At 38.5% G+C, this 72,089-nt stretch overlaps 3 protein-coding genes across 3 annotated transcripts; all 3 read left to right on the forward strand.

The window, feature by feature from the left end:
- Positions 1-31,419: 31,419 nt before the first annotated feature.
- On the forward strand, positions 31,420-32,193 carry LOC123749763 (general transcription factor IIF subunit 2-like). Its single transcript, XM_045731883.2, has one exon. It carries the CDS (start codon positions 31,420-31,422, stop codon positions 32,191-32,193), a length of 774 nt encoding a protein of 257 aa, XP_045587839.2.
- Positions 32,194-47,298: 15,105 nt separating this feature from the next.
- LOC138361789 (general transcription factor IIF subunit 2-like) lies at positions 47,299-48,051 on the forward strand. Its single transcript, XM_069320919.1, has one exon. It carries the CDS (start codon positions 47,299-47,301, stop codon positions 48,049-48,051), a length of 753 nt encoding a protein of 250 aa, XP_069177020.1.
- Positions 48,052-51,476: 3,425 nt separating this feature from the next.
- LOC123749762 (general transcription factor IIF subunit 2-like) lies at positions 51,477-52,232 on the forward strand. The gene has a single exon (XM_045731882.2). The coding sequence runs from the start codon at positions 51,477-51,479 to the stop codon at positions 52,230-52,232; it is 756 nt and encodes a 251-aa protein (XP_045587838.2).
- The last annotated feature ends 19,857 nt before the right edge of the window (positions 52,233-72,089 follow it).

The raw sequence follows: 72,089 nt of genomic DNA on the forward strand, positions 1-72,089 counted from the left end.
TATGATTAGTAAGAATTTAAAACAAAAGGATCAATGCATAAATGTTCGTAATAAGGCAAATCGGACACTTGGATTTATTAATCGCAGCGTTAGTAACAAGACACCTGGTGTGGTTCTCAAGCTATATCTTGCTCTAGTTAGGCCCCATTTAGATTATGCAGTTCAGTTTTGGTCGCCATATTATAGAATGGATATAAATTCACTTGAACGTGTCCAGCGTAGGATGACTAAGTTAATTCCCCAAATTAGAAATCTTTCATATGAAGAAAGATTAACAAAGCTTAAGTTGCATTCACTGGAAAGGCGAAGAGTTAGGGGTGACATGATAGAGGTTTACAAGTGGATGAATGGACATAACCGGGGGGATATTAATAGGGTATTAAAAGTATCAACACAGGACAGAACACGAAACAATGGGTATAAATTGGATAAGTTTAGATTTAGGAAAGACTTGGGTAAATACTGGTTCAGTAACAGGGTTGTTGATTTGTGGAACCAATTGCCGCGTAACATTGTGGAGGTGGGGTCCCTCGATTGTTTCAAGCACGGGTTGGACAAATATATGAGTGGGATTGGGTGGTTATAGAATAGGAGCTGCCTCGTATGGGCCAATAGGCCTTCTGCAGTTACCTTTGTTCTTATGTTCTTTTGTTCTTATGAATCCTGACACCCAAATTATTAACCCCTGTCACCACAACATAAATTGGTTGTGACCAGAAAGTAATTTTACTAACCATTAATTTCAAGTAGGTGAATGTCAGAAGTTTTCTAGAAATCCATAACCGCGCAATTGCGTCAGTTACCACGTGCGATGACTGCTTTTTTTTAACAAATTATTTAACAGTTGTGATTATGAGTTTCAAACGGCGAGGGAAGGGGAATAAAAAGCAAAAATGGTTTCAAACCTCAATACAGGTAAGGAAATAAATAAAAATTATCAATAAATATAATGCATAGTGTAGCTATGCACCTCTAAATTAATTAAGTGCGTCATTTTGTGCTTAAATCCATGGAAAATAGTGGGTTTAAATCCGCGGAGTTGACGCGCACATTAATATCCAACCATAAGACTAAGCACTCACGTAAATTTATCCATTAATTGTGTGGATTATTTTCGTGTTAGGGTCAATAACATATTAATAAATACTCATCAAATACCAGAGTTGAAGAGATTACCCCATACTAATTATATATACATCACTCAAAATAAGAGTCTTTTATATAAAACCAAACAAAATACATAGCACTATTCCATTACTCCTCATTATTATGGTATATAAATTTATTGCCAAACCTTAACTGTAGTTAGGCAGTAGCCCAACTAAGTGTTGCTCAATCTAGCCTAATCTATTGATTTGTGCTAAGCCACTAAGGATAGGAACATAAGAACATAAGCACATAGGCAACTGCAGAAGGCCTGTTGGCCCATACGAGGCAGCTCCTATTTATAACCACCCAATCCCACTCATATACATGTCCAACCCACGCTTGAAACAATCGAGGGACCCCACCTCCACAATGTTACGCGGCAATTGGTTTCACAAATCAACAACCCTGTTACTGAACCAGTATTTACCCAAGTCTTTCCTAAATCTAAACTTATCCAATTTATAACCATTGTTTCCTGTTCTGTTTTGTGTTGATAACATAAGAACATAAGAACAAAGGTAACTGCAGAAGGCCTATTGGCCCATACGAGGCAGCTCCTATTCTATAACCACCCAATCCCACTCATATACTTGTCCAACCCGTGCTTGAAACAATCGAGGGACCCCACCTCCACAATGTTACGCGGCAATTGGTTTCACAAATCAACAACCCTGTTACTGAACCAGTATTTACCCAAGTCTTTCCTAAATCTAAACTTATCCAATTTATAACCATTGTTTCGTGTTCTGTTTTGTGTTGATACTTTTAATACCCTATTAATATCCCCTTTGTTTTGTCCATTCACCCACTTGTAAACCTCTATCATGTCACACCTAACTCTTCGCCTTTCCAGTGATGCAAGTTAAGCTTTGTTAATCTTTCTTCATATGAAAGATTTCTAATTTGGGGAATTAACTTAGTCATTCTATGCTGGACACATTCAAGTGAATTTATATCCATTCTATAGTATGGCGACCAAAACTCAACTGTATAATCTAAATGGGGCCTAACCAGAGCAAGATATAGCTGAGGAACCACACCAGGTGTCTTGTTAATTACGCTTCGATTAATAAACCCTAGTGTCCTATTTGCCTTATTACGAACATTCAATCATTGATCTTTTTGTTTTAAATTCTTACTAATCATAACTCCCAGATCCCTTTCGCAATCCGACTTCGCAATCTCAACACTTACCTTTATTCTTATGTTCTTAGACATATATGAATGAGATTAGGTGGTTATAAATAGCAGCATTCTTGTGTGGGGCCAGTAGGACATCTGCAGTTACGTTTATTCTTATTTTCCTACGTTTAGATTTAGGAAATACCTGGGAAAATAGTGGTTCGGTAACATGGTTGTTGATTTGTGGAACCAATTATCGCATATCTTGATAGAAGTAGGATCCCTTGATTGTTTCAAGTATGCGTTGGACTTATATATTAATGGGATTGGGAAGATATAAATAGGTGCTGCCTCGTATGGGCCAATAGGCTTTCTGCAGTTACCTTCATTCTTGTTCCTAATTCCCTATTATTATCCCGTTTGATGTGTCCATCCATCCACTTGCACACCTCTACTAAGTCACTCCGAATTCTTGGCCGTTCTAGAGAATGCAAATTAGTACTACTTAGTCAATCTTTCTTCATATGACAAGTTTCTAATATGCAGGATTAACTTTGTTATTCTCGTATGGGCCAATAGGCCTTCTGCAGTTACCTTCATTCTTATGTTCCTAATACCCTATTAATATCCCGTTTGATGTGTCCATCCATCCACTTGCACACCTCTACTAAGTCACTCCGAATTCTTGGCCGTTCTAGAGAATGCAAATTTGTACTACTTAGTTAATCTTTCTTCATATGACAAGTTTCTAATTTGCAGGATTAACTTTGTTATCCTACGCTGGGCGTTTTCTAGTGAATTTATATCAGAAAACGTATATTTTAACTTGTTAAAAATATTTTGATTCATATTCATAAACAGTCTACTCATGCACATGTATAAACATACATGCCTCGTATTGTCAGTTTAACTTTATTCTAATGTTCTTAGCAATTTGAATATTTATCGGCATCGAGAAATGACCAAATAAACAAGTTCCATCATCCAGCAACATCAGTCACCTGAGATAGCTGCTACATAACCCCCCGGTGGCCACAACGGGTTAGCTCATTACTCATTTAGCTCACAGACTACAAGGTTGGTCACAAGCAGTACCACCACTGCAGTCACTCTCTCCATCACCTGTGTTACCTTTCCAACACCACTCCCAACCACCAATCACCAGGTGTATTCAACAACAACCACCACATCGACAAACTTCACCAGCCCTATTAGAGATATTTTCTGAAACACTAGCACGTGTCGGAAAGACGTTTTATAAAGAGGTCAAGTAACTATATATTCTCGTGTTTTCCATCATGAGCTAACAGTCTAAGATGGACTTGGATATTACGAATTGCAGCCGTGGGCTGTGGCTGGTCAAGGTACCTAAATATTTGGGGGACAAATGGGCAGACTGTGCTGGCCATGACGTTGGAAAGCTTAAGATTACCAAGGTGCCTGGTAAACCTCCGACAATAACCTTTAAATCTAGTGAACACACCTTGAAGGACGGGAAAATTCCTCGGGAGCACAAGGTAATTTCTCATAGTTTAAAAGAAATGACACTCGGAGTTCTTTCTGAACCAGATCTCGGCAGCAGCAGCTCGGATGCTGCAGTTTCCGAGACACAGCAATTGTCCTTTGAGGGACAAGTCATCCACAAACTAGAATGTCAGCCTGTAGTGGACGACTACTATATCAATCAGAAAAGGGAAGCTGTGAAGAAAGCTGCCCAGTCTCTTCATACGGTAAAGCTTATTGACAGACCCCTCAACGGCTATAAGCCTATTTCACACCATAAACATAATGTTTATTTAGAGCAGAAGAAGAAGGCAGAAGGCAAGACGATTCGTGATGATAAAGATAAGGTCATGGAGTTGTTGTTTGCTGCATTTGAAAAGCATCAGTATTACAATATTAAGGATCTCCACAAGATTACCCGACAACCAATCACATATCTAAAGGAGATCCTGAAAGACCTATGTAACTATAATGTTAAGAATCCTCACAAGAATATGTGGGAACTCAAGCCCGAGTACCGTCATTACAAGCTTGCTGAAAAGGCTGTGGAAAATTCAATGTATGATTAGGTTCATACTAAACTTTGTTTCACAGTACAAAGGTAAAGAAAACGTGAAAGATCCAGGCAAATATTAGCCTCATACTCCAAGCCTGAGGTTATGATCTACCTTGCGGTGCTTGTGCAAGGTAGATCATAATCCGCTACCCTTTACTGCAAGCCACGGCCGCTGCTCTGTCCCGTCTTCCAGACTGTGCAGTATCAGGACGAGTGGCAGAATGTCACAGAGATCGTGGTGTTTCCCATCAACCAGATCCTCCTCAACACCGTGTTCCAAGTCAGTGATGTTCGTGACCTCCGTCACAGTCCAGACGGTGACGGCACCAGCCTTGCAGCTGGTAATGATTGAGGTGAAGGTGGTGGAGGTGACTAAGCCCCTGATGGTGATGAACGTCGACACTGTCACCACCATAGAAGCAGCATCGCCTTTAACTTACTTTTATGACACCTTGAATATATCACAGATTCAATGTATCAATATCACGTGTTCATTGTATAGATATCATAAAAATAAATACTTATACAGAACTTCTTCTTGCTTAACCTATTTTAGATCAATGTTTTGACTAAGAATATAAGAAAAATGGAAAATCGCTGCTTACAGTGATCTGTTGACGAAATAAGGCAAATAGGACACTGGGATTTATTTATCAAAGCATTAGTAATAAAACACCTTGTGTTATTCTTCAGTTATATCCTGCTCTGGTTAGGCCCCATTTACATCATGCAGTTTAGTTTCGATTGCCGTGTTATATGTTGGGAATCCTGACACCCAAATTATTAACCCCTGTCAACACAACATAAATTGGTTGTGACCAGAAACTAATTTTACTAACCATTAATTTCAAGTAGGTGAATGTCAGAAGTTTTCTAGAAATCCATAACCGCGCAATTGCGTCAGTTACCACGTGCGATGACTGCTTTTTTTTAACAAATTATTTAACAGTTGTGATTATGAGTTTCAAACGGCGAGGGAAGGGGAATAAAAAGCAAAAATGGTTTCAAACCTCAATACAGGTAAGGAAATAAATAAGAACATAAGAACATAAGAACATAAGAACAAAGGTAACTGCAGAAGGCCTATTGGCCCATACGAGGCAGCTCCTATTCTATAACCACCCAATCCCACTCATATACTTGTCCAACCCGTGCTTGAAACAATCGAGGGACCCCACCTCCACAATGTTACGCGGCAATTGGTTCCACAAATCAACAACCCTGTTACTGAACCAGTATTTACCCAAGTCTTTCCTAAATCTAAACTTATCCAATTTATATCCATTGTTTCGTGTTCTGTCCTGTGTTGATACTTTTAATACCCTATTAATATCCCCCCGGTTATGTCCATTCATCCACTTGTAAACCTCTATCATGTCACCCCTAACTCTTCGCCTTTCCAGTGAATGCAACTTAAGCTTTGTTAATCTTTCTTCATATGAAAGATTTCTAATTTGGGGAATTAACTTAGTCATCCTACGCTGGACACGTTCAAGTGAATTTATATCCATTCTATAATATGGCGACCAAAACTGAACTGCATAATCTAAATGGGGCCTAACTAGAGCAAGATATAGCTTGAGAACCACACCAGGTGTCTTGTTACTAACGCTGCGATTAATAAATCCAAGTGTCCGATTTGCCTTATTACGAACATTTATGCATTGATCCTTTTGTTTTAAATTCTTACTAATCATAACTCCCAGATCCCTTTCGCAATCCGACTTCGCAATCACAACACCATCTAGCTCGTATCTTGTAACTCTATCATCATTACCTAACCTCAGAACTTTACATTTATCAGCATTAAACTGCATCTGCCAATCCTTTGACCATTTCAAAACCCTATCTAGATCAACTTGAAGTGATAGTGAGTCCTCCTCCGAATTAATTTCCCTACCGATTTTCGTATCATCGGCAAATTTGCAAATGTTGCTACTCAAACCTGAATCTAAATCATTTATATATATTATAAACAACAGAGGTCCCAGGACAGAGCCTTGAGGCACTCCACTTACAACATTTTCCCACTCTGACTTGATTCCATTTATACTAACTCTCTGTTTCCTTTGGTATAGCCATGCCCTAATCCAGCTTAATATAGCACCCCCAATACCATGAGACTCTATTTTTTTAATCAGTCTTTCATGTGGCACTGTATCAAAAGCTTTGCTAAAGTCAAGGTATACAACATCGCAATCCTTACCACTATCAACTGCCTCAACAATGCTAGAATAAAAAGATAACAAATTTGTTAAACATGAACGGCCATTTATAAAACCATGTTGCGACTCAATTATTAATTTATGTTTTTCAAGATGAAGACGAATTTTATTTGCTATTATAGATTCGAGTAACTTTCCCACAATAGACGTTAGGCTAATTGGTCGATAGTTAGACGCAAGTGATCTATCTCCTTTCTTAAAAACTGGTATCACATTAGCAACTTTCCAAAACTCTGGCACTCTGCCTGACTCTATTGATTTATTAAATATGGTTGACAGTGGGTCACAAAGCTCCTCTTTGCATTCTTTAAGCACCCTAGCAAACACTTCATCCGGCCCTGGGGATTTGTTTGGTTTGAGTTTTACTATTTGTTTAAGAACATCCTCCCTGGTAACTGCTAAACTCGTCAACCTGTCCTCGTCCCCACCCACATAGACTTGTTCGGCTGAAGGCATATTGTTAAGTTCCTCTTTAGTAAATACAGATACAAAATATTTATTAAAAATACTACTCATCTCTTCATCACTATCTGTTATTTGACCTGTCTCAGTTTTTAATGGACCTATCCTTTCCCTAGTCTTAGTACGATATAACTGAAAAAACCCTTTAGGATTTGTCTTTGCTTGCCCTGCTATGCGAACTTCATAGTTTCTTTTTGCTTTCCTTATCTCTTTTTTAACATTTCTAACCAGTTGTACGAATTCCTGTTCTAAAGTGACCTCCCCATTTTTAATCCTTTTGTACCAAGCTCTCTTTTTACCTATAAGGTTCTTCAAATTCTTTGTTATCCACTTTGGGTCATTAGTATACGATCTATTCAATTTGTATGGTATACTACGTTCCTGTGCTTTGTTTAGAATATTCTTAAATAAGTTATATATTGAATCCACATCGAAATCCCCATTTAAGTCACCTATCGCTGGGTTCATGTCTCGCTCCAAGACCGGCCCACACCCCATACCCAAGCCTTTCCAATCAATTTGACCCAAAAAATTTCTTAGGCTATTAAAATCAGCTTTTCGAAAATCTGGCACTTTAACAGAATTTTCTCCTACTGGTCTATTCCATTCTATGCTAAATCTGATTTCTTTGTGATCACTGCTCCCTAGCTCACTCCCTATTTCGATGTCATTAATTTGCGTTTCCCTGTTAGTTAACACTAAATCTAAAATATTATTTTCCCGTGTTGGTTCCTTAATGTGTTGCGTAAGAAAGCAATCGTCAATTAATTCTAGAAAATCTTCTGCTTCACTATTCCCTGTTTTGTTCAACCAGTTTATTCCGCTAAAATTAAAGTCACCCATGACATAAATACTGTTAGATCTAGATGCTCTAGATATTTCATCCCATAGATGCTTTGCTTCCATTCTGTCTAAATTTGGTGGCCTATATATTACTCCTATTATAATATTATTAGCTTTTTCGTTTAATTCAATCCAAATAGTTTCTGTGTGTGGCTCTGTTTTGATTCCCTCTTTGAGACTACATTTCAAATTGTCCCTAACATATATGGCTACTCCACCTCCTCGTCTAATATATCTATCTGTGTGAAATAGTTTAAATCCATATATTTGATATTCAGCTAATAGTTCTCTATTTTCTACATTCATCCACGTTTCGGTAAGTGCAATAATATCTATTTTTTCTGTGCAGACAAGAGCATTTAATTCGTTAATTTTATTTCTTAGACTTCTACTGTTAGTGTAATATACCCTAAGTGAATTGTTATTTTGCGGACCTTCTCTTTCCCTGATCGTTTTGCCAATTCCTTTCTCCCACAAACACATACTTTTATTACCTCCTTCCTCCAAATCAATTCCCATACCTCTATCTACTAACAGTTTAAACCCAAACAAACACCTCTAACCACTTCTTCTAACGAGTTCGCAACAGCAACAACCCCAGCTCTCGATAGATGCACCCCATCACGAGCATACATTTCACTTCTTCCATAGAAGTGTTCCCAGTTGTCTATAAAAGATATTGCATTTGATTTGCAATATCTTTCCAGCCGGCAATTGACACCAAGTGCCCTCGATATCCATTCATTTCCCACTCCCTTTCTTGGAAGATAAAAAAATTATCAATAAATATAATGCATAGTGTAGCTATGCACCTCTAAATTAATTAAGTGCGTCATTTTGTGTTTAAATCCATGGAAAATAGTGGTTTTAAATCCGCGGAGTTGACGCGCACATTAATATCCAACCATAAGACTAAGCACTCACATAAATTTATCCATTAATTGTGTGGATTATTTTCGTGTTAGGGTCAATAACATATTAATAAATACTCATCAAATACCAGAGTTGAAGAGATTACCCCATACTAATTATATAAACATCACTCAAAATAAGAGTCTTTTATATAAAACCAAACAAAATACAAAGCACTATTCCATTACTCCTCATTATTATGATATATAAATTTATTGCCAAACCTTAACTGTAGTTAGGCAGGAGCCCAACTAAATGTTGCTCAATATAGCCTAATCTATTGATTTGTGCTAAGCCACTAATGATAGGAACTTAAGAACAAAGGCAACTGCAGAAGGCCTGTTGGCCCATACGAGGCAGCTCCTATTTATAACCACCCAATCCCACTCATATACATGTCCAACCCACGCTTGAAACAATCGAGGGACCCCACCTCCACAATGTTACGCGGCAATTGGTTTCACAAATCAACAACCCAGTTACTGAACCAGTATTTACCCAAGTCTTTCCTAAATCTAAACTTATCCAATTTATAACCATTGTTTCGTGTTCTGTCTTGTGTTGATACTTTTAATACCCTATTAATATCCCCTTTGTTTTGTCCATTCACCCACTTGTAAACCTCTATCATGTCACACCTAACTCTTCACCTAACTGATGCAAGTTAAGCTTTGTTAATCTTTCTTCATATGAAAGATTTCTAATTTATGGAATTAACTTAGTCATTCTATGCTGGACACGTTCAAGTGAATTTATATCCATTCCATAGTATGGCGACCAAAATTCAACTGTATAATCTAAATGGGGCCTAACCAGAGCAAGATATAGCTGAGGAACCACACCAGGTGTCTTGTTAATTACGCTTCGATTAATAAACCCTAGTGTCCTATTTGCCTTATTACGAACATTCAGGCATTGATCTTTTTGTTTTAAATTCTTACTAATCATAACTCCCAGATCCCTTTCGCAATCCGACTTCGCAAATTCAACACTTACCTTTATTCTTATGTTCTTAGACATATATGAATGAGATTAGGTGGTTATAAATAGCAGCTTTCTTGTATGGGGCCAGTAGGACATCTGCAGTTACGTTTATTCTTATTTTCCTACGTTTAGATTTAGGAAATACCTGGGAAAATAGTGGTTCGGTAACATGGTTGTTGATTTGTGGAACCAATTATCACATATCTTGATAAAAGTAGGATCCCTTGATTGTTTCAAGTATGCGTCGGACTTATATATTAATGGGATTGGGAAGATATAAATAGGTGCTGCCTCGTATGGGCCAATAGGCTTTCTGCAGTTACCTTCATTCTTGTTCCTAATTCCCTATTAATATCCCGTTTGATGTGTCCATCCATCCACTTGCACACCTCTACTAAGTCACTCCGAATTCTTGGCCGTTCTAGAGAATGCAAATTAGTACTACTTAGTCAATCTTAATTCATATGACAAGTATCTAATATGCAGGATTAACTTTGTTATTCTCGTATGGGCCAATAGGCCTTCTGCAGTTACCTTCATTCTTATGTTCCTAATACCCTATTAATATCCCGTTTGATGTGTCCATCCATCCACTTGCACACCTTTACTAAGTCACTCCGAATTCTTGGCCGTTCTAGAGAATGCAAATTTGTACTACTTAGTTAATCTTTCTTCATATGACAAGTTTCTAATTTGCAGGATTAACTTTGTTATCCTACGCTGGGCGTGTTCTAGTGAATTTATATCAAAAAACGTATATTTTAACTTGTTAAAAATATTGCGATTCATATTCATAAACAGTCTACTCATGCACATGTATAAACATAAGAACATAAGAACATAAGAACAAAGGTAACTGCAGAAGGCCTATTGGCCCATACGAGGCAGCTCCTATTCTATAACCACCCAATCCCACTCATATACTTGTCCAACCCGTGCTTGAAACAATCGAGGGACCCCACCTCCACAATGTTACGCGGCAATTGGTTCCACAAATCAACAACCCTGTTACTGAACCAGTATTTACCCAAGTCTTTCCTAAATCTAAACTTATCCAATTTATACCCATTGTTTCGTGTTCTGTCCTGTGTTGATACTTTTAATACCCTATTAATATCCCCCCGGTTATGTCCATTCATCCACTTGTAAACCTCTATCATGTCACCCCTAACTCTTCGCCTTTCCAGTGAATGCAACTTAAGCTTTGTTAATCTTTCTTCATATGAAAGATTTCTAATTTGGGGAATTAACTTAGTCATCCTACGCTGGACACGTTCAAGTGAATTTATATCCATTCTATAATATGGCGACCAAAACTGAACTGCATAATCTAAATGGGGCCTAACTAGAGCAAGATATAGCTTGAGAACCACACCAGGTGTCTTGTTACTAACACTGCGATTAATAAATCCAAGTGTCCGATTTGCCTTATTACGAACATTTATGCATTGATCCTTTTGTTTTAAATTCTTACTAATCATAACTCCCAGATCCCTTTCGCAATCCGACTTCGCAATCACAACACCATCTAGCTCGTATCTTGTAACTCTATCATCATTACCTAACCTCAGAACTTTACATTTATCAGCATTAAACTGCATCTGCCAATCCTTTGACCATTTCAAAACCCTATCTAGATCAACTTGAAGTGATAGTGAGTCCTCCTCCGAATTAATTTCCCTACCGATTTTCGTATCATCGGCAAATTTGCAAATGTTGCTACTCAAACCTGAATCTAAATCATTTATATATATTATAAACAACAGAGGTCCCAGGACAGAGCCTTGAGGCACTCCACTTACAACATTTTCCCACTCTGACTTGATTCCATTTATACTAACTCTCTGTTTCCTTTGGTATAGCCATGCCCTAATCCAGCTTAATATAGCACCCCCAATACCATGAGACTCTATCTTTTTAATCAGTCTTTCATGTGGCACTGTATCAAAAGCTTTGCTAAAGTCAAGGTATACAACATCGCAATCCTTACCACTATCAACTGCCTCAACAATGCTAGAATAAAAAGATAACAAATTTGTTAAACATGAACGGCCATTTATAAAACCATGTTGCGACTCAATTATTAATTTATGTTTTTCAAGATGAAGACGAATTTTATTTGCTATTATAGATTCGAGTAACTTTCCCACAATAGACGTTAGGCTAATTGGTCGATAGTTAGACGCAAGTGATCTATCTCCTTTCTTAAAAACTGGTATCACATTAGCAACTTTCCAAAACTCTGGCACTCTGCCTGACTCTATTGATTTATTAAATATGGTTGACAGTGGGTCACAAAGCTCCTCTTTGCATTCTTTAAGCACCCTGGCAAACACTTCATCCGGCCCTGGGGATTTGTTTGGTTTGAGTTTTACTATTTGTTTAAGAACATCCTCCCTGGTAACTGTTAAACTCGTCAACCTGTCCTCGTCCCCACCCACATAGACTTGTTCGGCTGAAGGCATATTGTTAAGTTCCTCTTTAGTAAATACAGATACAAAATATTTATTAAAAATACTACTCATCTCTTCATCACTATCTGTTATTTGACCTGTCTCAGTTTTTAATGGACCTATCCTTTCCCTAGTCTTAGTACGATATAACTGAAAAAACCCTTTAGGATTTGTCTTTGCTTGCCCTGCTATGCGAACTTCATAGTTTCTTTTTGCTTTCCTTATCTCTTTTTTAACATTTCTAACCAGTTGTACGAATTCCTGTTCTAAAGTGACCTCCCCATTTTTAATCCTTTTGTACCAAGCTCTCTTTTTACCTATAAGGTTCTTCAAATTCTTTGTTATCCACTTTGGGTCATTAGTATTCGATCTATTCAATTTGTATGGTATACTACGTTCCTGTGCTTTGTTTAGAATATTCTTAAATAAGTTATATATTGAATCCACATCGAAATCCCCATTTAAGTCACCTATCGCTGGGTTCATGTCTCGCTCCAAGACCGGCTCACACCCCATACCCAAGACTTTCCAATCAATTTGACCCAAAAAATTTCTTAGGCTATTAAAATCAGCTTTACGAAAATCTGGCACTTTAACAGAATTTTCTCCTACTGGTCTATTCCATTCTATGCTAAATCTGATTTCTTTGTGATCACTGCTCCCTAGCTCACTCCCTATTTCGATGTCATTAATTTGCGTTTCCCTGTTAGTTAACACTAAATCTAAAATATTATTTTCCCGTGTTGGTTCCTTAATGTGTTGCGTAAGAAAGCAATCGTCAATTAATTCTAGAAAATCTTCTGCTTCACTATTCCCTGTTTTGTTCAACCAGTTTATTCCACTAAAATTAAAGTCACCCATGACATAAATACTGTTAGATCTAGATGCTCTAGATATTTCATCCCATAGATGCTTTGCTTCCATTCTGTCTAAATTTGGTGGCCTATATATTACTCCTATTATAATATTATTAGCTTTTTCGTTTAATTCAATCCAAATAGTTTCTGTGTGTGGCTCTGTTTTGATTCCCTCTTTGAGACTACATTTCAAATTGTCCCTAACATATATGGCTACTCCACCTCCTCGTCTAATATATCTATCTGTGTGAAATAGTTTAAATCCATATATTTGATATTCAGCTAATAGTTCTCTATTTTCTACATTCATCCACGTTTCGGTAAGTGCAATAATATCTATTTTTTCTGTGCAGACAAGAGCATTTAATTCATTAATTTTATTTCTTAGACTTCTACTGTTAGTGTAATATACCCTAAGTGAATTGTTATTTTGCGGACCTTCTCTTTCCCTGGTCGTTTTGCCAATTCCTTTCTCCCACAAACACATACTTTTATTACCTCCTTCCTCCAAATCAATTCCCATACCTCTATCTACTAACAGTTTAAACCCAAACAAACACCTCTAACCACTTCTTCTAACGAGTTCGCAACAGCAACAACCCCAGCTCTCGATAGATGCACCCCATCACGAGCATACATTTCATTTCTTCCATAGAAGTGTTCCCAGTTGTCTATGAAAGATATTGCATTTGATTTGCAATATCTTTCCAGCCGGCAATTGACACCAAGTGCCCTCGATATCCATTCATTTCCCACTCCCTTTCTTGGAAGAATGCCACATATGATCGGGATTCCTCCCTTGCTCCTAACTAACTCTATGGCTGTTTTATACCTCTGAATCAGTTCCTCACTCCTAACTCGACCAACATCATTTCCTCCCACGCTAATGCAAATAATGGGTTTGTTCCCATTACCAGCCATAATATCATTCATGTTGTTTATAATATCACCAATGCCAGCTCCGGGATAGCAAACCCTTAACCTGTTCCCCCTATCTCTAGCACAAAACGTTCTATCCAAATACCTTATCTGGGAATCTCCCACAACTAATGTTTGCTTAGGTACTTCCTTTACCCTCTGAGGGGCCTGCGCTTCCTTTCTCTTCGTTGCTTTCCCTTTTGCGCGATCCACAGTCTCTCCACAGCACTCGTCCTCCAAAACGTCAAATGAATTAGAGGTTGCTATGGCGTTTGAAGGCGGCTTTATCAAAGTCTTCTTAAGGCCCCTGTCTTTCACAACTCTCCAAGACGAGGTCCCTTTACTGCTGGTCTCCTCCTTCGTTACTTCTCGTTGTTCTTTAAGCTGACGCACCTCAAATACATGCCTCGTATTGTCAGTTTAACTTTATTCTAATGTTCTTAGCAATTTGAATATTTATCGGCATCGAGAAATGACCAAATAAACAAGTTCCATCATCCAGCAACATCAGTCACCTGAGATAGCTGCTACATAACCCCCCGGTGGCCACAACGTGTTAGCTCATTACTCATTTAGCTCACAGACTACAAGGTTGGTCACAAGCAGTACCACCACTGCAGTCACCCTCTCCATCACCTGTGTTCCCTTACCAACACCACTCCCAACCACCAATCACCAGGTGTATTCAACAACAACCACCACATCGACAAACTTCACCAGCCCTATTAGAGATATTTTCTGAAACACTAGCACGTGTCGGAAAGACGTTTTATAAAGAGGTCAAGTAACTATATATTCTCGTGTTTTCCATCATGAGCCAAGAGTCTAAGATGGACTTGGATATTACGAATTGCAGCCGAGGGCTGTGGCTGGTCAAGGTACCTAAATATTTGGGGGACAAATGGGCAGACTGTGCTGGCCATGACGTTGGAAAGCTTAAGATTACCAAGGTGCCTGGTAAACCTCCGACAATAACCTTTAAATCTAGTGAACACACCTTGAAGGACGGGAAAATTCCTCGGGAGCACAAGGTAATTTCTCATAGTTTAAAAGAAATGACACTCGGAGTTCTTTCTGAACCAGATCTCGGCAGCAGCAGCTCGGATGCTGCAGTTTCCGAGACACAGCAATTGTCCTTTGAGGGACAAGTCATCCACAAACTAGAATGTCAGCCTGTAGTGGACGACTACTATATCAATCAGAAAAGGGAAGCTGTGAAGAAAGCTGCCCAGTCTCTTCATACGGTAAAGCTTATTGACAGACCCCTCAACGGCTATAAGCCTATTTCACACCATAAACATAATGTTTATTTAGAGCAGAAGAAGAAGGCAGAAGGCAAGACGATTCGTGATGATAAAGATAAGGTCATGGAGTTGTTGTTTGCTGCATTTGAAAAGCATCAGTATTACAATATTAAGGATCTCCACAAGATTACCCGACAACCAATCACATATCTAAAGGAGATCCTGAAAGACCTATGTAACTATAATGTTAAGAATCCTCACAAGAATATGTGGGAACTCAAGCCCGAGTACCGTCATTACAAGCTTGCCGAAAAGGCTGTGGAAAATTCAATGTATGATTAGGTTCATACTAAACTTTGTTTCACAGTACAAAGGTAAAGAAAACGTGAAAGATCCAGGCAAATATTAGCCTCATACTCCAAGCCTGAGGTTATGATCTACCTTGCGGTGCTTGTGCAAGGTAGATCATAATCCGCTACCCTTTACTGCAAGCCACGGCCGCTGCTCTGTCCCGTCTTCCAGACTGTGCAGTATCAGGACGAGTGGCAGAATGTCACAGAGATCGTGGTGTTTCCCATCAACCAGATCCTCCTCAACACCGTGTTCCAAGTCAGTGATGTTCGTGACCTCCGTCACAGTCCAGACGGTGACGGCACCAGCCTTGCAGCTGGTAATGATTGAGGTGAAGGTGGTGGAGGTGACTAAGCCCCTGATGGTGATGAACGTCGACACTGTCACCACCATAGAAGCAGCATCGCCTTTAACTTACTTTTATGACACCTTGAATATATCACAGATTCAATGTATCAATATCACGTGTTCATTGTATAGATATCATAAAAATAAATACTTATACAGAACTTCTTCTTGCTTAACCTATTTTAGATCAATGTTTTGACTAAGAATATAAGAAAAATGGAAAATCGCTGCTTACAGTGATCTGTTGACGAAATAAGGCAAATAGGACACTGGGATTTATTTATCAAAGCATTAGTAATAAAACACCTTGTGTTATTCTTCAGTTATATCCTGCTCTGGTTAGGCCCCATTTACATCATGCAGTTTAGTTTCGATTGCCGTGTTATATGTTGGGAATCCTGACACCCAAATTATTAACCCCTGTCAACACAACATAAATTGGTTGTGACCAGAAACTAATTTTACTAACCATTAATTTCAAGTAGGTGAATGTCAGAAGTTTTCTAGAAATCCATAACCGCGCAATTGCGTCAGTTACCACGTGCGATGACTGCTTTTTTTTAACAAATTATTTAACAGTTGTGATTATGAGTTTCAAACGGCGAGGGAAGGGGAATAAAAAGCAAAAATGGTTTCAAACCTCAATACAGGTAAGGAAATAAATAAAAATTATCAATAAATATAATGCATAGTGTAGCTATGCACCTCTAAATTAATTAAGTGCGTCATTTTGTGTTTAAATCCATGGAAAATAGTGGTTTTAAATCCGCGGAGTTGACGCGCACATTAATATCCAACCATAAGACAACTCACATAAATTTATCCATTAATTGTGTGGATTATTTTCGTGTTAGGGTCAATAACATATTAATAAATACTCATCAAATACCAGAGTTGAAGAGATTACCCCATACTAATTATATAAACATCACTCAAAATAAGAGTCTTTTATATAAAACCAAACAAAATACATAGCACTATTCCATTACTCCTCATTATTATGGTATATAAATTTATTGCCAAACCTTAACTGTAGTTAGGCAGGAGCCCAACTAAATGTTGCTCAATATAGCCTAATCTATTGATTTGTGCTAAGCCACTAATGATAGGAACATAAGAACAAAGGCAACTGCAGAAGGCCTGTTGGCCCATACGAGGCAGCTCCTATTTATAACCACCCAATCCCACTCATATACATGTCCAACCCACGCTTGAAACAATCGAGGGACCCCACCTCCACAATGTTACGCGGCAATTGGTTTCACAAATCAACAACCCTGTTACTGAACCAGTATTTACCCAAGTCTTTCCTAAATCTAAACTTATCCAATTTATAACCATTGTTTCGTGTTCTGTTTTGTGTTGATACTTTTAATACCCTATTAATATCCCCTTTGTTTTGTCCATTCACCCACTTGTAAACCTCTATCATGTCACACCTAACTCTTCGCCTTTCCAGTGATGCAAGTTAAGCTTTGTTAATCTTTCTTCATATGAAAGATTTCTAATTTATGGAATTAACTTAGTCATTCTATGCTGGACACGTTCAAGTGAATTTATATCCATTCTATAGTATGGCGACCAAAACTCAACTGTATAATCTAAATGGGGCCTAACCAGAGCAAGATATAGCTGAGGAACCACACCAGGTGTCTTGTTAATTACACTTCGATTAATAAACCCTAGTGTCCTATTTGCCTTATTACGAACATTCAGGCATTGATCTTTTTGTTTTAAATTCTTACTAATCATAACTCCCAGATCCCTTTCGCAATCCGACTTCGCAATCTCAACACTTACCTTTATTCTTATGTTCTTAGACATATATGAATGAGAATAGGTGGTTATAAATAGCAGCTTTCTTGTATGGGGCCAGTAGGACATCTGCAGTTACGTTTATTCTTATTTTCCTACGTTTAGATTTAGGAAATACTTGGGAAAATAGTGGTTCGGTAACATGGTTGTTGATTTGTGGAACCAATTATCACATATCTTGATAGAAGTAGGATCCCTTGATTGTTTCAAGTATGCGTTGGACTTATATATTAATGGGATTGGGAAGATATAAATAGGTGCTGCCTCGTATGGGCCAATAGGCTTTCTGCAGTTACCTTCATTCTTGTTCCTAATTCCCTATTAATATCCCGTTTGATGTGTCCATCCATCCACTTGCACACCTCTACTAAGTCACTCCGAATTCTTGGCCTTTCTAGAGAATGCAAATTAGTACTACTTAGTCAATCTTAATTCATATGACAAGTATCTAATATGCAGGATTAACTTTGTTATTCTCGTATGGGCCAATAGGCCTTCTGCAGTTACCTTCATTCTTATGTTCCTAATACCCTATTAATATCCCGTTTGATGTGTCCATCCATCCACTTGCACACCTCTACTAAGTCACTCCGAATTCTTGGCCGTTCTAGAGAATGCAAATTTGTACTACTTAGTTAATCTTTCTTCATATGACAAGTTTCTAATTTGCAGGATTAACTTTGTTATCCTACGCTGGGCGTGTTCTAGTGAATTTATATCAGAAAACGTATATTTTAACTTGTTAAAAATATTGCGATTCATATTCATAAACAGTCTACTCATGCACATGTATAAACATACATGCCTCGCATTGTCAGTTTAACTTTATTCTAATGTTCTTAGCAATTTGAATATTTATCGGCATCGAGAAATGACCAAATAAACAAGTTCCATCATCCAGCAACATCAGTCACCTGAGATAGCTGCTACATAACCCCCCGGTGGCCACAACGTGTTAGCTCATTACTCATTTAGCTCACAGACTACAAGGTTGGTCACAAGCAGTACCACCACTGCAGTCACTCTCTCCATCACCTGTGTTCCCTTACCAACACCACTCCCAACCACCAATCACCAGGTGTATTCAACAACAACCACCACATCGACAAACTTCACCAGCCCTATTAGAGATATTTTCTGAAACACTAGCACGTGTCGGAAAGACGTTTTATAAAGAGGTCAAGTAACTATATATTCTCGTGTTTTCCATCATGAGCCAACCGTCTAAGATGGACTTGGATATTACGAATTGCAGCCGTGGGCTGTGGCTGGTCAAGGTACCTAAATATTTGGGGGACAAATGGGCAGACTGTGCTGGCCATGACGTTGGAAAGCTTAAGATTACCAAGGTGCCTGGTAAACCTCCGACAATAACCTTTAAATCTAGTGAACACACCTTGAAGGACGGGAAAATTCCTCGGGAGCACAAGGTAATTTCTCATAGTTTAAAAGAAATGACACTCGGAGTTCTTTCTGAACCAGATCTCGGCAGCAGCAGCTCGGATGCTGCAGTTTCCGAGACACAGCAATTGTCCTTTGAGGGACAAGTCATCCACAAACTAGAATGTCAGCCTGTAGTGGACGACTACTATATCAATCAGAAAAGGGAAGCTGTGAAGAAAGCTGCCCAGTCTCTTCATACGGTAAAGCTTATTGACAGACCCCTCAACGGCTATAAGCCTATTTCACACCATAAACATAATGTTTATTTAGAGCAGAAGAAGAAGGCAGAAGGCAAGACGATTCGTGATGATAAAGATAAGGTCATGGAGTTGTTGTTTGCTGCATTTGAAAAGCATCAGTATTACAATATTAAGGATCTCCACAAGATTACCCGACAACCAATCACATATCTAAAGGAGATCCTGAAAGACCTATGTAACTATAATGTTAAGAATCCTCACAAGAATATGTGGGAACTCAAGCCCGAGTACCGTCATTACAAGCTTGCCGAAAAGGCTGTGGAAAATTCAATGTATGATTAGGTTCATACTAAACTTTGTTTCACAGTACAAAGGTAAAGAAAACGTGAAAGATCCAGGCAAATATTAGCCTCATACTCCAAGCCTGAGGTTATGATCTACCTTGCGGTGCTTGTGCAAGGTAGATCATAATCCGCTACCCTTTACTGCAAGCCACGGCCGCTGCTCTGTCCCGTCTTCCAGACTGTGCAGTATCAGGACGAGTGGCAGAATGTCACAGAGATCGTGGTGTTTCCCATCAACCAGATCCTCCTCAACACCGTGTTCCAAGTCAGTGATGTTCGTGACCTCCGTCACAGTCCAGACGGTGACGGCACCAGCCTTGCAGCTGGTAATGATTGAGGTGAAGGTGGTGGAGGTGACTAAGCCCCTGATGGTGATGAACGTCGACACTGTCACCACCATAGAAGCAGCATCGCCTTTAACTTACTTTTATGACACCTTGAATATATCACAGATTCAATGTATCAATATCACGTGTTCATTGTATAGATATCATAAAAATAAATACTTATACAGAACTTCTTCTTGCTTAACCTATTTTAGATCAATGTTTTGACTAAGAATATAAGAAAAATGGAAAATCGCTGCTTACAGTGATCTGTTGACGAAATAAGGCAAATAGGACACTGGGATTTATTTATCAAAGCATTAGTAATAAAACACCTTGTGTTATTCTTCAGTTATATCCTGCTCTGGTTAGGCCCCATTTACATCATGCAGTTTAGTTTCGATTGCCGTGTTATATGTTGGGAATCCTGACACCCAAATTATTAACCCCTGTCAACACAACATAAATTGGTTGTGACCAGAAACTAATTTTACTAACCATTAATTTCAAGTAGGTGAATGTCAGAAGTTTTCTAGAAATCCATAACCGCGCAATTGCGTCAGTTACCACGTGCGATGACTGCTTTTTTTTAACAAATTATTTAACAGTTGTGATTATGAGTTTCAAACGGCGAGGGAAGGGGAATAAAAAGCAAAAATGGTTTCAAACCTCAATACAGGTAAGGAAATAAATAAAAATTATCAATAAATATAATGCATAGTGTAGCTATGCACCTCTAAATTAATTAAGTGCGTCATTTTGTGTTTAAATCCATGGAAAATAGTGGTTTTAAATCCGCGGAGTTGACGCGCACATTAATATCCAACCATAAGACAACTCACATAAATTTATCCATTAATTGTGTGGATTATTTTCGTGTTAGGGTCAATAACATATTAATAAATACTCATCAAATACCAGAGTTGAAGAGATTACCCCATACTAATTATATAAACATCACTCAAAATAAGAGTCTTTTATATAAAACCAAACAAAATACATAGCACTATTCCATTACTCCTCATTATTATGGTATATAAATTTATTGCCAAACCTTAACTGTAGTTAGGCAGGAGCCCAACTAAATGTTGCTCAATATAGCCTAATCTATTGATTTGTGCTAAGCCACTAATGATAGGAACATAAGAACAAAGGCAACTGCAGAAGGCCTGTTGGCCCATACGAGGCAGCTCCTATTTATAACCACCCAATCCCACTCATATACATGTCCAACCCACGCTTGAAACAATCGAGGGACCCCACCTCCACAATGTTACGCGGCAATTGGTTTCACAAATCAACAACCCTGTTACTGAACCAGTATTTACCCAAGTCTTTCCTAAATCTAAACTTATCCAATTTATAACCATTGTTTCGTGTTCTGTTTTGTGTTGATACTTTTAATACCCTATTAATATCCCCTTTGTTTTGTCCATTCACCCACTTGTAAACCTCTATCATGTCACACCTAACTCTTCGCCTTTCCAGTGATGCAAGTTAAGCTTTGTTAATCTTTCTTCATATGAAAGATTTCTAATTTATGGAATTAACTTAGTCATTCTATGCTGGACACGTTCAAGTGAATTTATATCCATTCTATAGTATGGCGACCAAAACTCAACTGTATAATCTAAATGGGGCCTAACCAGAGCAAGATATAGCTGAGGAACCACACCAGGTGTCTTGTTAATTACACTTCGATTAATAAACCCTAGTGTCCTATTTGCCTTATTACGAACATTCAGGCATTGATCTTTTTGTTTTAAATTCTTACTAATCATAACTCCCAGATCCCTTTCGCAATCCGACTTCGCAATCTCAACACTTACCTTTATTCTTATGTTCTTAGACATATATGAATGAGATTAGGTGGTTATAAATAGCAGCTTTCTTGTATGGGGCCAGTAGGACATCTGCAGTTACGTTTATTCTTATTTTCCTACGTTTAGATTTAGGAAATACCTGGGAAAATAGTGGTTCGGTAACATGGTTGTTGATTTGTGGAACCAATTATCACATATCTTGATAGAAGTAGGATCCCTTGATTGTTTCAAGTATGCGTTGGACTTATATATTAATGGGATTGGGAAGATATAAATAGGTGCTGCCTCGTATGGGCCAATAGGCTTTCTGCAGTTACCTTCATTCTTGTTCCTAATTCCCTATTAATATCCCGTTTGATGTGTCCATCCATCCACTTGCACACCTCTACTAAGTCACTCCGAATTCTTGGCCTTTCTAGAGAATGCAAATTAGTACTACTTAGTCAATCTTAATTCATATGACAAGTATCTAATATGCAGGATTAACTTTGTTATTCTCGTATGGGCCAATAGGCCTTCTGCAGTTACCTTCATTCTTATGTTCCTAATACCCTATTAATATCCCGTTTGATGTGTCCATCCATCCACTTGCACACCTCTACTAAGTCACTCCGAATTCTTGGCCGTTCTAGAGAATGCAAATTTGTACTACTTAGTTAATCTTTCTTCATATGACAAGTTTCTAATTTGCAGGATTAACTTTGTTATCCTACGCTGGGCGTGTTCTAGTGAATTTATATCAGAAAACGTATATTTTAACTTGTTAAAAATATTGCGATTCATATTCATAAACAGTCTACTCATGCACATGTATAAACATACATGCCTCGCATTGTCAGTTTAACTTTATTCTAATGTTCTTAGCAATTTGAATATTTATCGGCATCGAGAAATGACCAAATAAACAAGTTCCATCATCCAGCAACATCAGTCACCTGAGATAGCTGCTACATAACCCCCCGGTGGCCACAACGTGTTAGCTCATTACTCATTTAGCTCACAGACTACAAGGTTGGTCACAAGCAGTACCACCACTGCAGTCACTCTCTCCATCACCTGTGTTCCCTTACCAACACCACTCCCAACCACCAATCACCAGGTGTATTCAACAACAACCACCACATCGACAAACTTCACCAGCCCTATTAGAGATATTTTCTGAAACACTAGCACGTGTCGGAAAGACGTTTTATAAAGAGGTCAAGTAACTATATATTCTCGTGTTTTCCATCATGAGCCAACAGTCTAAGATGGACTTGGATATTACGAATTGCAGCCGTGGGCTGTGGCTGGTCAAGGTACCTAAATATTTGGGGGACAAATGGGCAGACTGTGCTGGCCATGACGTTGGAAAGCTTAAGATTACCAAGGTGCCTGGTAAACCTCCGACAATAACCTTTAAATCTAGTGAACACACCTTGAAGGACGGGAAAATTCCTCGGGAGCACAAGGTAATTTCTCATAGTTTAAAAGAAATGACACTCGGAGTTCTTTCTGAACCAGATCTCGGCAGCAGCAGCTCGGATGCTGCAGTTTCCGAGACACAGCAATTGTCCTTTGAGGGACAAGTCATCCACAAACTAGAATGTCAGCCTGTAGTGGACGACTACTATATCAACCAGAAAAGGGAAGCTGTGAAGAAAGCTGCCCAGTCTCTTCATACGGTAAAGCTTATTGACAGACCCCTCAACGGCTATAAGCCTATTTCACACCATAAACATAATGTTTATTTAGAGCAGAAGAAGAAGGCAGAAGGCAAGACGATTCGTGATGATAAAGATAAGGTCATGGAGTTGTTGTTTGCTGCATTTGAAAAGCATCAGTATTACAATATTAAGGATCTCCACAAGATTACCCGACAACCAATCACATATCTAAAGGAGATCCTGAAAGACCTATGTAACTATAATGTTAAGAATCCTCACAAGAATATGTGGGAACTCAAGCCCGAGTACCGTCATTACAAGCTTGCCGAAAAGGCTGTGGAAAATTCAATGTATGATTAGGTTCATACTAAACTTTGTTTCACAGTACAAAGGTAAAGAAAACGTGAAAGATCCAGGCAAATATTAGCCTCATACTCCAAGTCTGAGGTTATGATCTACCTTGCGGTGCTTGTGCCTCTATCCGCTACCCTTTACTGCAAGCCACGGCCGCTGCTCTGTCCCGTCTTCCAGACTGTGCAGTATCAGGACGAGTGGCAGAATGTCACAGAGATCGTGGTGTTTCCCATCAACCAGATCCTCCTCAACACCGTGTTCCAAGTCAGTGATGTTCCCGTGACCTCCGTCACAGTCCAGACGGTGACGGCACCAGCCCTGCAGCTGGTAATGATTGAGGTGAAGGTGGTGGAGGTGACTAAGCCCCTGATGGTGATGAACGTCGACACTGTCACCACCATAGAAGCAGCATCGCCTTTAACTTACTTTTATGACACCTTGAATATATCACAGATTCAATGTATCAATATCACGTGTTCATTGTATAGATATCATAAAAATAAATACTTATACAGAACTTCTTCTTGCTTAACCTATTTTAGATCAATGTTTTGACTAAGAATATAAGAAAAATGGAAAATCGCTGCTTACAGTGATCTGTTGACGAAATAAGGCAAATAGGACACTGGGATTTATTTATCAAAGCATTAGTAATAAAACACCTTGTGTTATTCTTCAGTTATATCCTGCTCTGGTTAGGCCCCATTTACATCATGCAGTTTAGTTTCGATTGCCGTGTTATATGTTGGGAATCCTGACACCCAAATTATTAACCCCTGTCACCACAACATAAATTGGTTGTGACCAGAAAGTAATTTTACTAACCATTAATTTCAAGTAGGTGAATGTCAGAAGTTTTCTAGAAATCCATAACCGCGCAATTGCGTCAGTTACCACGTGCGATGACTGCTTTTTTTTAACAAATTATTTAACAGTTGTGATTATGAGTTTCAAACGGCGAGGGAAGGGGAATAAAAAGCAAAAATGGTTTCAAACCTCAATACAGGTAAGGAAATAAATAAAAATTATCAATAAATATAATGCATAGTGTAGCTATGCACCTCTAAATTAATTAAGTGCGTCATTTTGTGCTTAAATCCATGGAAAATAGTGGTTTTAAATCCGCGGAGTTGACGCGCACATTAATATCCAACCATAAGACTAAGCACTCACGTAAATTTATCCATTAATTGTGTGGATTATTTTCGTGTTAGGGTCAATAACATATTAATAAATACTCATCAAATACCAGAGTTGAAGAGATTACCCCATACTAATTATATATACATCACTCAAAATAAGAGTCTTTTATATAAAACCAAACAAAATACATAGCACTATTCCATTACTCCTCATTATTATGGTATATAAATTTATTGCCAAACCTTAACTGTAGTTAGGCAGTAGCCCAACTAAATGTTGCTCAATCTAGCCTAATCTATTGATTTGTGCTAAGCCACTAAGGATAAGGAACATAAGAACATAGGCAACTGCAGAAGGCCTGTTGGCCCATACGAGGCAGCTCCTATTTATAACCACCCAATCCCACTCATATACATGTCCAACCCACGCTTGAAACAATCGAGGGACCCCACCTCCACAATGTTACGCGGCAATTGGTTTCACAAATCAACAACCCTGTTACTGAACCAGTATTTACCCAAGTCTTTCCTAAATCTAAACTTATCCAATTTATAACCATTGTTTCGTGTTCTGTTTTGTGTTGATACTTTTAATACCCTATTAATATCCCCTTTGTTTTGTCCATTCACCCACTTGTAAACCTCTATCATGTCACACCTAACTCTTCGCCTTTCCAGTGATGCAAGTTAAGCTTTGTTAATCTTTCTTCATATGAAAGATTTCTAATTTGGGGAATTAACTTAGTCATTCTATGCTGGACACATTCAAGTGAATTTATATCCATTCTATAGTATGGCGACCAAAACTCAACTGTATAATCTAAATGGGGCCTAACCAGAGCAAGATATAGCTGAGGAACCACACCAGGTGTCTTGTTAATTACGCTTCGATTAATAAACCCTAGTGTCCTATTTGCCTTATTACGAACATTCAGGCATTGATCTTTTTGTTTTAAATTCTTACTAATCATAACTCCCAGATCCCTTTCGCAATCCGACTTCGCAATCTCAACACTTACCTTTATTCTTATGTTCTTAGACATATATGAATGAGATTAGGTGGTTATAAATAGCAGCTTTCTTGTGTGGGGCCAGTAGGACATCTGCAGTTACGTTTATTCTTATTTTCCTACGTTTAGATTTAGGAAATACCTGGGAAAATAGTGGTTCGGTAACATGGTTGTTGATTTGTGGAACCAATTATCGCATATCTTGATAGAAGTAGGATCCCTTGATTGTTTCAAGTATGCGTTGGACTTATATATTAATGGGATTGGGAAGATATAAATAGGTGCTGCCTCGTATGGGCCAATAGGCTTTCTGCAGTTACCTTCATTCTTGTTCCTAATTCCCTATTAATATCCCGTTTGATGTGTCCATCCATCCACTTGCACACCTCTACTAAGTCACTCCGAATTCTTGGCCTTTCTAGAGAATGCAAATTAGTACTACTTAGTCAATCTTTCTTCATATGACAAGTTTCTAATATGCAGGATTAACTTTGTTATTCTCGTATGGGCCAATAGGCCTTCTGCAGTTACCTTCATTCTTATGTTCCTAATACCCTATTAATATCCCGTTTGATGTGTCCATCCATCCACTTGCACACCTCTACTAAGTCACTCCGAATTCTTGGCCGTTCTAGAGAATGCAAATTTGTACTACTTAGTTAATCTTTCTTCATATGACAAGTTTCTAATTTGCAGGATTAACTTTGTTATCCTACGCTGGGCGTTTTCTAGTGAATTTATATCAGAAAACGTATATTTTAACTTGTTAAAAATATTTTGATTCATATTCATAAACAGTCTACTCATGCACATGTATAAACATACATGCCTCGTATTGTCAGTTTAACTTTATTCTAATGTTCTTAGCAATTTGAATATTTATCGGCATCGAGAAATGACCAAATAAACAAGTTCCATCATCCAGCAACATCAGTCACCTGAGATAGCTGCTACATAACCCCCCGGTGGCCACAACGGGTTAGCTCATTACTCATTTAGCTCACAGACTACAAGGTTGGTCACAAGCAGTACCACCACTGCAGTCACTCTCTCCATCACCTGTGTTCCCTTACCAACACCACTCCCAACCACCAATCACCAGGTGTATTCAACAACAACCACCACATCGACAAACTTCACCAGCCCTATTAGAGATATTTTCTGAAACACTAGCACGTGTCGGAAAGACGTTTTATAAAGAGGTCAAGTAACTATATATTCTCGTGTTTTCCATCATGAGCCAACAGTCTAAGATGGACTTGGATATTACGAATTGCAGCCGTGGGCTGTGGCTGGTCAAGGTACCTAAATATTTGGGGGACAAATGGGCAGACTGTGCTGGCCATGACGTTGGAAAGCTTAAGATTACCAAGGTGCCTGGTAAACCTCCGACAATAACCTTTAAATCTAGTGAACACACCTTGAAGGACGGGAAAATTCCTCGGGAGCACAAGGTAATTTCTCATAGTTTAAAAGAAATGACACTCGGAGTTCTTTCTGAACCAGATCTCGGCAGCAGCAGCTCGGATGCTGCAGTTTCCGAGACACAGCAATTGTCCTTTGAGGGACAAGTCATCCACAAACTAGAATGTCAGCCTGTAGTGGACGACTACTATATCAACCAGAAAAGGGAAGCTGTGAAGAAAGCTGCCCAGTCTCTTCATACGGTAAAGCTTATTGACAGACCCCTCAACGGCTATAAGCCTATTTCACACCATAAACATAATGTTTATTTAGAGCAGAAGAAGAAGGCAGAAGGCAAGACGATTCGTGATGATAAAGATAAGGTCATGGAGTTGTTGTTTGCTGCATTTGAAAAGCATCAGTATTACAATATTAAGGATCTCCACAAGATTACCCGACAACCAATCACATATCTAAAGGAGATCCTGAAAGACCTATGTAACTATAATGTTAAGAATCCTCACAAGAATATGTGGGAACTCAAGCCCGAGTACCGTCATTACAAGCTTGCCGAAAAGGCTGTGGAAAATTCAATGTATGATTAGGTTCATACTAAACTTTGTTTCACAGTACAAAGGTAAAGAAAACGTGAAAGATCCAGGCAAATATTAGCCTCATACTCCAAGTCTGAGGTTATGATCTACCTTGCGGTGCTTGTGCCTCTATCCGCTACCCTTTACTGCAAGCCACGGCCGCTGCTCTGTCCCGTCTTCCAGACTGTGCAGTATCAGGACGAGTGGCAGAATGTCACAGAGATCGTGGTGTTTCCCATCAACCAGATCCTCCTCAACACCGTGTTCCAAGTCAGTGATGTTCCCGTGACCTCCGTCACAGTCCAGACGGTGACGGCACCAGCCCTGCAGCTGGTAATGATTGAGGTGAAGGTGGTGGAGGTGACTAAGCCCCTGATGGTGATGAACGTCGACACTGTCACCACCATAGAAGCAGCATCGCCTTTAACTTACTTTTATGACACCTTGAATATATCACAGATTCAATGTATCAATATCACGTGTTCATTGTATAGATATCATAAAAATAAATACTTATACAGAACTTCTTCTTGCTTAACCTATTTTAGATCAATGTTTTGACTAAGAATATAAGAAAAATGGAAAATCGCTGCTTACAGTGATCTGTTGACGAAATAAGGCAAATAGGACACTGGGATTTATTTATCAAAGCATTAGTAATAAAACACCTTGTGTTATTCTTCAGTTATATCCTGCTCTGGTTAGGCCCCATTTACATCATGCAGTTTAGTTTCGATTGCCGTGTTATATGTTGGGAATCCTGACACCCAAATTATTAACCCCTGTCACCACAACATAAATTGGTTGTGACCAGAAAGTAATTTTACTAACCATTAATTTCAAGTAGGTGAATGTCAGAAGTTTTCTAGAAATCCATAACCGCGCAATTGCGTCAGTTACCACGTGCGATGACTGCTTTTTTTTAACAAATTATTTAACAGTTGTGATTATGAGTTTCAAACGGCGAGGGAAGGGGAATAAAAAGCAAAAATGGTTTCAAACCTCAATACAGGTAAGGAAATAAATAAAAATTATCAATAAATATAATGCATAGTGTAGCTATGCACCTCTAAATTAATTAAGTGCGTCATTTTGTGCTTAAATCCATGGAAAATAGTGGTTTTAAATCCGCGGAGTTGACGCGCACATTAATATCCAACCATAAGACTAAGCACTCACGTAAATTTATCCATTAATTGTGTGGATTATTTTCGTGTTAGGGTCAATAACATATTAATAAATACTCATCAAATACCAGAGTTGAAGAGATTACCCCATACTAATTATATATACATCACTCAAAATAAGAGTCTTTTATATAAAACCAAACAAAATACATAGCACTATTCCATTACTCCTCATTATTATGGTATATAAATTTATTGCCAAACCTTAACTGTAGTTAGGCAGTAGCCCAACTAAATGTTGCTCAATCTAGCCTAATCTATTGATTTGTGCTAAGCCACTAAGGATAAGGAACATAAGAACATAGGCAACTGCAGAAGGCCTGTTGGCCCATACGAGGCAGCTCCTATTTATAACCACCCAATCCCACTCATATACATGTCCAACCCACGCTTGAAACAATCGAGGGACCCCACCTCCACAATGTTACGCGGCAATTGGTTTCACAAATCAACAACCCTGTTACTGAACCAGTATTTACCCAAGTCTTTCCTAAATCTAAACTTATCCAATTTATAACCATTGTTTCGTGTTCTGTTTTGTGTTGATACTTTTAATACCCTATTAATATCCCCTTTGTTTTGTCCATTCACCCACTTGTAAACCTCTATCATGTCACACCTAACTCTTCGCCTTTCCAGTGATGCAAGTTAAGCTTTGTTAATCTTTCTTCATATGAAAGATTTCTAATTTGGGGAATTAACTTAGTCATTCTATGCTGGACACATTCAAGTGAATTTATATCCATTCTATAGTATGGCGACCAAAACTCAACTGTATAATCTAAATGGGGCCTAACCAGAGCAAGATATAGCTGAGGAACCACACCAGGTGTCTTGTTAATTACGCTTCGATTAATAAACCCTAGTGTCCTATTTGCCTTATTACGAACATTCAGGCATTGATCTTTTTGTTTTAAATTCTTACTAATCATAACTCCCAGATCCCTTTCGCAATCCGACTTCGCAATCTCAACACTTACCTTTATTCTTATGTTCTTAGACATATATGAATGAGATTAGGTGGTTATAAATAGCAGCTTTCTTGTGTGGGGCCAGTAGGACATCTGCAGTTACGTTTATTCTTATTTTCCTACGTTTAGATTTAGGAAATACCTGGGAAAATAGTGGTTCGGTAACATGGTTGTTGATTTGTGGAACCAATTATCGCATATCTTGATAGAAGTAGGATCCCTTGATTGTTTCAAGTATGCGTTGGACTTATATATTAATGGGATTGGGAAGATATAAATAGGTGCTGCCTCGTATGGGCCAATAGGCTTTCTGCAGTTACCTTCATTCTTGTTCCTAATTCCCTATTAATATCCCGTTTGATGTGTCCATCCATCCACTTGCACACCTCTACTAAGTCACTCCGAATTCTTGGCCTTTCTAGAGAATGCAAATTAGTACTACTTAGTCAATCTTTCTTCATATGACAAGTTTCTAATATGCAGGATTAACTTTGTTATTCTCGTATGGGCCAATAGGCCTTCTGCAGTTACCTTCATTCTTATGTTCCTAATACCCTATTAATATCCCGTTTGATGTGTCCATCCATCCACTTGCACACCTCTACTAAGTCACTCCGAATTCTTGGCCGTTCTAGAGAATGCAAATTTGTACTACTTAGTTAATCTTTCTTCATATGACAAGTTTCTAATTTGCAGGATTAACTTTGTTATCCTACGCTGGGCGTTTTCTAGTGAATTTATATCAGAAAACGTATATTTTAACTTGTTAAAAATATTTTGATTCATATTCATAAACAGTCTACTCATGCACATGTATAAACATACATGCCTCGTATTGTCAGTTTAACTTTATTCTAATGTTCTTAGCAATTTGAATATTTATCGGCATCGAGAAATGACCAAATAAACAAGTTCCATCATCCAGCAACATCAGTCACCTGAAATAGCTGCTACATAACCCCCCGGTGGCCACAACGGGTTAGCTCATTACTCATTTAGCTCACAGACTACAAGGTTGGTCACAAGCAGTACCACCACTGCAGTCACTCTCTCCATCACTGTGTTCCCTTACCAACACCACTCCCAACCACCAATCACCAGGTGTATTCAACAACAACCACCACATCGACAAACTTCTTCAGCCCTATTAGAGATATTTTCTGAAACACTAGCACGTGTCGGAAAGACGTTTTATAAAGAGGTCAAGTAACTATATATTCTCGTGTTTTCCATCATGAGCCAACAGTCTAAGATGGACTTGGATATTACGAATTGCAGCCGTGGGCTGTGGCTGGTCAAGGTACCTAAATATTTGGGGGACAAATGGGCAGACTGTGCTGGCCATGACGTTGGAAAGCTTAAGATTACCAAGGTGCCTGGTAAACCTCCGACAATAACCTTTAAATCTAGTGAACACACCTTGAAGGACGGGAAAATTCCTCGGGAGCACAAGGTAATTTCTCATAGTTTAAAAGAAATGACACTCGGAGTTCTTTCTGAACCAGATCTCGGCAGCAGCAGCTCGGATGCTGCAGTTTCCGAGACACAGCAATTGTCCTTTGAGGGACAAGTCATCCACAAACTAGAATGTCAGCCTGTAGTGGACGACTACTATATCAACCAGAAAAGGGAAGCTGTGAAGAAAGCTGCCCAGTCTCTTCATACGGTAAAGCTTATTGACAGACCCCTCAACGGCTATAAGCCTATTTCACACCATAAACATAATGTTTATTTAGAGCAGAAGAAGAAGGCAGAAGGCAAGACGATTCGTGATGATAAAGATAAGGTCATGGAGTTGTTGTTTGCTGCATTTGAAAAGCATCAGTATTACAATATTAAGGATCTCCACAAGATTACCCGACAACCAATCACATATCTAAAGGAGATCCTGAAAGACCTATGTAACTATAATGTTAAGAATCCTCACAAGAATATGTGGGAACTCAAGCCCGAGTACCGTCATTACAAGCTTGCCGAAAAGGCTTTGGAAAATTCAAAGTATGATTAAGTTCATACTAAACTTTGTTTCACAGTACAAAGGTAAAGAAAACGTGAAAGATCCAGGCAAATATTAGCCTCATACTCCAAGTCTGAGGTTATGATCTACCTTGCGGTGCTTGTGCCTCTATCCGCTACCCTTTACTGCAAGCCACGGCCGCTGCTCTGTCCCGTCTTCCAGACTGTGCAGTATCAGGACGAGTGGCAGAATGTCACAGAGATCGTGGTGTTTCCCATCAACCAGATCCTCCTCAACACCGTGTTCCAAGTCAGTGATGTTCCCGTGACCTCCGTCAAAGTCCAGACGGTGACGGCACCAGCCCTGCAGCTGGTAATGATTGAGGTGAAGGTGGTGGAGGTGACTAAGCCCCTGATGGTGATGAACGTCGACACTGTCACCACCATAGAAGCAGCATCGCCTTTAACTTACTTTTATGACACCTTGAATATATCACAGATTCAATGTATCAATATCACGTGTTCATTGTATAGATATCATAAAAATAAATACTTATACAGAACTTCTTCTTGCTTAACCTATTTTAGATCAATGTTTTGACTAAGAATATAAGAAAAATGGAAAATCGCTGCTTACAGTGATCTGTTGACGAAATAAGGCAAATAGGACACTGGGATTTATTTATCAAAGCATTAGTAATAAAACACCTTGTGTTATTCTTCAGTTATATCCTGCTCTGGTTAGGCCCCATTTACATCATGCAGTTTAGTTTCGATTGCCGTGTTATATGTTGGGAATCAAAACCAAAACCAGAGTTTTGGAAAGTTGCTAATGTGATACCAGTTTTTAAGAAAGGAGATAGATCACTTGCGTCTAACTATCGACCAATTAGCCTAACGTCTATTGTGGGAAAGTTACTCGAATCTATAATAGCAAATAAAATTCATCTTCATCTTGAAAAACATAAATTAATTATTGAGTCGCAACATGGTTTTATAAATGGCCGTTCATGTTTAACAAATTTGTTATCTTTTTATTCTAGCATTGTTGAGGCAGTTGATAGTGGTAAGGATTGCGATGTTGTATACCTTGACTTTAGCATAGCTTTTGATACAGTGCCACATGAAAGACTGATTAAAAAGATAGAGTCTCATGGTATTGGGGGTGCTATATTAAGCTGGATTAGGGCATGGCTATACCAAAGGAAACAGAGAGTTAGTATAAATGGAATCAAGTCTGAGTGGCAAAATGTTGTAAGTGGAGTGCCTCAAGGCTCTGTCCTGGGACCTCTGTTGTTTATAATATATATAAATGATTTAGATTCAGGTTTGAGTAGCAACATTTGCAAATTTGCCGATGATACGAAAATCGGTAGGGAAATTAATTCGGAGGAGGACTCACTATCACTTCAAGTTGATCTAGATAGGGTTTTGAAATGGTCAAAGGATTGGCAGATGCAGTTTAATGCTGATAAATGTAAAGTTCTGAGGTTAGGTAATGATGATAGAGTTACAAGATACGAGCTAGATGGTGTTGTGATTGCGAAGTCGGATTGCGAAAGGGATCTGGGAGTTATGATTAGTAAGAATTTAAAACAAAAGGATCAATGCATAAATGTTCGTAATAAGGCAAATCGGACACTTGGATTTATTAATCGCAGCGTTAGTAACAAGACACCTGGTGTGGTTCTCAAGCTATATCTTGCTCTAGTTAGGCCCCATTTAGATTATGCAGTTCAGTTTTGGTCGCCATATTATAGAATGGATATAAATTCACTTGAACGTGTCCAGCGTAGGATGACTAAGTTAATTCCCCAAATTAGAAATCTTTCATATGAAGAAAGATTAACAAAGCTTAAGTTGCATTCACTGGAAAGGCGAAGAGTTAGGGGTGACATGATACAGGTTTACAAGTGGATGAATGGACATAACCGGGGGGATATTAATAGGGTATTAAAAGTATCAACACAGGACAGAACACGAAACAATGGGTATAAATTGGATAAGTTTAGATTTAGGAAAGACTTGGGTAAATACTGGTTCAGTAACAGGGTTGTTGATTTGTGGAACCAATTGCCGCGTAACATTGTGGAGGTGGGGTCCCTCGATTGTTTCAAGCACGGGTTGGACAAATATATGAGTGGGATTGGGTGGTTATAGAATAGGAGCTGCCTCGTATGGGCCAATAGGCCTTCTGCAGTTACCTTTGTTCTTATGTTCTTATGTTCTTATGAATCCTGACACCCAAATTATTAACCCCTGTCACCACAACATAAATTGGTTGTGACCAGAAAGTAATTTTACTAACCATTAATTTCAAGTAGGTGAATGTCAGAAGTTTTCTAGAAATCCATAACCGCGCAATTGCGTCAGTTACCACGTGCGATGACTGCTTTTTTTTAACAAATTATTTAACAGTTGTGATTATGAGTTTCAAACGGCGAGGGAAGGGGAATAAAAAGCAAAAATGGTTTCAAACCTCAATACAGGTAAGGAAATAAATAAAAATTATCAATAAATATAATGCATAGTGTAGCTATGCACCTCTAAATTAATTAAGTGCGTCATTTTGTGCTTAAATCCATGGAAAATAGTGGGTTTAAATCCGCGGAGTTGACGCGCACATTAATATCCAACCATAAGACTAAGCACTCACGTAAATTTATCCATTAATTGTGTGGATTATTTTCGTGTTAGGGTCAATAACATATTAATAAATACTCATCAAATACCAGAGTTGAAGAGATTACCCCATACTAATTATATATACATCACTCAAAATAAGAGTCTTTTATATAAAACCAAACAAAATACATAGCACTATTCCATTACTCCTCATTATTATGGTATATAAATTTATTGCCAAACCTTAACTGTAGTTAGGCAGTAGCCCAACTAAGTGTTGCTCAATCTAGCCTAATCTATTGATTTGTGCTAAGCCACTAAGGATAGGAACATAAGAACATAAGCACATAGGCAACTGCAGAAGGCCTGTTGGCCCATACGAGGCAGCTCCTATTTATAACCACCCAATCCCACTCATATACATGTCCAACCCACGCTTGAAACAATCGAGGGACCCCACCTCCACAATGTTACGCGGCAATTGGTTTCACAAATCAACAACCCTGTTACTGAACCAGTATTTACCCAAGTCTTTCCTAAATCTAAACTTATCCAATTTATAACCATTGTTTCCTGTTCTGTTTTGTGTTGATACTTTTAATACCCTATTAATATCCCCTTTGTTTTGTCCATTCACCCACTTGTAAACCTCTATCATGTCACACCTAACTCTTCGCCTTTCCAGTGATGCAAGTTAAGCTTTGTTAATCTTTCTTCATATGAAAGATTTCTAATTTGGGGAATTAACTTAGTCATTCTATGCTGGACACATTCAAGTGAATTTATATCCATTCTATAGTATGGCGACCAAAACTCAACTGTATAATCTAAATGGGGCCTAACCAGAGCAAGATATAGCTGAGGAACCACACCAGGTGTCTTGTTAATTACGCTTCGATTAATAAACCCTAGTGTCCTATTTGCCTTATTACGAACATTCAGGCATTGATCTTTTTGTTTTAAATTCTTACTAATCATAACTCCCAGATCCCTTTCGCAATCCGACTTCGCAATCTCAACACTTACCTTTATTCTTATGTTCTTAGACATATATGAATGAGATTAGGTGGTTATAAATAGCAGCTTTCTTGTGTGGGGCCAGTAGGACATCTGCAGTTACGTTTATTCTTATTTTCCTACGTTTAGATTTAGGAAATACCTGGGAAAATAGTGGTTCGGTAACATGGTTGTTGATTTGTGGAACCAATTATCGCATATCTTGATAGAAGTAGGATCCCTTGATTGTTTCAAGTATGCGTTGGACTTATATATTAATGGGATTGGGAAGATATAAATAGGTGCTGCCTCGTATGGGCCAATAGGCTTTCTGCAGTTACCTTCATTCTTGATCCTAATTCCCTATTAATATCCCGTTTGATGTGTCCATCCATCCACTTGCACACCTCTACTAAGTCACTCCGAATTCTTGGCCTTTCTAGAGAATGCAAATTAGTACTACTTAGTCAATCTTTCTTCATATGACAAGTTTCTAATATGCAGGATTAACTTTGTTATTCTCGTCTGGGCCAATAGGCCTTCTGCAGTTACCTTCATTCTTATGTTCCTAATACCCTATTAATATCCCGTTTGATGTGTCCATCCATCCACTTGCACACCTCTACTAAGTCACTCCGAATTCTTGGCCGTTCTAGAGAATGCAAATTTGTACTACTTAGTTAATATTTCTTCATATGACAAGTTTCTAATTTGCAGGATTAACTTTGTTATCCTACGCTGGGCGTGTTCTAGTGAATTTATATCAGAAAACGTATATTTTAACTTGTTAAAAATATTTTGATTCATATTCATAAACAGTCTACTCATGCACATGTATAAACATACATGCCTCGTATTGTCAGTTTAACTTTATTCTAATGTTCTTAGCAATTTGAACATTTATCGGCATCGAGAAATGACCAAATAAACAAGTTCCATCATCCAGCAACATCAGTCACCTGAGATAGCTGCTACATAACCCCCCGGTGGCCACAACGGGTTAGCTCATTACTCATTTAGCTCACAGACTACAAGGTTGGTCACAAGCAGTACCACCACTGCAGTCACTCTCTCCATCACCTGTGTTCCCTTACCAACACCACTCCCAACCACCAATCACCAGGTGTATTCAACAACAACTACCACATCGACAAACTTCACCAGCCCTATTAGAGATATTTTCTGAAACACTAGCACGTGTCGGAAAGACGTTTTATAAAGAGGTCAAGTAACTATATATTCTCGTGTTTTCCATCATGAGCCAACAGTCTAAGATGGACTTGGATATTACGAATTGCAGCCGTGGGCTGTGGCTGGTCAATGTACCTAAATATTTGGGGGACAAATGGGCAGACTGTGCTGGCCATGACGTTGGAAAGCTTAAGATTACCAAGGTGCCTGGTAAACCTCCGACAATAACCTTTAAATCCAGTGAACACACCTTGAAGGACGGGAAAATTCCTCGGGAGCACAAGGTAATTTCTCATAGTTTAAAAGAAATGACACTCGGAGTTCTTTCTGAACCAGATCTCGGCAGCAGCAGCTCGGATGCTGCAGTTTCCGAGACACAGCAATTGTCCTTTGAGGGACAAGTCATCCACAAACTAGAATGTCAGCCTGTAGTGGACGACTACTATATAAATCAGAAAAGGGAAGCTGTGAAGAAAGCTGCCCAGTCGCTTCATACGGTAAAGCTTATTGACAGACCCCTCAACGGCTATAAGCCTATTTCACACCATAAACATAATGTTTATTTAGAGCAGAAGAAGAAGGCAGAAGGCAAGACGATTCGTGATGATAAAGATAAGGTCATGGAGTTGTTGTTTGCTGCATTTGAAAAGTATCAGTATTACAATATTAAGAATCTCCACAAGATTACCCGACAACCAATCACATATCTAAAGGATATCCTGAAAGACCTATGTAACTATAATGTTAAGAATCCTCACAAGAATATGTGGGAACTCAAGCCCGAGTACCGTCATTACAAGCTTGCCGAAAAGGCTGTGGAAAATTCAATGTATGATTAGGTTCATACTAAACTTTGTTTCACAGTACAAAGGTAAAGAAAACGTGAAAGATCCAGGCAAATATTAGCCTCATACTCCAAGTCTGAGGTTATGATCTACCTTGCGGTGCTTGTGCCTCTATCTGCTACCCTTTACTGCAAGCCACGGCCGCTGCTCTGTCCCGTCTTCCAGACTGTGCAGTATCAGGACGAGTGGCAGAATGTCACAGAGATCGTGGTGTTTCCCATCAACCAGATCCTCCTCAGCACCGTGTTCCAAGTCAGTGATGTTCCCGTGACCTCCATCACAGTCCAGACGGTGACGGCACCAGCCCTGCAGCTGGTAATGATTGAGGTGAAGGTGGTGGAGGTGACTAAGCCCCTGATGGTGATGAACGTCGACACTGTCACCACCATAGAAGCAGGATCGCCTTTAACTTACTTTTATGACACCTTGAATATATCACAGATTCAATGTATCAATATCACGTGTTCATTGTATAGATATCATAAAAATAAATACTTATACAGAACTTCTTCTTGCTTAACCTATTTTAGATCAATGTTTTGACTAAGAATATAAGAAAAATGGAAAATCGCTGCTTACAGTGATCTGTTGACGAAATAAGGCAAATAGGACACTGGGATTTATTTATCAAAGCATTAGTAATAAAACACCTTGTGTTATTCTTCAGTTATATCCTGCTCTGGTTAGGCCCCATTTACATCATGCAGTTTAGTTTCGATTGCCGTGTTATATGTTGGGAATCCTGACACCCAAATTATTAACCCCTGTCACCACAACATAAATTGGTTGTGACCAGAAACTAATTTTACTAACCATTAATTTCAAGTAGGTGAATGTCAGAAGTTTTCTAGAAATCCATAACCGCGCAATTGCGTCAGTTACCACGTGCGATGACTGCTTTTTTTTAACAAATTATTTAACAGTTGTGATTATGAGTTTCAAACGGCGAGGGAAGGGGAATAAAAAGCAAAAATGGTTTCAAACCTCAATACAGGTAAGGAAATAAATAAAAATTATCAATAAATATAATGCATAGTGTAGCTATGCACCTCTAAATTAATTAAGTGCGTCATTTTGTGTTTAAATCCATGGAAAATAGTGGTTTTAAATCCGCGGAGTTGACGCGCACATTAATATCCAACCATAAGACTAAGCACTCACATAAATTTATCCATTAATTGTGTGGATTATTTTCGTGTTAGGGTCAATAACATATTAATAAATACTCATCAAATACCAGAGTTGAAGAGATTACCCCATACTAATTATATAAACATCACTCAAAATAAGAGTCTTTTATATAAAACCAAACAAAATACATAGCACTATTCCATTACTCCTCATTATTATGGTATATAAATTTATTGCCAAACCTTAACTGTAGTTAGGCAGGAGCCCAACTAAATGTTGCTCAATATAGCCTAATCTATTGATTTGTGCTAAGCCACTAATGATAGGAACATAAGAACAAAGGCAACTGCAGAAGGCCTGTTGGCCCATACGAGGCAGCTCCTATTTATAACCACCCAATCCCGCTCATATACATGTCCAACCCACGCTTGAAACAATCGAGGGACCCCACCTCCACAATGTTACGCGGCAATTGGTTTCACAAATCAACAACCCTGTTACTGAACCAGTATTTACCCAAGTCTTTCCTAAATCTAAACTTATCCAATTTATAACCATTGTTTCGTGTTCTGTCTTGTGTTGATACTTTTAATACCCTATTAATATCCCCTTTGTTTTGTCCATTCACCCACTTGTAAACCTCTATCATGTCACACCTAACTCTTCGCCTTTCCAGTGATGCAAGTTAAGCTTTGTTAATCTTTCTTCATATGAAAGATTTCTAATTTGGGGAATTAACTTTGTCATTCTATGCTGGACACGTTCAAGTGAATTTATATCCATTCTATAGTATTTCGACCAAAACTCAACTGTATAATCTAAATGGGGCCTAACCAGAGCAAGATATAGCTGAGGAACCGCACCAGGTGTCTTGTTAATTACGCTTCGATTAATAAATCCTAGTGTCCTATTTGCCTTATTAAGAACATAAGAACATAAGAACAAAGGTAACTGCAGAAGGCCTATTGGCCCATACGAGGCAGCTCCTATTCTATAACCACCCAATCCCACTCATATACTTGTCCAACCCGTGCTTGAAACAATCGAGGGACCCCACCTCCACAATGTTACGCGGCAATTGGTTCCACAAATCAACAACCCTGTTACTGAACCAGTATTTACCCAAGTCTTTCCTAAATCTAAACTTATCCAATTTATATCCATTGTTTCGTGTTCTGTCCTGTGTTGATACTTTTAATACCCTATTAATATCCCCCCGGTTATGTCCATTCATCCACTTATAAACCTCTATCATGTCACCCCTAACTCTTCGCCTTTCCAGTGAATGCAACTTAAGCTTTGTTAATCTTTCTTCATATGAAAGATTTCTAATTTGGGGAATTAACTTAGTCATCCTACGCTGGACACGTTCAAGTGAATTTATATCCATTCTATAATATGGCGACCAAAACTGAACTGCATAATCTAAATGGGGCCTAACTAGAGCAAGATATAGCTTGAGAACCACACCAGGTGTCTTGTTACTAACGCTGCGATTAATAAATCCAAGTGTCCGATTTGCCTTATTACGAACATTTATGCATTGATCCTTTTGTTTTAAATTCTTACTAATCATAACTCCCAGATCCCTTTCGCAATCCGACTTCGCAATCACAACACCATCTAGCTCGTATCTTGTAACTCTATCATCATTACCTAACCTCAGAACTTTACATTTATCAGCATTAAACTGCATCTGCCAATCCTTTGACCATTTCAAAACCCTATCTAGATCAACTTGAAGTGATAGTGAGTCCTCCTCCGAATTAATTTCCCTACCGATTTTCGTATCATCGGCAAATTTGCAAATGTTGCTACTCAAACCTGAATCTAAATCATTTATATATATTATAAACAACAGAGGTCCCAGGACAGAGCCTTGAGGCACTCCACTTACAACATTTTCCCACTCTGACTTGATTCCATTTATACTAACTCTCTGTTTCCTTTGGTATAGCCATGCCCTAATCCAGCTTAATATAGCACCCCCAATACCATGAGACTCTATTTTTTTAATCAGTCTTTCATGTGGCACTGTATCAAAAGCTTTGCTAAAGTCAAGGTATACAACATCGCAATCCTTACCACTATCAACTGCCTCAACAATGCTAGAATAAAAAGATAACAAATTTGTTAAACATGAACGGCCATTTATAAAACCATGTTGCGACTCAATTATTAATTTATGTTTTTCAAGATGAAGACGAATTTTATTTGCTATTATAGATTCGAGTAACTTTCCCACAATAGACGTTAGGCTAATTGGTCGATAGTTAGACGCAAGTGATCTATCTCCTTTCTTAAAAACTGGTATCACATTAGCAACTTTCCAAAACTCTGGCACTCTGCCTGACTCTATTGATTTATTAAATATGGTTGACAGTGGGTCACAAAGCTCCTCTTTGCATTCTTTAAGCACCCTAGCAAACACTTCATCCGGCCCTGGGGATTTGTTTGGTTTGAGTTTTACTATTTGTTTAAGAACATCCTCCCTGGTAACTGCTAAACTCGTCAACCTGTCCTCGTCCCCACCCACATAGACTTGTTCGGCTGAAGGCATATTGTTAAGTTCCTCTTTAGTAAATACAGATACAAAATATTTATTAAAAATACTACTCATCTCTTCATCACTATCTGTTATTTGACCTGTCTCAGTTTTTAACGGACCTATCCTTTCCCTAGTCTTAGTACGATATAACTGAAAAAACCCTTTAGGATTTGTCTTTGCTTGCCCTGCTATGCGAACTTCATAGTTTCTTTTTGCTTTCCTTATCTCTTTTTTAACATTTCTAAGCAGTTGTACGAATTCCTGTTCTAAAGTGACCTCCCCATTTTTAATCCTTTTGTACCAAGCTCTCTTTTTACCTATAAGGTTCTTCAAATTCTTTGTTATCCACTTTGGGTCATTAGTATACGATCTATTCAATTTGTATGGTATACTACGTTCCTGTGCTTTGTTTAGAATATTCTTAAATAAGTTATATATTGAATCCACATCGAAATCCCCATTTAAGTCACCTATCGCTGGGTTCATGTCTCGCTCCAAGACCGGCCCACACCCCATACCCAAGCCTTTCCAATCAATTTGACCCAAAAAATTTCTTAGGCTATTAAAATCAGCTTTTCGAAAATCTGGCACTTTAACAGAATTTTCTCCTACTGGTCTATTCCATTCTATGCTAAATCTGATTTCTTTGTGATCACTGCTCCCTAGCTCACTCCCTATTTCGATGTCATTAATTTGCGTTTCCCTGTTAGTTAACACTAAATCTAAAATATTATTTTCCCGTGTTGGTTCCTTAATGTGTTGCGTAAGAAAACAATCGTCAATTAATTCTAGAAAATCTTCTGCTTTACTATTCCCTGTTTTGTTCAACCAGTTTATTCCGCTAAAATTAAAGTCACCCATGACATAAATACTGTTAGATCTAGATGCTCTAGATATTTCATCCCATAGATGCTTTGCTTCCATTCTGTCTAAATTTGGTGGCCTATATATTACTCCTATTATAATATTATTAGCTTTTTCGTTTAATTCAATCCAAATAGTTTCTGTGTGTGGCTCTGTTTTGATTCCCTCTTTGAGACTACATTTCAAATTGTCCCTAACATATATGGCTACTCCACCTATTACGAACATTCAGGCATTGATCTTTTTGTTTTAAATTCTTACTAATCATAACTCCCAGATCCCTTTCGCAATCCGACTTCGCAATCTCAACACTTACCTTTATTCTTATGTTCTTAGACATATATGAATGATTAGGTGGTTATAAATAGCAGCTTTCTTGTGTGGGGCCAGTAGGACATCTGCAGTTACGTTTATTCTTATTTTCCTACGTTTAGATTTAGGAAATACCTGGGAAAATAGTGGTTCGGTAACATGGTTGTTGATTTGTGGAACCAATTATCGCATATCTTGATAGAAGTAGGATCCCTTGATTGTTTCAAGTATGCGTTGGACTTATATATTAATGGGATTGGGAAGATATAAATAGGTGCTGCCTCGTATGGGCCAATAGGCTTTCTGCAGTTACCTTCATTCTTGTTCCTAATTCCCTATTAATATCCCGTTTGATGTGTCCATCCATCCACTTGCACACCTCTACTAAGTCACTCCGAATTCTTTGCCTTTCTAGAGAATGCAAATTTGTACTACTTAGTTAATCTTTCTTCATATGACAAGTTTCTAATTTGCAGGATTAACTTTGTTATCCTACGCTGGGCGTGTTCTAGTGAATTTATATCAGAAAACGTATAAACATAAGAACATAAGAACAAAGGTAACTGCAGAAGGCCTATTGGCCCATACGAGGCAGCTCCTATTCTATAACCACCCAATCCCACTCATATACTTGTCCAACCCGTGCTTGAAACAATCGAGGGACCCCACCTCCACAATGTTACGCGGCAATTGGTTCCACAAATCAACAACCCTGTTACTGAACCAGTATTTACCCAAGTCTTTCCTAAATCTAAACTTATCCAATTTATATCCATTGTTTCGTGTTCTGTCCTGTGTTGATACTTTTAATACCCTATTAATATCCCCCCGGTTATGTCCATTCATCCACTTGTAAACCTCTATCATGTCACCCCTAACTCTTCGCCTTTCCAGTGAATGCAACTTAAGCTTTGTTAATCTTTCTTCATATGAAAGATTTCTAATTTGGGGAATTAACTTAGTCATCCTACGCTGGACACGTTCAAGTGAATTTATATCCATTCTATAATATGGCGACCAAAACTGAACTGCATAATCTAAATGGGGCCTAACTAGAGCAAGATATAGCTTGAGAACCACACCAGGTGTCTTGTTACTAACGCTGCGATTAATAAATCCAAGTGTCCGATTTGCCTTATTACGAACATTTATGCATTGATCCTTTTGTTTTAAATTCTTACTAATGATAACTCCCAGATCCCTTTCGCAATCCGACTTCGCAATCACAACACCATCTAGCTCGTATCTTGTAACTCTATCATCATTACCTAACCTCAGAACTTTACATTTATCAGCATTAAACTGCATCTGCCAATCCTTTGACCATTTCAAAACCCTATCTAGATCAACTTGAAGTGATAGTGAGTCCTCCTCCGAATTAATTTCCCTACCGATTTTCGTATCATCGGCAAATTTGCAAATGTTGCTACTCAAACCTGAATCTAAATCATTTATATATATTATAAACAACAGAGGTCCCAGGACAGAGCCTTGAGGCACTCCACTTACAACATTTTCCCACTCTGACTTGATTCCATTTATACTAACTCTCTGTTTCCTTTGGTATAGCCATGCCCTAATCCAGCTTAATATAGCACCCCCAATACCATGAGACTCTATCTTTTTAATCAGTCTTTCATGTGGCACTGTATCAAAAGCTTTGCTAAAGTCAAGGTTTACAACATCGCAATCCTTACCACTATCAACTGCCTCAACAATGCTAGAATAAAAAGATAACAAATTTGTTAAACATGAACGGCCATTTATAAAACCATGTTGCGACTCAATTATTAATTTATGTTTTTCAAGATGAAGACGAATTTTATTTGCTATTATAGATTCGAGTAACTTTCCCACAATAGACGTTAGGCTAATTGGTCGATAGTTAGACGCAAGTGATCTATCTCCTTTCTTAAAAACTGGTATCACATTAGCAACTTTCCAAAACTCTGGCACTCTGCCTGACTCTATTGATTTATTAAATATGGTTGACAGTGGGTCACAAAGCTCCTCTTTGCATTCTTTAAGCACCCTAGCAAACACTTCATCCGGCCCTGGGGATTTGTTTGGTTTGAGTTTTACTATTTGTTTAAGAACATCCTCCCTGGTAACTGCTAAACTCGTCAACCTGTCCTCGTCCCCACCCACATAGACTTGTTCGGCTGAAGGCATATTGTTAAGTTCCTCTTTAGTAAATACAGATACAAAATATTTATTAAAAATACTACTCATCTCTTCATCACTATCTGTTATTTGACCTGTCTCAGTTTTTAATGGACCTATCCTTTCCCTAGTCTTAGTACGATATAACTGAAAAAACCCTTTAGGATTTGTCTTTGCTTGCCCTGCTATGCGAATTTCATAGTTCCTTTTTGCTTTCCTTATCTCTTTTTTAACATTTCTAACCAGTTGTACGAATTCCTGTTCTAAAGTGACCTCCCCATTTTTAATCCTTTTGTACCAAGCTCTCTTTTTACTTATAAGGTTCTTCAAATTCTTTGTTATCCACTTTGGGTCATTAGTATACGATCTATTCAATTTGTATGGTATACTACGTTCCTGTGCTTTGTTTAGAATATTCTTAAATAAGTTATATATTGAATCCACATCGAAATCCCCATTTAAGTCACCTATCGCTGGGTTCATGTCTCGCTCCAAGACCGGCCCACACCCCATACCCAAGCCTTTCCAATCAATTTGACCCAAAAAATTTCTTAGGCTATTAAAATCAGCTTTTCGAAAATCTGGCACTTTAACAGAATTTTCTCCTACTGGTCTATTCCATTCTATGCTAAATCTGATTTCTTTGTGATCACTGCTCCCTAGCTCACTCCCTATTTCGATGTCATTAATTTGCGTTTCCCTGTTAGTTAACACTAAATCTAAAATATTATTTTCCCGTGTTGGTTCCTTAATGTGTTGCGTAAGAAAGCAATCGTCAATTAATTCTAGAAAATCTTCTGCTTCACTATTCCCTGTTTTGTTCAACCAGTTTATTCCGCTAAAATTAAAGTCACCCATGACATAAATACTGTTAGATCTAGATGCTCTAGATATTTCATCCCATAGATGCTTTGCTTCCATTCTGTCTAAATTTGGTGGCCTATATATTACTCCTATTATAATATTATTAGCTTTTTCGTTTAATTCAATCCAAATAGTTTCTGTGTGTGGCTCTGTTTTAATTCCCTCTTTGAGACTACATTTCAAATTGTCCCTAACATATATGGCTACTCCACCTCCTCGTCTAATATATCTATCTGTGTGAAATAGTTTAAATCCATATATTTGATATTCAGCTAATAGTTCTCTATTTTCTACATTCATCCACGTTTCGGTAAGTGCAATAATATCTATTTTTTCTGTGCAGACAAGAGCATTTAATTCGTTAATTTTATTTCTTAGACTTCTACTGTTAGTGTAATATACCCTAAGTGAATTGTTATTTTGCGGACCTTCTCTTTCCCTGATCGTTTTGCCAATTCCTTTCTCCCACAAACACATACTTTTATTACCTCCTTCCTCCAAATCAATTCCCATACCTCTATCTACTAACAGTTTAAACCCAAACAAACACCTCTAACTACTTCTTCTAGCGAGTTCGCAACAGCAACAACCCCAGCTCTCGATAGATGCACCCCATCACGAGCATACATTTCATTTCTTCCATAGAAGTGTTCCCAGTTGTCTATGAAAGATATTGCATTTGATTTGCAATATCTTTCCAGCCGGCAATTGACACCAAGTGCCCTCGATATCCATTCATTTCCCACTCCCTTTCTTGGAAGAATGCCACATATGATCGGGATTCCTCCCTTGCTCCTAACTAACTCTATGGCTGTTTTATACCTCTGAATCAGTTCCTCACTCCTGACTCGACCAACATCATTTCCTCCCACGCTAATGCAAATAATGGGATTGTTCCCATTACCAGCCATAATATCATTCATGTTGTTTATAATATCACCAATGCCAGCTCCGGGATAGCAAACCCTTAACCCCCTATCTCTAGCACAAAACGTTCTATCCAAATACCTTATCTGGGAATCTCCCACAACTAATGTTTGCTTAGGTACTTCCTTTACTTTCTGAGGGGCCTTTCTGAGGTATATTTTAACTTGTTAAAAATATTTTGATTCATATTCATAAACAGTCTACTCATGCACATGTATAAACATACATGCCTCGTATTGTCAGTTTAACTTTATTCTAATGTTCTTAGCAATTTGAATATTTATCGGCATCGAGAAATGACCAAATAAACAAGTTCCATCATCCAGCAACATCAGTCACCTGAGATAGCTGCTATATAACCCCCCGGTGGCCACAAGGGGTTAACTCATTACTCATTTAGCTCACAGACTACAAGGTTGGTCACAAGCAGTACCACCACTGCAGTCACTCTCTCCATCACCTGTGTTCCCTTACCAACACCACTCCCAACCACCAATCACCAGGTGTATTCAACAACAACCACCACATCGACAAACTTCACCAGCCCTATTAGAGATATTTTCTGAAACACTAGCACGTGTCGGAAAGACGTTTTATAAAGAGGTCAAGTAACTATATATTCTCGTGTTTTCCATCATGAGCCAACAGTCTAAGATGGACTTAGACTGTTGGCTAAGTCGTAATATCCAAGATGGACTTGGATATTACGAATTGCAGCCGTGGGCTGTGGCTGGTCAAGGTACCTAAATATTTGGGGGACAAATGGGCAGACTGTGCTGGCCATGACGTTGGAAAGCTTAAGATTACCAAGGTGCCTGGTAAACCTCCGACAATAACCTTTAAATCTAATGAACACACCTTGAAGGACGGGAAAATTCCTCGGGAGCACAAGGTAATTTCTCATAGTTTAAAAGAAATGACACTCGGAGTTCTTTCTGAACCAGATCTCGGCAGCAGCAGCTCGGATGCTGCAGTTTCCGAGACACAGCAATTGTCCTTTGAGGGACAAGTCATCCACAAACTAGAATGTCAGCCTGTAGTGGACGACTACTATATCAATCAGAAAAGGGAAGCTGTGAAGAAAGCTGCCCAGTCTCTTCATACGGTAAAGCTTATTGACAGACCCCTCAACGGCTATAAGCCTATTTCACACCATAAACATAATGTTTATTTAGAGCAGAAGAAGGCAGAAGGCAAGACGATTCGTGATGATAAAGATAAGGTCATGGAGTTGTTGTTTGCTGCATTTGAAAAGCATCAGTATTACAATATTAAGGATCTCCACAAGATTACCCGACAACAAATCACATATCTAAAGGAGATCCTGAAAGACCTATGTAACTATAATGTTAAGAATCCTCACAAGAATATGTGGGAACTCAAGCCCGAGTACCGTCATTACAAGCTTGCCGAAAAGGCTGTGGAAAATTCAATGTATGATTAGGTTCATACTAAACTTTGTTTCACAGTACAAAGGTAAAGAAAACGTGAAAGATCCAGGCAAATATTAGCCTCATACTCCAAGTCTGAGGTTATGATCTACCTTGCGGTGCTTGTGCCTCTATGCGCTACCCTTTACTGCAAGCCACGGCCGCTGCTCTGTCCCGTCTTCCAGACTGTGCAGTATCAGGACGAGTGGCAGAATGTCACAGAGATCGTGGTGTTTCCCATCAACCAGATCCTCCTCAACACCGTGTTCCAAGTCAGTGATGTTCCCGTGACCTCCGTCACAGTCCAGACGGTGACGGCACCAGCCCTGCAGCTGGTAATGATTGAGGTGAAGGTGGTGGAGGTGACTAAGCCCCTGATGGTGATGAACGTCGACACTGTCACCACCATAGAAGCAGCATCGCCTTTAACTTACTTTTATGACACCTTGAATATATCACAGATTCAATGTATCAATATCACGTGTTCATTGTATAGATATCATAAAAATAAATACTTATACAGAACTTCTTCTTGCTTAACCTATTTTAGATCAATGTTTTGACTAAGAATATAAGAAAAATGGAAAATCGCTGCTGACAGTGATCTGTTGACGAAATAAGGCAAATAGGACACTGGGATTTATTTATCAAAGCATTAGTAATAAAACACCTTGTGTTATTCTTCAGTTATATCCTGCTCTGGTTAGGCCCCATTTACATCATGCAGTTTAGTTTCGATTGCCGTGTTATATGTTGGGAATCCTGACACCAAATTATTAACCCCTGTCACCACAACATAAATTGGTTGTGACCAGAAACTAATTTTACTAACCATTAATTTCAAGTAGGTGAATGTCAGAAGTTTTCTAGAAATCCATAACCGCGCAATTGCGTCAGTTACCACGTGCGATGACTGCTTTTTTTTAACAAATTATTTAACAGTTGTGATTATGAGTTTCAAACGGCGAGGGAAGGGGAATAAAAAGCAAAAATGGTTTCAAACCTCAATACAGGTAAGGAAATAAATAAAAATTATCAATAAATATAATGCATAGTGTAGGTATGCACCTCTAAATTAATTAAGTGCGTCATTTTGTGTTTAAATCCATGGAAAATAGTGGTTTTAAATCCGCGGAGTTGACGCGCACATTAATATCCAACCATAAGACTAAGCACTCACATAAATTTATCCATTAATTGTGTGGATTATTTTCGTGTTAGGGTCAATAACATATTAATAAATACTCATCAAATACCAGAGTTGAAGAGATTACTCCATACTAATTATATATACATCACTCAAAATAAGAGTCTTTTATATAAAACCAAACAAAATACATAGCACTATTCCATTACTCCTCATTATTATGGTATATAAATTTATTGCCAAACCTTAACTGTAGTTAGGCAGGAGCCCAACTAAATGTTGCTCAATATAGCCTAATCTATTGATTTGTGCTAAGCCACTAATGATAGGAACATAAGAACAAAGGCAACTGCAGAAGGCCTGTTGGCCCATACGAGGCAGCTCCTATTTATAACCACCCAATCCCGCTCATATACATGTCCAACCCACGCTTGAAACAATCGAGGGACCCCACCTCCACAATGTTACGCGGCAATTGGTTTCACAAATCAACAACCCTGTTACTGAACCAGTATTTACCCAAGTCTTTCCTAAATCTAAACTTATCCAATTTATAACCATTGTTTCGTGTTCTGTCTTGTGTTGATACTTTTAATACCCTATTAATATCCCCTTTGTTTTGTCCATTCACCCACTTGTAAACCTCTATCATGTCACACCTAACTCTTCGCCTTTCCAGTGATGCAAGTTAAGCTTTGTTAATCTTTCTTCATATGAAAGATTTCTAATTTGGGGAATTAACTTTGTCATTCTATGCTGGACACGTTCAAGTGAATTTATATCCATTCTATAGTATGGCGACCAAAACTCAACTGTATAATCTAAATGGGGCCTAACCAGAGCAAGATATAGCTGAGGAACCACACCAGGTATCTTGTTAATTACGCTTCGATTAATAAATCCTAGTGTCCTATTTGCCTTATTACGAACATTCAGGCATTGATCTTTTTGTTTTAAATTCTTACTAATCATAACTCCCAGATCCCTTTCGCAATCCGACTTCGCAATCTCAACACTTACCTTTATTCTTATGTTCTTAGACATATATGAATGAGATTAGGTGGTTATAAATAGCAGCTTTCTTGTGTGGGGCCAGTAGGACATCTGCAGTTACGTTTATTCTTATTTTCCTACGTTTAGATTTAGGAAATACCTGGGAAAATAGTGGTTCGGTAACATGGTTGTTGATTTGTGGAACCAATTATCGCATATCTTGATAGAAGTAGGATCCCTTGATTGTTTCAAGTATGCGTTGGACTTATATATTAATGGGATTGGGAAGATATAAATAGGTGCTGCCTCGTATGGGCCAATAGGCTTTCTGCAGTTACCTTCATTCTTGTTCCTAATTCCCTATTAATATCCCGTTTGATGTGTCCATCCATCCACTTGCACACCTCTACTAAGTCACTCCGAATTCTTGGCCTTTCTAGAGAATGCAAATTAGTACTACTTAGTCAATCTTTCTTCATATGACAAGTTTCTAATATGCAGGATTAACTTTGTTATTCTCGTATGGGCCAATAGGCCTTCTGCAGTTACCTTCATTCTTATGTTCCTAATACCCTATTAATATCCCGTTTGATGTGTCCATCCATCCACTTGCACACCTCTACTAAGTCACTCCGAATTCTTGGCCGTTCTAGAGAATGCAAATTTGTACTACTTAGTTAATCTTTCTTCATATGACAAGTTTCTAATTTGCAGGATTAACTTTGTTATCCTACGCTGGGCGTGTTCTAGTGAATTTATATCAGAAAACGTATATTTTAACTTGTAAAAAATATTTTGATTCATATTCATAAACAGTCTACTCATGCACATGTATAAACATACATGCCTCGTATTGTCAGTTTAACTTTATTCTAATGTTCTTAGCAATTTGAATATTTATCGGCATCGAGAAATGACCAAATAAACAAGTTCCATCATCCAGCAACATCAGTCACCTGAGATAGCTGCTACATAACCCCCCGGTGGCCACAACGGGTTAGCTCATTACTCATTTAGCTCACAGACTCACACAAGCAGTACCACCACTGCAGTCACTCTCTCCATTACCTGTGTTCCCTTACCAACACCACTCCCAACCACCAATCACCAGGTGTATTCAACAACAACCACCACATCGACAAACTTCACCAGCCCTATTAGAGATATTTTCTGAAACACTAGCACGTGTCGGAAAGACGTTTTATAAAGAGGTCAAGTAACTATATATTCTCGTGTTTTCCATCATGAGCCAAAAGTCTAAGATGGACTTAGACTGTTGGCTAAGTCGTAATATCCAAGATGGACTTGGATATTACGAATTGCAGCCGTGGGCTGTGGCTGGTCAAGGTACCTAAATATTTGGGGGACAAATGGGCAGACTGTGCTGGCCATGACGTTGGAAAGCTTAAGATTACCAAGGTGCCTGGTAAACCTCCGACAATAACCTTTAAATCTAGTGAACACACCTTGAAGGACGGGAAAATTCCTCGGGAGCACAAGGTAATTTCTCATAGTTTAAAAGAAATGACACTCGGAGTTCTTTCTGAACCAGATCTCGGCAGCAGCAGCTCGGATGCTGCAGTTTCCGAGACACAGCAATTGTCCTTTGAGGGACAAGTCATCCACAAACTAGAATGTCAGCCTGTAGTGGACGACTACTATATCAATCAGAAAAGGGAAGCTGTGAAGAAAGCTGCCCAGTCTCTTCATATGGTAAAGCTTATTGACAGACCCCTCAACGGCTATAAGCCTATTTCACACCATAAACATAATGTTTATTTAGAGCAGAAGAAGAAGGCAGAAGGCAAGACGATTCGTGATGATAAAGATAAGGTCATGGAGTTGTTGTTTGCTGCATTTGAAAAGCATCAGTATTACAATATTAAGGATCTCCACAAGATTACCCGACAACCAATCACATATCTAAAGGAGATCCTGAAAGACCTATGTAACTATAATGTTAAGAATCCTCACAAGAATATGTGGGAACTCAAGCCCGAGTACCGTCATTACAAGCTTGCCGAAAAGGCTGTGGAAAATTCAATGTATGATTAGGTTCATACTAAACTTTGTTTCACAGTACAAAGGTAAAGAAAACGTGAAAGATCCAGGCAAATATTAGCCTCATACTCCAAGTCTGAGGTTATGATCTACCTTGCGGTGCTTGTGCCTCTATCCGCTACCCTTTACTGCAAGCCACGGCCGCTGCTCTGTCCCGTCTTCCAGACTGTGCAGTATCAGGACGAGTGGCAGAATGTCACAGAGATCGTGGTGTTTCCCATCAACCAGATCCTCCTCAACACCGTGTTCCAAGTCAGTGATGTTCCCGTGACCTCCGTCACAGTCCAGACGGTGACGGCACCAGTCCTACTGCTGGTAATGATTGAGGTGAAGGTGGTGGAGGTGACTAAGCCCCTGATGGTGATGAACGTCGACACTGTCACCACCATAGAAGCAGCATCGCCTTTAACTTACTTTTATGACACCTTGAATATATCACAGATTCAATGTATCAATATCACGTGTTCATTGTATAGATATCATAAAAATAAATACTTATACAGAACTTCTTCTTGCTTAACCTATTTTAGATCAATGTTTTGACTAAGAATATAAGAAAAATGGAAAATCGCTGCTTACAGTGATCTGTTGACGAAATAAGGCAAATAGGACACTGGGATTTATTTATCAAAGCATTAGTAATAAAACACCTTGTGTTATTCTTCAGTTATATCCTGCTCTGGTTTGGCCCCATTTACATCATGCAGTTTAGTTTCGATTGCCGTGTTATATGTTGGGAATCCTGACACCCAAATTATTAACCCCTGTCACCACAACATAAATTGGTTGTGACCAGAAACTAATTTTACTAACCATTAATTTCAAGTAGGTGAATGTCAGAAGTTTTCTAGAAATCCATAACCGCGCAATTGCGTCAGTTACCACGTGCGATGACTGCTTTTTTTTAACAAATTATTTAACAGTTGTGATTATGAGTTTCAAACGGCGAGGGAAGGGGAATAAAAAGCAAAAATGGTTTCAAACCTCAATACAGGTAAGGAAATAAATAAAAATTATCAATAAATATAATGCATAGTGTAGCTATGCACCTCTAAATTAATTAAGTGCGTCATTTTGTGTTTAAATCCATGGAAAATGGTGGTTTTAAATCCGCGGAGTTGACGCGCACATTAATATCCAACCATAGGACTAAGCACTCACATAAATTTATCCATTAATTGTGTGGATTATTTTCGTGTTAGGGTCAATAACATATTAATAAATACTCATCAAATACCAGAGTTGAAGAGATTACCCCATACTAATTATATAAACATCACTCAAAATAAGAGTCTTTTATATAAAACCAAACAAAATACATAGCACTATTCCATTAATCCTCATTATTATGGTATATAAATTTATTGCCAAACCTTAACTGTAGTTAGGCAGGAGCCCAACTAAATGTTGCTCAATATAGCCTAATCTATTGATTTGTGCTAAGCCACTAATGATAGGAACATAAGAACAAAGGCAACTGCAGAAGGCCTGTTGGCCCATACGAGGCAGCTCCTATTTATAACCACCCAATCTCACTCATATACATCCAACTCATACATCTCACTCATATGTCCAACCCACGCTTGAAACAATCGAGGGACCCCACCTCCACAATGTTACGCGGCAATTGGTTTCACAAATCAACAACCCTGTTACTGAACCAGTATTTACCCAAGTCTTTCATAAATCTAAACTTATCCAATTTATAACCATTGTTTCGTGTTCTGTCTTGTGTTGATACTTTTAATACCCTATTAATATCCCCTTTGTTTTGTCCATTCACCCACTTGTAAACCTCTATCATGTCACACCTAACTCTTCGCCTTTCCAGTGATGCAAGTTAAGCTTTGTTAATCTTTCTTCATATGAAAGATTTCTAATTTGGGGAATTAACTTAGTCATTCTATGCTGGACACGTTCAAGTGAATTTATATCCATTCTATAGTATGGCGACCAAAACTCAACTGTATAATCTAAATGGGGCCTAACCAGAGGAAGATATAGCTGAGGAACCACACCAGGTGTCTTGTTAATTACGCTTCGATTAATAAACCCTAATGTCCTATTTGCCTTATTACGAACATTCAGGCATTGATCTTTTTGTTTTAAATTCTTACTAATCATAACTCCCAGATCCCTTTCACAATCCGACTTCGCAATCTCAACACTTACCTTTATTCTTATGTTCTTAGACATATATGAATGAGATTAGGTGGTTATAGATAGCAGCTTTCTTGTGTGGGGCCAGTAGGACATCTGCAGTTACGTTTATTCTTATTTTCCTACGTTTAGATTTAGGAAATACCTGGGAAAATAGTGGTTCGGTAACATGGTTGTTGATTTGTGGAACCAATTATCGCATATCTTGATAGAAGTAGGATCCCTTGATTGTTTCAAGTATGCGTTGGACTTATATATTAATGGGATTGGGAAGATATAAATAGGTGCTGCCTCGTATGGGCCAATAGGCTTTCTGCAGTTACCTTCATTCTTGTTCCTAATTCCCTATTAATATCCCGTTTGATGTGTCCATCCATCCACTTGCACACCTCTACTAAGTCACTCCGAATTCTTGGCCTTTCTAGAGAATGCAAATTAGTACTACTTAGTCAATCTTTCTTCATATGACAAGTTTCTAATATGCAGGATTACCTTTGTTATTCTCGTATGGGCCAATAGGCCATCTGCAGTTACCTTCATTCTTATGTTCCTAATACCCTATTAATATCCCGTTTGATGTGTCCATCCATCCACTTGCACACCTCTACTAAGTCACTCCGAATTCTTGGCCGTTCTAGAGAATGCAAATTTGTACTACTTAGTTAATCTTTCTTCATATGACAAGTTTCTAATTTGCAGGATTAACTTTGTTATCCTACGCTGGGCGTGTTCTAGTGAATTTATATCAGAAAACGTATATTTTAACTTGTTAAAAATATTTTGATTCATATTCATAAACAGTCTACTCATGCACATGTATAAACATACATGCCTCGTATTGTCAGTTTAACTTTATTCTAATGTTCTTAGCAATTTGAATATCTATCGGCATCGAGAAATGACCAAATAAACAAGTTCCATCATCCAGCAACATCAGTCACCTGAGATAGCTGCTACATAACCCCCCGGTGGCCACAACGGGTTAGCTCATTACTCATTTAGCTCACAGACTACAAGGTTGGTCACAAGCAGTACCACCACTGCAGTCACTCTCTCCATCACCTGTGTTCCCTTACCAACACCACTCCCAACCACCAATCACCAGGTGTATTCAACAACAACCACCACATCGACAAACTTCACCAGCCCTATTGGAGATATTTTCTGAAACACTAGCACGTGTCGGAAAGACGTTTTATAAAGAGGTCAAGTAACTATATATTCTCGTGTTTTCCATCATGAGCCAACAGTCTAAGATGGACTTGGCTATTACGAATTGCAGCCGTGGGCTGTGGCTGGTCAAGGTACCTAAATATTTGGGGGACAAATGGGCAGACTGTGCTGGCCATGACATAAGAACATAAGAACATAAGAACAAAGGTAACTACAGAAGGCCTATTGGCCCATACGAGGCAGCTCCTATTCTATAACCACCCAATCCCACTCATATACTTGTCCAACCCGTGCTTGAAACAATCGAGGGACCCCACCTCCACAATGTTACGCGGCAATTGGTTCCACAAATCAACAACCCTGTTACTGAACCAGTATTTACCCAAGTCTTTCCTAAATCTAAACTTATCCAATTTATATCCATTGTTTCGTGTTCTGTCCTGTGTTGATACTTTTAATACCCTATTAATATCCCCCCGGTTATGTCCATTCATCCACTTGTAAACCTCTATCATGTCACCCCTAACTCTTCGCCTTTCCAGTGAATGCAACTTAAGCTTTGTTAATCTTTCTTCATATGAAAGATTTCTAATTTGGGGAATTAACTTAGTCATCCTACGCTGGACACGTTCAAGTGAATTTATATCCATTCTATAATATGGCGACCAAAACTGAACTGCATAATCTAAATGGGGCCTAACTAGAGCAAGATATAGCTTGAGAACCACACCAGGTGTCTTGTTACTAACGCTGCGATTAATAAGTCCAAGTGTCCGATTTGCCTTATTACGAACATTTATGCATTGATCCTTTTGTTTTAAATTCTTACTAATCATAACTCCCAGATCCCTTTCGCAATCCGACTTCGCAATCACAACACCATCTAGCTCGTATCTTGTAACTCTATCATCATTACCTAACCTCAGAACTTTACATTTATCAGCATTAAACTGCATCTGCCAATCCTTTGACCATTTCAAAACCCTATCTAGATCAACTTGAAGTGATAGTGAGTCCTCCTCCGAATTAATTTCCCTACCGATTTTCGTATCATCGGCAAATTTGCAAATGTTGCTACTCAAACCTGAATCTAAATCATTTATATATATTATAAACAACAGAGGTCCCAGGACAGAGCCTTGAGGCACTCCACTTACAACATTTTTCCACTCTGACTTGATTCCATTTATACTAACTCTCTGTTTCCTTTGGTATAGCCATGCCCTAATCCAGCTTAATATAGCACCCCCAATACCATGAGACTCTATTTTTTTAATCAGTCTTTCATGTGGCACTGTATCAAAAGCTTTGCTAAAGTCAAGGTATACAACATCGCAATCCTTACCACTATCAACTGCCTCAACAATGCTAGAATAAAAAGATAACAAATTTGTTAAACATGAACGGCCATTTATAAAACCATGTTGCGACTCAATTATTAATTTATGTTTTTCAAGATGAAGACGAATTTTATTTGCTATTATAGATTCGAGTAACTTTCCCACAATAGACGTTAGGCTAATTGGTCGATAGTTAGACGCAAGTGATCTATCTCCTTTCTTAAAAACTGGTATCACATTAGCAACTTTCCAAAACTCTGGCACTCTGCCTGACTCTATTGATTTATTAAATATGGTTGACAGTGGGTCACAAAGCTCCTCTTTGCATTCTTTAAGCACCCTAGCAAACACTTCATCCGGCCCTGGGGATTTGTTTGGTTTGAGTTTTACTATTTGTTTAAGAACATCCTCCCTGGTAACTGCTAAACTCGTCAACCTGTCCTCGTCCCCACCCACATAGACTTGTTCGGCTGAAGGCATATTGTTAAGTTCCTCTTTAGTAAATACAGATACAAAATATTTATTAAAAATACTACTCATCTCTTCATCACTATCTGTTATTTGACCTGTCTCAGTTTTTAATGGACCTATCCTTTCCCTAGTCTTAGTACGATATAACTGAAAAAACCCTTTAGGATTTGTCTTTGCTTGCCCTGCTATGCGAACTTCATAGTTTCTTTTTGCTTTCCTTATCTCTTTTTTAACATTTCTAACCAGTTGTACGAATTCCTGTTCTAAAGTGACCTCCCCATTTTTAATCCTTTTGTACCAAGCTCTCTTTTTACCTATAAGGTTCTTCAAATTCTTTGTTATCCACTTTGGGTTATTAGTATACGATCTATTCAATTTGTATGGTATACTACGTTCCTGTGCTTTGTTTAGAATATTCTTAAATAAGTTATATATTGAATCCACATCGAAATCCCCATTTAAGTCACCTATCGCTGGGTTCATGTCTCGCTCCAAGACCGGCCCACACCCCATACCCAAGCCTTTCCAATCAATTTGACCCAAAAAATTTCTTAGGCTATTAAAATCAGCTTTTCGAAAATCTGGCACTTTAACAGAATTTTCTCCTACTGGTCTATTCCATTCTATGCTAAATCTGATTTCTTTGTGATCACTGCTCCCTAGCTCACTCCCTATTTCGATGTCATTAATTTGCGTTTCCCTGTTAGTTAACACTAAATCTAAAATATTATTTTCCCGTGTTGGTTCCTTAATGTGTTGCGTAAGAAAGCAATCGTCAATTAATTCTAGAAAATCTTCTGCTTCACTATTCCCTGTTTTGTTCAACCAGTTTATTCCGCTAAAATTAAAGTCACCCATGACATAAATACTGTTAGATCTAGATGCTCTAGATATTTCATCCCATAGATGCTTTGCTTCCATTCTGTCTAAATTTGGTGGCCTATATATTACTCCTATTATAATATTATTAGCTTTTTCGTTTAATTCAATCCAAATAGTTTCTGTGTGTGGCTCTGTTTTGATTCCCTCTTTGAGACTACATTTCAAATTGTCCCTAACATATATGGCTACTCCACCTCCTCGTCTAATATATCTATCTGTGTGAAATAGTTTAAATCCATATATTTGATATTCAGCTAATAGTTCTCTATTTTCTACATTCATCCACGTTTCGGTAAGTGCAATAATATCTATTTTTTCTGTGCAGACAAGAGCATTTAATTCGTTAATTTTATTTCTTAGACTTCTACTGTTAGTGTAATATACCCAAAGTGAATTGTTATTTTGCGGACCTTCTCTTTCCCTGATCGTTTTGCCAATTCCTTTCTCCCACAAACACATACTTTTATTACCTCCTTCCTCCAAATCAATTCCCATACCTCTATCTACTAACAGTTTAAACCCAAACAAACACCTCTAACCACTTCTTCTAGCGAGTTCGCAACAGCAACAACCCCAGCTCTCGATAGATGCACCCCATCACGAGCATACATTTCATTTCTTCCATAGAAGTGTTCCCAGTTGTCTATGAAAGATATTGCATTTGATTTGCAATATCTTTCCAGCCGGCAATTGACACCAAGTGCCCTCGATATCCATTCATTTCCCACTCCCTTTCTTGGAAGAATGCCACATATGATCGGGATTCCTCCCTTGCTCCTAACTAACTTTATGGCTGTTTTATACCTCTGAATCAGTTCCTCACTCCTGACTCGACCAACATCATTTCCTCCCACGCTAATGCAAATAATGGGATTGTTCCCATTACCAGCCATAATATCATTCATGTTGTTTATAATATCACCAATGCCAGCTCCGGGATAGCAAACCCTTAACCTGTTCCCCCTATCTCTAGCACAAAACGTTCTATCCAAATACCTTATCTGGGAATCTCCCACAACTAATGTTTGCTTAGGTACTTCCTTTACTTTCTGAGGGGCCTGCGCTTCCTTTCTCTTCGTTGCTTTCCCTTTTGCGCGATCCACAGTCTCTCCACAGCACTCGTCCTCCAAAACGTCAAATGAATTTGAAGTTGCTATGGCGTTTGAAGGCGGCTTTATCAAAGTCTTCTTAAGGCCCCTGTCTTTCGCAACTCTCCAAGACGAGGTCCCTTTACTGCTGGTCTCCTCCTTCGTTACTTCTCGTTGTTTTTTAAGCTGACGCACCTCCTCCCGCAGAGAGTCCAACTCTGTCCTCAGGGCATGACGTTGGAAAGCTTAAGATTACCAAGGTGCCTGGTAAACCTCCGACAATAACCTTTAAATCTAGTGAACACACCTTGAAGGACGGGAAAATTCCTCGGGAGCACAAGGTAATTTCTCATAGTTTAAAAGAAATGACACTCGGAGTTCTTTCTGAACCAGATCTCGGCAGCAGCAGCTCGGATGCTGCAGTTTCCGAGACACAGCAATTGTCCTTTGAGGGACAAGTCATCCACAAACTAGAATGTCAGCCTGTAGTGGACGACTACTATATCAATCAGAAAAGGGAAGCTGTGAAGAAAGCTGCCCAGTCTCTTCATACGGTAAAGCTTATTGACAGACCCCTCAACGGCTATAAGCCTATTTCACACCATAAACATAATGTTTATTTAGAGCAGAAGAAGAAGGCAGAAGGCAAGACGATTCGTGATGATAAAGATAAGGTCATGGAGTTGTTGTTTGCTGCATTTGAAAAGCATCAGTATTACAATATTAAGGATCTCCACAAGATTACCCGACAACCAATCACATATCTAAAGGAGATCCTGAAAGACCTATGTAACTATAATGTTAAGAATCCTCACAAGAATATGTGGGAACTCAAGCCCGAGTACCGTCATTACAAGCTTGCCGAAAAGGCTGTGGAAAATTCAATGTATGATTAGGTTCATACTAAACTTTGTTTCATAGTACAAAGGTAAAGAAAACGTGAAAGATCCAGGCAAATATTAGCCTCATACTCCAAGTCTGAGGTTATGATCTACCTTGCGGTGCTTGTGCAAGGTAGATCATAATCCGCTACCCTTTACTGCAAGCCACGGCCGCTGCTCTGTCCCGTCTTCCAGACTGTGCAGTATCAGGACGAGTGGCAGAATGTCACAGAGATCGTGGTGTTTCCCATCAACCAGATCCTCCTAAACACCGTGTTCCAAGTCAGTGATGTTCCCGTGACCTCCGTCACAGTCCAGACGGTGACGGCACCAGCCCTGCAGCTGGTAATGATTGAGGTGAAGGTGGTGGAGGTGACTAAGCCCCTGATGGTGATGAACGTCGACACTGTCACCACCATAGAAGCAGCATCGCCTTTAACTTACTTTTATGACACCTTGAATATATCACAGATTCAATGTATCAATATCACGTGTTCATTGTATAGATATCATAAAAATAAATACTTATACAGAACTTCTTCTTGCTTAACCTATTTTAGATCAATGTTTTGACTAAGAATATAAGAAAAATGGAAAATCGCTGCTTACAGTGATCTGTTGACGAAATAAGGCAAATAGGACACTGGGATTTATTTATCAAAGCATTAGTAATAAAACACCTTGTGTTATTCTTCAGTTATATCCTGCTCTGGTTAGGCCCCATTTACATCATGCAGTTTAGTTTCGATTGCCGTGTTATATGTTGGGAATCCTGACACCCAAATTATTAACCCCTGTCACCACAACATAAATTGGTTGTGACCTGAAACTAATTTTACTAACCATTAATTTCAAGTAGGTGAATGTCAGAAGTTTGTCAGAATGTCAGAAGTAAGCAACGAAGAGAAAGGAAGCGCAGGCCACTCAGAAAGTAAAGGAAGTACCTAAGCAAACATTAGTTGTGGGAGATTCCCAGATAAGGTATTTGGATAGAACGTTTTGTGCTAGAGATAGGGGGAACAGGTTAAGGGTTTGCTATCCCGGAGCTGGCATTGGTGATATTATAAACAACATGAATGATATTATGGCTGGTAATGGGAACAATCCCATTATTTGCATTAGCGTGGGAGGAAATGATGTTGGTCGAGTTAGGAGTGAGGAACTGATTCAGAGGTATAAAACAGCCATAGAGTTAGTTAGGAGCAAGGGAGGAATCCCGATCATATGTGGCATTCTTCCAAGAAAGGGAGTGGGAAATGAATGGATATCGAGGGCACTTGGTGTCAATTGCCGGCTGGAAAGATATTGCAAATCAAATGCAATATCTTTCATAGACAACTGGGAACACTTCTATGGAAGAAATGAAATGTATGCTCGTGATGGGGTGCATCTATCGAGAGCTGGGGTTGTTGCTGTTGCGAACTCGTTAGAAGAAGTGGTTAGAGGTGTTTGTTTGGGTTTAAACTGTTAGTAGATAGAGGTATGGGAATTGATTTGGAGGAAGGAGGTAATAAAAGTATGTGTTTGTGGGAGAAAGGAATTGGCAAAACGATCAGGGAAAGAGAAGGGCCGCAAAATAACAATTCACTTAGGGTATATTACACTAACAGTAGAAGTCTAAGAAATAAAATTAACGAATTAAATGCTCTTGTCTGCACAGAAAAAATAGATATTATTGCACTTACCGAAACGTGGATGAATGTAGAAAATAGAGAACTATTAGCTGAATATCAAATATATGGATTTAAACTATTTCACACAGATAGATATATTAGACGAGGAGGTGGAGTAGCCATATATGTTAGGGACAATTTGAAATGTAGTCTCAAAGAGGGAATCAAAACAGAGCCACACACAGAAACTATTTGGATTGAATTAAACGAAAAAGCTAATAATATTATAATAGGAGTAATATATAGGCCACCAAATTTAGACAGAATGGAAGCAAAGCATCTATGGGATGAAATATCTAGAGCATCTAGATCTAACAGTATTTATGTCATGGGTGACTTTAATTTTAGCGGAATAAACTGGTTGAACAAAACAGGGAATAGTGAAGCAGAAGATTTTCTAGAATTAATTGACGATTGCTTTCTTACGCAACACATTAAGGAACCAACACGGGAAAATAATATTTTAGATTTAGTGTTAACTAACAGGGAAACGCAAATTAATGACATCGAAATAGGGAGTGAGCTAGGGAGCAGTGATCACAAAGAAATCAGATTTAGCATAGAATGGAATAGACCAGTAGGAGAAAATTCTGTTAAAGTGCCAGATTTTCGAAAAGCTGATTTTAATAGCCTAAGAAATTTTTTGGGTCAAATTGATTGGAAAGTCTTGGGTATGGGGTGTGGGCCGGTCTTGGAGCGAGACATGAACCCAGCGATAGGTGACTTAAATGGGGATTTCGATGTGGATTCAATATATAACTTATTTAAGAATATTCTAAACAAAGCACAGGAACGTAGTATACCATACAAATTGAATAGATCGAATACTAATGACCCAAAGTGGATAACAAAGAATTTGAAGAACCTTATAGGTAAAAAGAGAGCTTGGTACAAAAGGATTAAAAATGGGGAGGTCACTTTAGAACAGGAATTCGTACAACTGGTTAGAAATGTTAAAAAAGAGATAAGGAAAGCAAAAAGAAACTATGAAGTTCGCATAGCAGGGCAAGCAAAGACAAATCCTAAAGGGTTTTTTCAGTTATATCGTACTAAGACTAGGGAAAGGATAGGCCCATTAAAAACTGAGACAGGTCAAATAACAGATAGTGATGAAGAGATGAGTAGTATTTTTAATAAATATTTTGTATCTGTATTTACTAAAGAGGAACTTAACAATATGCCTTCAGCCGAACAAGTCTATGTGGGTGGGGACGAGGACAGGTTGACGAGTTTAGCAGTTACCAGGGAGGATGTTCTTAAACAAATAGTAAAACTCAAACCAAACAAATCCCCAGGGCCGGATGAAGTGTTTGCCAGGGTGCTTAAAGAATGCAAAGAGGAGCTTTGTGACCCACTGTCAACCATATTTAATAAATCAATAGAGTCAGGCAGAGTGCCAGAGTTTTGGAAAGTTGCTAATGTGATACCAGTTTTTAAGAAAGGAGATAGATCACTTGCGTCTAACTATCGACCAATTAGCATAACGTCTATTGTTAGTGGAGGTGTTTGTTTGGGTTTAAACTGTTAGTAGATAGAGGTATGGGAATTGATTTGGAGGAAGGAGGTAATAAAAGTATGTGTTTGTGGGAGAAAGGAATTGGCAAAACGATCAGGGAAAGAGAAGGTCCGCAAAATAACAATTCACTTAGGGTATATTACACTAACAGTAGAAGTCTAAGAAATAAAATTAACGAATTAAATGCTCTTGTCTGCACAGAAAAAATAGATATTATTGCACTTACCGAAACGTGGATGAATGTAGAAAATAGAGAACTATTAGCTGAATATCAAATATATGGATTTAAACTATTTCACACAGATAGATATATTAGACGAGGAGGTGGAGTAGCCATATATGTTAGGGACAATTTGAAATGTAGTCTCAAAGAGGGAATCAAAACAGAGCCACACACAGAAACTATTTGGATTGAATTAAACGAAAAAGCTAATAATATTATAATAGGAGTAATATATAGGCCACCAAATTTAGACAGAATGGAAGCAAAGCATCTATGGGATGAAATATCTAGAGCATCTAGATCTAACAGTATTTATGTCATGGGTGACTTTAATTTTAGCGGAATAAACTGGTTGAACAAAACAGGGAATAGTGAAGCAGAAGATTTTCTAGAATTAATTGACGATTGCTTTCTTACGCAACACATTAAGGAACCAACACGGGAAAATAATATTTTAGATTTAGTGTTAACTAACAGGGAAACGCAAATTAATGACATCGAAATAGGGAGTGAGCTAGGGAGCAGTGATCACAAAGAAATCAGATTTAGCATAGAATGGAATAGACCAGTAGGAGAAAATTCTGTTAAAGTGCCAGATTTTCGAAAAGCTGATTTTAATAGCCTAAGAAATTTTTTGGGTCAAATTGATTGAAAGGCTTGGGTATGGGGTGTGGGCCGGTCTTGGAGGGAGACATGAACCCAGCGATAGGTGACTTAAATGGGGATTTCGATGTGGATTCAATATATAACTTATTTAAGAATATTCTAAACAAAGCACAGGAACGTAGTATACCATACAAATTGAATAGATCGTATACTAATGACCCAAAGTGGATAACAAAGAATTTGAAGAACCTTATAGGTAAAAAGAGAGCTTGGTACAAAAGGATTAAAAATGGGGAGGTCACTTTAGAACAGGAATTCGTACAACTGGTTAGAAATGTTAAAAAAGAGATAAGGAAAGCAAAAAGAAACTATGAAGTTCGCATAGCAGGGCAAGCAAAGACAAATCCTAAAGGGTTTTTTCAGTTATATCGTACTAAGACTAGGGAAAGGATAGGTCCATTAAAAACTGAGACAGGTCAAATAACAGATAGTGATGAAGAGATGAGTAGTATTTTTAATAAATATTTTGTATCTGTATTTACTAAAGAGGAACTTAACAATATGCCTTCAGCCGAACAAGTCTATGTGGGTGGGGACGAGGACAGGTTGACGAGTTTAGCAGTTACCAGGGAGGATGTTCTTAAACAAATAGTAAAACTCAAACCAAACAAATCCCCAGGGCCGGATGAAGTGTTTGCTAGGGTGCTTAAAGAATGCAAAGAGGAGCTTTGTGACCCACTGTCAACCATATTTAATAAATCAATAGAGTCAGGCAGAGTGCCAGAGTTTTGGAAAGTTGCTAATGTGATACCAGTTTTTAAGAAAGGAGATAGATCACTTGCGTCTAACTATCGACCAATTAGCCTAACGTCTATTGTGGGAAAGTTACTCGAATCTATAATAGCAAATAAAATTCGTCTTCATCTTGAAAAACATAAATTAATAATTGAGTCGCAACATGGTTTTATAAATGGCTGTTCATGTTTAACAAATTTGTTATCTTTTTATTCTAGCATTGTTGAGGCAGCTGATAGTGGTAAGGATTGCGATGTTGTATACCTTGACTTTAGCAAAGCTTTTGATACAGTGCCACATGAAAGACTGATTAAAAAAATAGAGTCTCATGGTATTGGGGGTGCTATATTAAGCTGGATTAGGGCATGGCTATACCAAAGGAAACAGAGAGTTAGTATAAATGGAATCAAGTCAGAGTGGGAAAATGTTGTAAGTGGAGTGCCTCAAGGCTCTGTCCTGGGACCTCTGTTGTTTATAATATATATAAATGATTTAGATTCAGGTTTGAGTAGCAACATTTGCAAATTTGCCGATGATACGAAAATCGGTAGGGAAATTAATTCGGAGGAGGACTCACTATCACTTCAAGTTGATCTAGATAGGGTTTTGAAATGGTCAAAGGATTGGCAGATGCAGTTTAATGCTGATAAATGTAAAGTTCTGAGGTTAGGTAATGATGATAGAGTTACAAGATACGAGCTAGATGGTGTTGTGATTGCGAAGTCGGATTGCGAAAGGGATCTGGGAGTTATGATTAGTAAGAATTTAAAACAAAAGGATCAATGCATAAATGTTCGTAATAAGGCAAATCGGACACTTGGATTTATTAATCGCAGCGTTAGTAACAAGACACCTGGTGTGGTTCTCAAGCTATATCTTGCTCTAGTTAGGCCCCATTTAGATTATGCAGTTCAGTTTTGGTCGCCATATTATAGAATGGATATAAATTCACTTGAACGTGTCCAGCGTAGGATGACTAAGTTAATTCCCCAAATTAGAAATCTTTCATATGAAGAAAGATTAACAAAGCTTAAGTTGCATTCACTGGAAAGGCGAAGAGTTAGGGGTGACATGATAGAGGTTTACAAGTGGATGAATGGACATAACCGGGGGGATATTAATAGGGTATTAAAAGTATCAACACAGGACAGAACACGAAACAATGGATATAAATTGGATAAGTTTAGATTTAGGAAAGACTTGGGTAAATACTGGTTCAGTAACAGGGTTGTTGATTTGTGGAACCAATTGCCGCGTAACATTGTGGAGGTGGGGTCCCTCGATTGTTTCAAGCACGGGTTGGACAAGTATATGAGTGGGATTGGGTGGTTATAGAATAGGAGCTGCCTCGTATGGGCCAATAGGCCTTCTGCAGTTACCTTTGTTCTTATGTTCTTATGTTCTTATGTTTTCTAGAAATCCATAACCGCGCAATTGCGTCAGTTACCACGTGCGATGACTGCTTTTTTTTAACAAATTATTTAACAGTTGTGATTATGAGTTTCAAACGGCGAGGGAAGGGGAATAAAAAGCAAAAATGGTTTCAAACCTCAATACAGGTAAGGAAATAAATAAAAATTATCAATAAATATAATGCATAGTGTAGCTATGCACCTCTAAATTAATTAAGTGCGTCATTTTGTGTTTAAATCCATGGAAAATAGTGGTTTTAAATCCGCGGAGTTGACGCGCACATTAATATCCAACCATAAGACTAAGCACTCACATAAATTTATCCATTAATTGTGTGGATTATTTTCGTGTTAGGGTCAATAACATATTAATAAATACTCATCAAATACCAGAGTTGAAGAGATTACCCCATACTAATTATATAAACATCACTCAAAATAAGAGTCTTTTATATAAAACCAAACAAAATACATAGCACTATTCCATTACTCCTCATTATTATGGTATATAAATTTATTGCCAAACCTTAACTGTAGTTAGGCAGGAGCCCAACTAAATGTTGCTCAATATAGCCTAATCTATTGATTTGTGCTAAGCCACTAATGATAGGAACATAAGAACAAAGGCAACTGCAGAAGGCCTGTTGGCCCATACGAGGCAGCTCCTATTTATAACCACCCAATCCCACTCATATACATGTCCAACCCACGCTTGAAACAATCGAGGGACCCCACCTCCACAATGTTACGCGGCAATTGGTTTCACAAATCAACAACCCTGTTACTGAACCAGTATTTACCCAAGTCTTTCCTAAATCTAAACTTATCCAATTTATAACCATTGTTTCGTGTTCTGTCTTGTGTTGATACTTTTAATACCCTATTAATATCCCCTTTGTTTTGTCCATTCACCCACTTGTAAACCTCTATCATGTCACACCTAACTCTTCGCCTTTCCAGTGATGCAAGTTAAGCTTTGTTAATCTTTCTTCATATGAAAGATTTCTAATTTGGGGAATTAACTTAGTCATTCTATGCTGGACACGTTCAAGTGAATTTATATCCATTCTATAGTATGGCGACCAAAACTCAACTGTATAATCTAAATGGGGCCTAACCAGAGCAAGATATAGCTGAGGAACCACACCAGGTGTCTTGTTAATTACGCTTCGATTAATAAATCCTAGTGTCCTATTTGCCTCATTACGAACATTCAGGCATTGATCTTTTTGTTTTAAATTCTTACTAATCATAACTCCCAGATCCCTTTCGCAATCCGACTTCGCAATCTCAACACTTACCTTTATTCTTATGTTCTTAGACATATATGAATGAGATTAGGTGGTTATAAATAGCAGCTTTCTTGTGTGGGGCCAGTAGGACATCTGCAGTTACGTTTATTCTTATTTTCCTACGTTTAGATTTAGGAAATACCTGGGAAAATAGTGGTTCGGTAACATGGTTGTTGATTTGTGGAACCAATTATCGCATATTTTGATAGAAGTAGGATCCCTTGATTGTTTCAAGTATGCGTTGGACTTATATATTAATGGGATTGGGAAGATATAAATAGGTGCTGCCTCGTATGGGCCAATAGGCTTTCTGCAGTTACCTTCATTCTTGTTCCTAATTCCCTATTAATATCCCGTTTGATGTGTCCATCCATCCACTTGCACACCTCTACTAAGTCACTCCGAATTCTTGGCCTTTCTAGAGAATGCAAATTAGTACTACTTAGTCAATCTTTCTTCATATGACAAGTTTCTAATATGCAGGATTAACTTTGTTATTCTCGTATGGGCCAATTGGCCTTCTGCAGTTACCTTCATTCTTATGTTCCTAATACCCTATTAATATCCCGTTTGATGTGTCCATCCATCCACTTGCACACCTCTACTAAGTCACTCCGAATTCTTGGCCGTTCTAGAGAATGAAAATTTGTACTACTTAGTTAATCTTTCTTCATATGACAAGTTTCTAATTTGCAGGATTAACTTTGTTATCCTACGCTGGGCGTGTTCTAGTGAATTTATATCAGAAAACGTATATTTTAACTTGTTAAAAATATTTTGATTCATATTCATAAACAGTCTACTCATGCACATGTATAAACATACATGCCTCGTATTGTCAGTTTAACTTTATTCTAATGTTCTTAGCAATTTGAATATTTATCGGCATCGAGAAATGATCAAATAAACAAGTTCCATCATCCAGCAACATCAGTCACCTGAGATAGCTGCTACATAACCCCCCGGTGGCCACAACGGGTTAGCTCATTACTCATTTAGCTCACAGACTACAAGGTTGGTCACAAGCAGTACCACCACTGCAGTCACTCTCTCCATCACCTGTGTTCCCTTACCAACACCACTCCCAACCACCAATCACCAGGTGTATTCAACAACAACTACCACATCGACAAACTTCACCAGCCCTATTAGAGATATTTTCTGAAACACTAGCACGTGTCGGAAAGACGTTTTATAAAGAGGTCAAGTAACTATATATTCTCGTATTTTCCATCATGAGCCAACAGTCTAAGGTGGACTTGGATATTACGAATTGCAGCCGTGGGCTGTGGCTGGTCAAGGTACCTAAATATTTGGGGGACAAATGGGCAGACTGTGCTGGCCATGACGTTGGAAAGCTTAAGATTACCAAGGTGCCTGGTAAACCTCCGACAATAACCTTTAAATCTAGTGAACACACCTTGAAGGACGGGAAAATTCCTCGGGAGCACAAGGTAATTTCTCATAGTTTAAAAGAAATGACACTCGGAGTTCTTTCTGAACCAGATCTCGGCAGCAGCAGCTCGGATGCTGCAGTTTCCGAGACACAGCAATTGTCCTTTGAGGGACAAGTCATCCACAAACTAGAATGTCAGCCTGTAGTGGACGACTACTATATCAATCAGAAAAGGGAAGCTGTGAAGAAAGCTGCCCAGTCTCTTCATACGGTAAAGCTTATTGACAGACCCCTCAACGGCTATAAGCCTATTTCACACCATAAACATAATGTTTATTTAGAGCAGAAGAAGAAGGCAGAAGGCAAGACGATTCGTGATGATAAAGATAAGGTCATGGAGTTGTTGTTTGCTGCATTTGAAAAGCATCAGTATTACAATATTGAGGATCTCCACAAGATTACCCGACAACCAATCACATATCTAAAGGAGATCCTGAAAGACCTATGTAACTATAATGTTAAGAATCCTCACAAAAATATGTGGGAACTCAAGCCCGAGTACCGTCATTACAAGCTTGCCGAAAAGGCTGTGGAAAATTCAATGTATGATTAGGTTCATACTAAACTTTGTTTCACAGTACAAAGGTAAAGAAAACGTGAAAGATCCAGGCAAATATTAGCCTCATACTCCAAGTCTGAGGTTATGATCTACAAGCGGTGCTTGTGCCTCTATCCGCTACCCTTTACTGCAAGCCACGGCCACTGCTCTGTCCCGTCTTCCAGACTGTGCAGTATCAGGACGAGTGGCAGAATGTCACAGAGATCGTGGTGTTTCCCATCAACCAGATCCTCCTCAACACCGTGTTCCAAGTCAGTGATGTTCCCGTGACCTCCGTCACAGTCCAGACGGTGACGGCACCAGCCCTGCAGCTGGTAATGATTGAGGTGAAGGTGGTGGAGGTGACTAAGCCCCTGATGGTGATGAACGTCGACACTGTCACCACCATAGAAGCAGCATCGCCTTTAACTTACTTTTATGACACCTTGAATATATCACAGATTCAATGTATCAATATCACGTGTTCATTGTATAGATATCATAAAAATAAATACTTATACAGAACTTCTTCTTGCTTAACCTATTTTAGATCAATGTTTTGACTAAGAATATAAGAAAAATGGAAAATCGCTGCTTACAGTGATCTGTTGACGAAATAAGGCAAATAGGACATTGGGATTTATTTATCAAAGCATTAGTAATAAAACACCTTGTGTTATTCTTCAGTTATATCCTGCTCTGGTTAGGCCCCATTTACATCATGCAGTTTAGTTTCGATTGCCGTGTTATATGTTGGGAATCCTGACACCCAAATTATTAACCCCTGTCATCACAACATAAATTGGTTGTGACCAGAAACTAATTTTACTAACCATTAATTTCAAGTAGGTGAATGTCAGAAGTTTTCTAGAAATCCATAACCGCACAATTGCGTCAGTTACCACGTGCGATGACTGCTTTTTTTTAACAAATTATTTAACAGTTGTGATTATGAGTTTCAAACGGCGAGGGAAGGGGAATAAAAATCAAAAATGGTTTCAAACCTCAATACAGGTAAGGAAATAAATAAAAATTATCAATAAATATAATGCATAGTGTAGCTATGCACCTCTGAATTAATTAAGTGCGTCATTTTGTGTTTAAATCCATGGAAAATAGTGGTTTTAAATCCGCGGAGTTGACGCGCACATTAATATCCAACCATAAGACTAAGCAATCACATAAATTTATCCATTAATTGTGTGGATTATTTTCGTGTTAGGGTCAATAACATATTAATAAATACTCATCAAATACCAGAGTTGAAGAGATTACCCCATACTAATTATATAAACATCACTCAAAATAAGAGTCTTTTATATAAAACCAAACAAAATATTAGCACTATTCCATTACTCCTCATTATTATGGTATATAAATTTATTGCCAAACCTTAACTATAGTTAGGCAGGAGCCCAACTAAATGTTGCTCAATATAGCCTAATCTATTGATTTGTGCTAAGCCACTAATGATAGGAACATAAGAACAAAGGCAACTGCAGAAGGCCTGTTGGCCCATACGAGGCAGCTCCTATTTATAACAGTAGTAGGGATGGCAGTCCACAGGGGATTTTTTTTTTTTGGGAGAGGACCCCTGTGAGTTGTACGACTCACAGGTAACTTTTTTTTTCAGGCCCCGAGGACCCCTGTGGACTGTAAGAGCCACAGGTAACTTTTTTTGTTTTTCTGGAAATTCGTGTCTGGGAGTGAGGGTTTTCAGGTAAATTTTGTCAGTCACAGATTTTAGAAGTAAGGATTTCTTATGAGAAAAATAATTTCCGAGACTTAGAAGTTTGTTAAGGGCTTATGGGACAAATTCAAGTAACGTATGTAGCTCTTTAGGGTTTCCATGAGAACTCTACGGACATATTTTACATGTTTTCAACTTACAAAAATCGTCTATGTAAGCCTTAGTTATTCATGTAAATTTAGAAAGTCATCTGTGTAAGTCAGGGTTTTCAGGGGCTCGTACATCACACCCCCCTCCCTCCCCCCCTTACCTTGCAATCTCTCGCGTCACCTTTATTTACCTTACGCCCGGCCAGCCAGTCTCCTCTTGTCATATCTTATCTTCTCCATAATATCTGGACCGTCCCTCCTCTCTCTCTCTCTTTCTTCTCCATAATATCTGGACCGTCCCTCCTCTCTCTCTCCTTTCATTCAGTTCAGTTCAACTATTTTCCAACATCGTATGTTTGCTCCTTTTCATTAAGCAAGCCAGTTCTACGCAAATAAATCGTGTTAGTAAGCTTGTTCTAGCTCACGTTCCCCCACCTTAGTCCCCTGTCGTATAATGAATACTATCATTCCAATCCCTCTAAAATTTAAAAATAATCATATTTCAA

This window comes from Procambarus clarkii, unplaced genomic scaffold (assembly GCF_040958095.1).
Source record: "Procambarus clarkii isolate CNS0578487 unplaced genomic scaffold, FALCON_Pclarkii_2.0 HiC_scaffold_770, whole genome shotgun sequence".
In the NCBI taxonomy this organism is placed as follows: Eukaryota; Metazoa; Arthropoda; class Malacostraca; order Decapoda; family Cambaridae; genus Procambarus; species Procambarus clarkii.

Coding starts and splice junctions, on each gene's coding strand:
- LOC123749763 (XM_045731883.2), top strand. CDS start 31,420: ATGAGCCAACAGTCTAAGATGGACTTGGATATTACGAATTGCAGCCGT.
- LOC138361789 (XM_069320919.1), top strand. CDS start 47,299: ATGGACTTGGATATTACGAATTGCAGCCGTGGGCTGTGGCTGGTCAAG.
- LOC123749762 (XM_045731882.2), top strand. CDS start 51,477: ATGGACTTGGATATTACGAATTGCAGCCGTGGGCTGTGGCTGGTCAAG.